General features: G+C 31.7%; 6 protein-coding genes across 10 annotated transcripts; 2 read left to right on the plus strand and 4 right to left on the minus strand.

The window, feature by feature from the left end:
- Positions 1 to 7,825: 7,825 nt before the first annotated feature.
- LOC122517934 lies at positions 7,826 to 12,487 on the minus strand. Of its 3 annotated transcripts, XM_043636560.1 has the most exons (7): positions 11,779 to 12,487; positions 11,302 to 11,506; positions 10,191 to 10,475; positions 9,500 to 10,064; positions 9,086 to 9,410; positions 8,475 to 8,841; positions 7,826 to 8,379 (listed from the first exon to the last, which is right to left on the minus strand). In XM_043636560.1, exons 3-7 carry the CDS (start codon positions 10,284 to 10,286, stop codon positions 7,840 to 7,842), a joined length of 1,893 nt encoding a protein of 630 aa, XP_043492495.1. In that variant the 5' UTR covers positions 10,287 to 10,475; positions 11,302 to 11,506; positions 11,779 to 12,487; the 3' UTR covers positions 7,826 to 7,839. The 3 variants fall into 3 exon arrangements, with proteins under 3 accessions (XP_043492495.1, XP_043492498.1, XP_043492497.1); XM_043636563.1 differs by lacking the exon at positions 11,302 to 11,506; XM_043636562.1 differs by lacking the exons at positions 11,302 to 11,506; positions 11,779 to 12,487 and having other exon boundaries at positions 10,191 to 10,947.
- Positions 12,488 to 12,693: 206 nt separating this feature from the next.
- On the plus strand, positions 12,694 to 15,532 carry LOC122517935 (arylsulfatase J). The gene is made up of 8 exons (XM_043636564.1): positions 12,694 to 13,211; positions 13,294 to 13,467; positions 13,552 to 13,764; positions 13,860 to 14,109; positions 14,193 to 14,372; positions 14,441 to 14,710; positions 14,978 to 15,251; positions 15,342 to 15,532. The coding sequence occupies exons 1-8, from the start codon at positions 13,080 to 13,082 to the stop codon at positions 15,508 to 15,510; spliced, it is 1,662 nt and encodes a 553-aa protein (XP_043492499.1). The 5' UTR covers positions 12,694 to 13,079; the 3' UTR covers positions 15,511 to 15,532.
- Positions 15,533 to 15,597: 65 nt separating this feature from the next.
- Positions 15,598 to 16,040, minus strand: LOC122517937 (balbiani ring protein 3-like). The gene is made up of 2 exons (XM_043636567.1): positions 15,847 to 16,040; positions 15,598 to 15,719 (listed from the first exon to the last, which is right to left on the minus strand). The coding sequence occupies exons 1-2, from the start codon at positions 16,038 to 16,040 to the stop codon at positions 15,665 to 15,667; spliced, it is 249 nt and encodes an 82-aa protein (XP_043492502.1). The 3' UTR covers positions 15,598 to 15,664.
- On the minus strand, positions 16,011 to 25,714 carry LOC122517936 (uncharacterized protein KIAA0930 homolog). 2 transcript variants are annotated; one of them, XM_043636566.1, is made up of 9 exons: positions 24,962 to 25,714; positions 23,320 to 23,639; positions 22,912 to 23,175; positions 22,692 to 22,791; positions 21,993 to 22,298; positions 18,327 to 18,476; positions 16,885 to 17,644; positions 16,226 to 16,490; positions 16,011 to 16,056 (listed from the first exon to the last, which is right to left on the minus strand). In XM_043636566.1, exons 1-7 carry the CDS (start codon positions 25,080 to 25,082, stop codon positions 17,604 to 17,606), a joined length of 1,302 nt encoding a protein of 433 aa, XP_043492501.1. In that variant the 5' UTR covers positions 25,083 to 25,714; the 3' UTR covers positions 16,011 to 16,056; positions 16,226 to 16,490; positions 16,885 to 17,603. The 2 variants fall into 2 exon arrangements, with proteins under 2 accessions (XP_043492501.1, XP_043492500.1); XM_043636565.1 differs by lacking the exons at positions 16,011 to 16,056; positions 16,226 to 16,490; positions 16,885 to 17,644; positions 18,327 to 18,476 and adding an exon at positions 20,484 to 20,861 and having other exon boundaries at positions 24,962 to 25,244; positions 25,422 to 25,714.
- Positions 25,715 to 26,869: 1,155 nt separating this feature from the next.
- LOC122517995 (spondin-1) lies at positions 26,870 to 32,921 on the plus strand. Its single transcript, XM_043636634.1, has 12 exons — positions 26,870 to 27,120; positions 28,990 to 29,191; positions 29,283 to 29,467; positions 29,639 to 29,830; positions 29,954 to 30,240; positions 30,318 to 30,721; positions 30,814 to 30,985; positions 31,105 to 31,345; positions 31,420 to 31,603; positions 31,674 to 31,837; positions 31,923 to 32,096; positions 32,611 to 32,921. The coding sequence occupies exons 2-12, from the start codon at positions 29,011 to 29,013 to the stop codon at positions 32,689 to 32,691; spliced, it is 2,265 nt and encodes a 754-aa protein (XP_043492569.1). The 5' UTR covers positions 26,870 to 27,120; positions 28,990 to 29,010; the 3' UTR covers positions 32,692 to 32,921.
- A 5,781-nt stretch (positions 32,922 to 38,702) lies between these two features.
- On the minus strand, positions 38,703 to 60,635 carry LOC122517960 (transient receptor potential-gamma protein; the record flags this gene model as incomplete). 2 transcript variants are annotated; one of them, XM_043636598.1, is given in 16 exon segments in its annotated part: positions 38,703 to 39,063; positions 39,381 to 39,857; positions 40,105 to 40,434; positions 40,688 to 40,913; positions 41,051 to 41,245; positions 41,845 to 42,040; positions 42,124 to 42,253; positions 42,699 to 42,832; positions 43,383 to 43,667; positions 43,782 to 43,902; positions 44,558 to 44,792; positions 45,649 to 45,819; positions 52,637 to 52,832; positions 53,896 to 54,044; positions 57,173 to 57,407; positions 60,505 to 60,635. In XM_043636598.1, coding segments are annotated over 16 exon segments (3,378 nt in total), but the record flags the coding sequence as incomplete, so codon positions are not given.
- Positions 60,636 to 70,185: the final 9,550 nt, after the last annotated feature.

The raw sequence follows: 70,185 nt of genomic DNA on the forward strand, positions 1-70,185 counted from the left end.
TGTTAAACGAATTTCCAAATTAATTTAATTAATAAATTGTAACACTATTCCAACGATGATCTGAAACAAAAATAAAAACAAGATTATAATGACCATTGATATAAAAACATTATTATAATTATTGAGAAAATGTTTTATATAAAAATTGACTTACATTTATTCTTCAGTGATGAATGCACGATGGGTATCCTACCCTTAAGATGACGATGAGCACATGTTTAAACCGAATAAAAGAAACTTACGGAGTTTCTTTACCCGAAAAAACGAAACTTTTACATACGGCGTACAACACTGACTTTACTTTCCGATTCTTTTATATTTTAATTTATCGATGCAACACACGAGTACTTCATTGCCTACGCGCTCGATTGCAATGATGTTCTGAAACAGAAAAAAAAAAGAACAATTAATATCATCTTCGCAATAAAAAACCATTGAAATTATCATAGAAATGTTTGATAGGAAAATATACTTACTTTTAGTCTTCATTGATGACTGCAGGATGGGTATCCTACCCTTAGGATGACGATGAAAAAAATAAAATTAAATAAAACTCTGAAAAGCTGAAACATACTAAAAATTATATTACATACAATTAAACATTACAATATTTCCTGAAATCATTCCTGAAGGCATTGCACACTTTTAAAGATATTTTATCATAAAGAATCAATATAAATTCAAGCAATATTAATTGCCTTAATCTCACTACTTGTATAATATTACATACAAAGTATGTAATGTTATTTAAAATATTAATTGAAAATTTTTTAAGGTATATATATAACTCAATAAAGAGTAATCTAAAAAATAAAACGTTCTTATACTATTCTGTCTAATAAAAAACTTATTAAAGTATTTAATGTTATAATGTAGAAATATTTAACGTTAGAAAACGTTAGAAATAAAATCGATAAATAATTTAATACGTCACGTTCGTTAGAACATTACTCGTTGAAGGACGGAAGGGGAATGAGATCTCTCTGCGTATATCTCGTAGAGATGTCGAATGCTCGGTGGTCGCTTGTTTACATTTTCTTTTCGGCTGTCTTTCTTTTGTTTTCACCTCGAGTATTGCCTACAAATATACATACACATTCATAGTTGCTTGTAGGTGACTGTTTTGTTTTCTTTCTTTCTATCTCTCTCTCCCTCTCTCTCTCTCTCTCTCTCTCTCTCTCACTGTCGTCCTCACTCTTTCTATACGTTTCTATATAGCTTAAAAAAAGAATAACGCTTACCTCAATGAACATGAAGATAAAAAAAATAGTAAACACGACTGTTAGACTGAGTATATGTATTCCGTTTGGACTGTCCCAATGTTCGACAAGCTAAAAAATAAAAAAAAAGATTACATTAGTTTAATAGAAAGAAAATTAAATATATGAGTGTGTGTGTGTGTGTTCACGATCAACCTATACTTATGTATATATGCCTGTATGTGTGTGTATGTGATAGGAATCGAATTTAATACAAAATACGATCATACATAGGACATAATTATGAACAATTATTAATTAGAGAATTATTAGAGATGGTAGTATGTACAGATATCGTGAAAAAAAGTGGAAAATAAAAAAAACTATTGTTAAATAACATTGGTGAAATCGGCGGGAATTCGAGATATATCGATGTTATATTTTCACAGATTTCATTCGAACTTTTTAATGTTTCGTTTTGAAAACTCTCAAGTATGAAAATCTTGTGTGTAGCTATCGTTTGATATATAATAGGAAGGTGTAAAATACTTTTTAATTACCTGAATTAAACGAGCGGGTAGTTCACCCTCAAAGAAACGTTGCGACATCTGGTGACATCATGACTGCTTGATACTATACTTATACTTTTTTTAGGTTTCCAAACATTGGTAGATTAGAGCATGAATACATATACTCATTCTCAGTCTAATTGTGATTACTTTTCTATCTACATAATAACTGTGTTTACTTTTTTATATTAATATCAGTTATGGTAAGTTAATCTCTTTTCTTTTATAACATAAAGAAGAGTAATATAAAACGTATAAGAAAGGAATAGAGAGAGGGAGAGAGAGATAGAAAGAAAGAAAACAAAACATTCACCTACAAGCAACTTTGAATGTATGTATATTTGTAGGCATACTCGAGGTGAAAACAAAAGAAAGACAGCCAAAAAGAAAATGTAAACAGCCAAGCACCGAGCATTCGTCACCTCTACGAGATATACGCAGAGAGATCTCATTCCCCTTCCGTCCTTCATCGAGTAATGTTCTAACGAACGTGACGTATTAAACTATTTATTGATTTTATTTCTAACGTTTTCTAACGTTAAATACTTCTACATTATAACATTAAATACTTTAATAAGTTTTTTATTAGACAGAATAGTATAAGAACGTTTTATGTTTTAGGTTACTCTTTATTGAGTTATATATATACCTTAAAAAATTTTCAATTAATATTTTGAATAAGATTACATACTTTGTATTTAATATTATACAAGTAGTGAGATTAAGGCAATAATATTGCTTGAATTGATATTGATTCTTTATGATAAAATATCTTTGAAAGTGTGAAATGCCTTCAGGAATGATTTCAGGAAATTTGTAATGTTTAATTGTATGTAATATAATTTTTAGTATGTTTCAGCTTTTCAGAGTTTTATTTAATTTTATTTTTTTCATCGTCATCCTAAGGGTAGGATACCCATCCTGCAGTCATCAATGAAGACTAAGAGTAAGTATATTTTCCTATCAAACATTTCTATGATAATTTCAATGGTTTTTTATTGCGAAGATGATATTAATTGTTCTTTTTTTTTCTGTTTCAGAACATCATTGCAATCGAGCGCGTAGGCAATGAGGTACTCGTGTGTTGCACCGTAAAAATAAAATAAAAAGAATCGGAAAGTAAAGTCAGTGTTGTACGCCGTATGTAAAAGTTTCGTTTTTTCGGGTAAGGAAACTCCGTAAGTTTCTTTTATTCGGTTTAAACATGTGCTCATCGTCATCCTAAGGGTAGGATACCCATCGTGCATTCATCACCGAAGAATAAATGTAAGTCAATTTTTATATAAAACATTTTCTCAATAATTATAATAATGTTTTTATATCAATGGTCATTATAATCTTGTTTTTATTTTTGTTTCAGATCATCGTTGGAATAGTGTTACAATTTATTAATTAAATTCATTTGGAAATTCGTTTAACACTAGATTTTTTCATTATTGTTTCATTTACTATTTTTTAAAAACTTACAAAAATTGTTTGCATGAAGAAATGGATAGAGGGGAGGAATTAATGTTTACATATATTTCATTATGGTATTAAAAATCAACATATATTTTAAAAAAATAATATTAAAATTTTATATATATGTAGCATATGTAGCAAAGAAATTTGATATGAGTCAAATTGGTTTATTGTTAGTCCATTAATCTAGTGTTAATTGATTAACTGCATATAATGCAGTTGTAGAATCAGTGTTAGTGCATCGTCATCGTCATCCTAAGGGTAGGAGACCCATCGTGCATTCATCGATGGAGATACAAAGTGAGTATATTTTTGTATTTAATAATTCAACAAACATTTTAATTGTTTTCAGTAATAGTAATGATATTAATAGTATTGTTTTTTATTTCTGTTTCAGATTGCAATCGTGCGCGAAGCAATATACGGGAGTGTTGTATCGATTGAATATAATTAAAATCACGGATTAGAAGCACGTTCGTTCGTTCATTTCAATTCGTTCGTGTTACGCGATTGTATTAGAAATTTTTCATATTAAATTAACTGCGACCAAAGCAGTAATTGCATTAGATTTTGTTCGAGAAAAGTTGTATTTTTATTTTTAAACAGTCGCACAGACTGTTCGCGTATTAGAGTCAGTGCATCAATGAAGATGTTTTTACTTGCATTGACTGTGTGCAAAGCAGTCTTTGAATTAGTTGTGTAGAATCAGTGATCGGGCGTAAAACAAATTAAAATCAAACGCGAATTAGAATCAGTGTTGTTCGCCGTATAATAAAATTTCGGTTTCGCGATAAGAAACTCATCTATAGTTTCTTATTTTCGTTTATACCGCGTTTTAGATTCACGCGAGGTGCATCGCCATGGTGCAATTGAGCTTCATCCCATTGGAATGCATTGTAAGTATTCATTTTTATTAACATTTTATTCGTTTTTGTTTGATATGATTTTGGATCATATTACATATAACTTATCATTTTGTTCTATTTTATTTTACAGATATGACGACGGACTTTCTACCTTATCAAAAATGTTGGATGAATTCTTCGATGGATCTTCGGTGGATCTTCGATGGATCTTCGTTAAATCTTCGATGGATCTTCTTTAATACCAAATTGAGGAACTCTTCGATCGCCAGACCACAATACTTGCTACGAAGTAGGAGTGTTTTGGAGCCATCGTAGAACTTCTTACGCAGTGAGTCAAAAAATTTAAAGTCCCTCCGGTGCTCAATCATGTCGAGGATGAAAGGTCCTAATCGGCACGAGTTACTGGTTGTAATTATTCCAATAAATTAGTGACGAGCACATGAATAATTCCTTTCTAGGAGTTATTCATGAAAATTGTATATTTTATTGTATATTGTATTGTATATTTTATATTAGTTCAGGATAGGTTTTCTTGTCTCACCGGTTAAATTCATTTAATTAATAATACAAGTAATTAATGCACTTTCTTTTGTTTTACGTGTTTTGTTCGTGGTTAGTAGTGGTGAAATCGAGTATTTATTTACTCGTTTTCGTCCAGAAAAGCATGTAATAAATGTCTTACATGCATTGCTTCGTACTTAGTTTATCTAATCGCGATTAATTTTGATGTATCGATACTTCGATATTATAAATAAATGAGCAAGAAGACAAACTCATTCGCGACGGATAGATTCTAGCAGTTAAGTGGTGGCTCAAAGCCCAGTTCTTTTATTAGAACAGCCAACTTAACGAAAGGAGTCGTCCGAGGTTTTGAAATATATTAAAAGATATTAAAAGATATTAAAAGTCATTATTTATTAAATAAATTGTAGAGTCCTTAGTCGCTTAGATGAATTTTTATAAAAATGTATTTATGTGTTATATATTTATGTGTCTTTAATCATATTTTTTAGATCAGGATTTTCAGCTTCTAATGTACTAATCTCCCGTTTCTCCCCCCTATACTTTCTGCGTTCTCATCTATGCGTGTGCCCAGGTGCTACTCGTATGGGTGAGAAACGGTTAGTATAGGTTTAGTTTTAAGTTTTTCTCCCCTATTGGCGGCTGTCATTGTGCTAGTGATTGCACGATGTACTTTACACCTGTATGTGCGTATTAGGTTGTGTACTGTACATCGTTTCGTGATAGTTTTTAATTAATGAACTATTTAATACTTAAAGTAATACTTAGTATAGCACACCTTGAGTTAGGTGTGATATGAAAAATACACATGGTTGTATTTTTCTATTTATATTAAATTTTTCTCATTTTTTTTTTTCGAATCGTTTTGATTAGTAGAGTTCCCACATTTGTTTGTGGAAATTTAACAATACTTGTATTATATTAGTATGCTGATATATACTAGTATGTACCAGTATTTTTGATTTAGTCATATTTGCAATAATCATTAGCCTTGGCAGTCGATTACAGCATTGGTACGTACTCCCATAAGTTTAGAAAACACGCGTTTGAACTAGGGTGTCGGAGGTGCCCCGGGGCATGCTCTCTAGTTTAGGCTTTTGCACCCTGGTGGTATGTGTGAGAATCGTGGAGTGAGTGGGTGGGTATGTATGTATATTTGCTCTTTTTAAACATGGGTAATTGGCAGGCAGGTAGTATTTCTCTGAGCGAATGTGAAAACTTTAATTTTAAGTAGGTAGGATCCAGGAATGGCACTAGGCTTGCTTCCACTCCGGAGTGGAAATTCCGCCTCCTGGTTTATTCAGAATTGTTACAAAATTATATCATTTCATTTTCTTATACTTGCCTTGTAAATTTATTTTGTGACTCTTCTGTATCTTTATTATGTATCAAGAGATTCAAAGGAATTTGCAACGATTTGAAAGATTTATTTCTATTTCGATTCTATCTTGATTGAGATAGAGTCGAACAAATTCGCAAATACTTTGATGAATTTGATACTTAGTTTTAAGTATTATAACTAACACTTCGCACTATCGCGATTTAGTCTTTTATATTTGATATAATTCAGTATAAAGAATAAATTGAATAGAAATATTGCAAGTAAATGCAATGCATTTATAGTATTATTTTTATGTCAACTCGATTTTATTACGTGATAGTAAAAATGCGACGTGTTATTAGGTCATCGAGTATATTTATCTGCTTGGACATTCAATTAATTGTGCTCGTGTACATGTCAATGAACTCTAAGATCATTGATGGTTCACGAGCTGTAATAATGATCAGAGAATGTAAATCAATTTTTTAATAATTGAGAATTAAAATCTTAGAAAAATACGAGTTAATTTGTAAACGTAGTATGAAAGATCCTATCTTGCTCGCGCGTAGAAAATGTCCAATGCAGTTTTCAGGGAATGAAGAAAGAAGAGGCTAAATGCCGAAGAGGCTAATGCCGAAGAGGCCCCCACTTAATTGTGGCTGAAGAGGGCAACTACATAGACTTTTGAGTTATTTTCAAGGGTTCGAACAGCAAGTTCGAACTTTTCGAGAATAGCTCTCTAGTCATATTTATATTTATTATATTAATTTTTTGCTCGTCATTAATTTGTAATTGTAATTGGAGATGATGGACCATTCCATCTCCTTGGGACACTAAATTTGTGTCCATCAAAATCGTCCAAAATGCATAAGTTTTTAATTAGTTAGAGTCAGAAATATTAAAATTCTTGTATTATTAAATTTTGAAGTTTGATTAACGTTCAGTAAATATTACAGTCATTTCTTTTTTTTAATTTTGTCTTTTAAATTTTTCACTGTGTTCGTATTTATTAAATTTGCAATTTTTCTTTTGTATATAACGTATGTAGCTTAAAAGTATTTTATAATAATTTATAGATATTATTTTTATTATAGTAACTTATTATAATACTTGTACTTTTCTTGATTCTTAATTAATTATATTTTTTAATGTAAAATCACGCGTTTAAATTTTATTTTATTTTACAAACGGTAAATAGAGATTGGATAAAAATAAATAGGGAATTAAAATGAAAAGTGCATCTGTGAATTGGACCACTTATATGTTAGGCTATTGTATGACTCGATTCTATGATTAATATAGTTTGCTTCTTGTTTCAGGTGATCATCGTTGGATTTATCATCAGCCCTCCTGGATTTCTTCTTATTTGAGTGTCTTATATTGCTTCATTTTTAAATATTTATATAAATGCATTTCTGAAGGCATGCGCATTTCAAAACTAAACATGATTTATAATGAATTAAAATTCTTTAACAATTACAGCCCTAAATATTTGTGTAAGTGTACTCTTTTTTTTTAAATTATCAAAATTGGAGGGGGATTTCGCGGAAAATAATTTTATTCGATAGGTAATTTTACAAACAAGTATTACATTTTTAAGTCTTCGGAGATTTGCGTCGAAGCTTAACGATAACATCGCAATTATTTCACGGAAAGGAATCGATAAAATTGTAGCTGATTATTATTATTTCGTTAAGAAATAAAGAAAAAAAATTCAATCGATAATTTCACCAGCATGCATTGCACTTTCACGTTTTCGATACACATTTAACAATAAAATTCTAGCGACATAGGTACTGCTGCCGCTTTTTTTTTTGTATATCACGTCATAAATAAAAAAGGTCCAGAAAAAAACAGAAGAAGAACCAGCTTATATAGAACGAGATAATATTTTAATTAATTTATTTCGAACGATTAACACGATTTAATTTCTTTTTAATTATCCTTTTAATTTTAACGCGATGTCGATGAATTATCAACTCCATTGCGAAAACCAATAGAGCACATGAGTTTCCTATTATAAGTATATAAAAACTGAAGTCGAGGTGTCGAAATTTGAGGACTTTAAATTCAGTCATGCTCAAAATTCTCAATTGTTCTTCTCGATGCAAATGCTCGGTAGCTTGATTTTTCCACAAAGAAACTAGACCAGATTCTACTAACTTCTGCAAATTCCTGCTGAACGTTTCGAAGATCGGCCAATTTTCTCTGGCAATAAAGGTCGATACGAATTCTCTTATCTTATATTTCGAAGCGTGTAAACTCTTCTCGTTTAACGTTCTCTGCAGTATGTCGTAACAATAAGAAACGCATACAACGTTGCTAGAATTTATAACAATGTTTCTACAATCGTCGTAAGACGTTTCGTGGTAACGAGAATCCAATTCTTCGCCGATCATATCTCTAAAACTTATTGTCCCATAAATATCATTTCCAGAATCCTATAAGAATAACGTGCAGACATTTAATAACAGAAAATTATTGAAATTTTCCAAAATTTCATAAATAAATGTTGACAAAATATATTTATAGATACCTTAAGATCATCGTAGGTGTCAATGTTTGCATAAAATTGTGGCATAGTCAATAAAGAATACCAATGGCTTTGAAAAACAGCATTGGCTGTTAAGGATAGTAAAAATATCATGCAAATATAAATTCTATAAGAATTGATATTAGGTAAACGTAGCATAGCAACGCAAACTACCAAACGTTCTATGTTTAAACAGGCTTCAAAGAATCCATCGAATTTCGTAATTATCAGCAAGGTTATCACGCATAATATCATCGAGATTATCATGAAGGGTGTTGTTAAAAGGGTCATTAATTTTCTTAGCTCGGAAATTTCTTCACTTGATTGAGACATTGCGCAAATACCCGATTCATCGTATGGATATGTGTAACTGGCAAATTATTAAAGTATTATATCTTTTTTCTTTACGACAATATACAAGATGGACCAAATGTTTGATCGAATAAATTATTCCTATAAACAATTTCTTGTTTTTTTTTTCAGAATTTAATAAAACTTATGATTATATGTTTCAAAAAATAGTAGCTGATTATTTTTCTCACAATTGAAGAAATTATGGTCCACCCTGTATTTGAAGAAAAAGATAATAATTTTACAATCTCAGGAATATTTACCTGAGATGCCACATCATTGTAAAACTTCTTGAATTCATTGCCATGTCGTAAAGACCACTGGCAACTTCACCCAATAAACCGGTCATTCTTCCATACTTATCGATTCCACCAAACAGCATTGGTTTGATGGTAATATTAATAGTAGCGTTAAGCTTTTGTAAAATTGTTTTGATGATCATACCATTGTCTCCACCAAATCGATCTATACCTGTAATATTATCATTTATGCTTAAATGCGGTGGCGCGTATATTCCACACAGTTTAACTTCGTAACCATGAAGAGCCGAGGTTTTCTTGATTCTTTTAAATTGACAACTCGTAGATTCTGAAAAGAATTTCGAATAAATCAAAATAAAACGAGTTTAATAAAATCAAACGTTGATAGTCCAATAATAATCTCCAAGGGTTTATTACCTTTGTCAAATTTTTTTTTAAGTAAAAGCCAAGGATGTCCATTACGTCCAGAAAATCGTCCAGCTTCGGTCCAATCCCAAGACACTTGTGCCGTGTAAGGATCGTAAGAGTAAATTAAAACACCTTCCTTAGGATCGACACAAATAAATATCGAACGTAGAAGATCGAATTGCCAAGCTGTCCAAAGATACGAATACGCGTTAACGCAGCCACGTTTATCAGTTCTTTTATCTATCATGATAAAACATCCATTGCTATTAGCCCATGTAGTATCCTTTATCCTTTTTAACGTCAACTTAAGAATCGGTTGGGATGAAGTAATAACGACGAAGAATCGTAGCTTGTAAAGAAAACGTACGAACTCGTGAAATGTTTTTTTGTAAATAATGAAAGATTGATGTGTCAAGGCCAATAGATCGAACATCGAATTTTTCGACTCCCCTACCAGAGCAATCGGGGTAACGCCGAAAAAATGCCGACGACTCGTTAAAAAATCCGAATACTCGCCGGCTAATAGAATTTTATTATTGCTGCTTTTTACCATGCAGGGTATTAAGATTTCCAACTGGAAGTAAAAAGGATAGAAATTATGAGAAGATTGACTCGACTGTTTAATTTTATTCTGATTTCTTTTTTTTCTTTTTTTTCTCTCGTTAAAGAGATAAAAATATTATTTCATATTATAAATTACCGTTGTATCGATCGCTTTATCGTAGCTCGAATTTCCACCAGGCATAATGCTACTCGCAACACTCAAAAGTAGAGAATGCATTAATAAATTGGTCATAATCGAAGATTATTATTATTATTATTCACATCGAATGAAAAATATGTATTTATATGCCAAAGAGAGGAAAAATAAGTAGACCAGAGAAGATCCGATTTTTAACTAGTAACTAGAACTTCGTCTGTTTGAAATAACAAAAAAACATATCGTAGGATCTTTTTTCATCGTCCATATTGTCACAAGGTTGCCCTACAAAGTGACACTTTTTGTTAGTCAAGAAACTACTTACCCATTTTCACTTAGTCATCTAATTTATTATTGCACCGTGTATGTCTGACGGTGTCGAGACATTTCAGTTGGTGCTTCACGATTAAAAGCTTAGGGATCGATCGATAAAGTAAAGAAAAATACTACGGCTGCGTGTTATCTTTTTTTCGAAGTCTCTCGATGATGGTCTAGATCCAAGATCCGTGACATAGTCGTGTTCCCGCGTTACTTTTATTTTTATTTTATGAACAACCCAAGCCCCCTTTTTTATCCTTTATCTTTTTTCTTTTTTCTTTTCTCTTTTTTTTGTTTGATATATGTGAGATCTACCATCATCGATTGACATTCTTTATTACTTCAAATTACGTGAAACCGTTTGGTGCTGATATACAAGTCATAAACCTTGACAAGGTTAATTATCTAAAAAAAAAATAAAGGTTCTGTCACGTTTATTAAATTGTTCTAAAAGTCATTTCGTTTCTTTCTTTTCTTTGGTTTTTTTTTTGTTTTAACAGAATGATTTTCCCTTATTTGTTAAAGGAAAGACAAAATTGCTTAACATAATTAAACACAAGAATAAAATTTTAAATGTCTTTTGCTAGAATTGAAAGTTAAGAATTGAAATTAGACATTCGGTAAGAAACGATTGATTAAAATTCTATTCAATAGACGAAATTATTTTTCGAAATATTAAATGTACATCGATAAAAATTCTGTCATATGTTTTACTCTTTTATATATTTGCTTGTTTTTTTTTTTATTTTTTTTTTATTAATTTGTAATAAATATCGAAAAAAAGTGATATTACCAGTGACAATGTTATTAATATATAAACACAGCAAAGTTATTTCATTGCAGTTTGCAAACGTTGTCCCATTACTTTCTCCTGTGACGTTCGTAATAACTTATTTATTGGTTAGTTGGACTTTGGTTCTTCCGTTGCTTCGTTTTAAATAAAGGTAAAGAACCGATAATAGAGATTAATTCGATGTACAAGAGCAAAATTGTAATCACTGCAAAGAATATACTTTTGAAATAGTATAACGTTACGTATACGGAATGAACGATTAAATAACGCGATTGATTACAAAATTAACAATATGAAATCGGTGTAAAAATGAACAATATATGTAACATATTTTCATTTATTATTTGTAAGAATATTTTCGTCCAAATTTTGTACGCAACGAATTAGAAATTCTGCTTTCGGTTTTGAGTCACGACGCAAACTATTTTAAATGGAAATAATACAAAAAAATGTTTAGTAATTTTATCATCGACTTACTTGTTGATAAATATCACGAACCATTTCGAAAAATTAAAGGGACGATGCTGGTGAACGACGTTTGGTATAAAAGTGATGTGACGTACAATTTACTACACGAACTACGACGACCAAATGATCTTTTTGCGTTGACTACAAAATTGTGCTATTTCTTTTTTTTTTTTCTTAGCCCTTGTTTTCTTTTTTTCTTTTCTTTTTTTTTTTCTTTTTTTTTTTTTTTCATATACAATTTCGATCGCGTAAAAGATAACGATCAGGTTCTAAACGCATTTACGTTAGCTTTTACGCTACTATCCATTATGATGAAGAGATAATGTAATACTCTATTACGGAATAAAAAAAAAAATTGTCTAACTGTTAATCGTAATTACACTTGTTCCTGAAATTTTGATTTTTACATTACGTATACATTTATAATAATTTGATTATTACTATTATTAAAGTTTATGAGTATGTTTGACTCGGATGTTAAAGTAGCCAGTCCTTTAAATCATTTGTAAGATTTAATTGAACACAAAGAGGCCTTGTGAAAGATTACGCTCAACCTTTTACAATGGGAAATGGACTATTCTTATTAAAGTGGAAATTAAAATAAATGACTAGACTATTATCCTGCTATGAAATTGATTACCCTATCTATTTATGCTATCAATTTAAATTATATTTTAATTAGTTTGCTAATAAACGTTGCGGATAATAAAAAGATAATTTCAATCGATAATTCGATTTTTATTTCTTCGAAATAATAAAAAAGGAATAAGTCAAATAGACTTTTTTTTAAATCAAAAGTATACTATATTCATATATATATATATATACGAATGTAAATTAACAAAAATTCAGGAAAATATTCTAAGTACTCTTCATTACAAAAAATAAAGATGTAACGGAATAGTAATATTAGTCGTAATATTTCTGGTTAGCAAATCTAGTAATATTAGTAGTAATAGTAAACATATTGTAATAGTAATAGTAACAGTAACAGTACTAGTCTTTGTTAGCAGTAGCAGTCAGAGTAGTGATAATAGTACTGATAGTAGTAATAATAATAACCTAATAATAGTATTAGTAACAGTAAGAGTAAGTTGAAGAGGTGGGAGAGTTTGATATGTTCACACGCCGAAAGAAGCTTGCCTGAAGAAGACAGTTTAGAATTGGCGCTCGATCCGAAGGCCGGTGTTTTGTTCGTGTTCCTCTCAAACTAAACCAGGAGCCCCTGAAAATCACATACTCTTTCAGTTAAGAACCGGTTCTTAGCATTTTTTATACGACAAGCAAGTCTTCGGAGTGAGTTGACGTCAATGAAGATGACTCGTCTAATGGAAATTGCACAGTGTTACTCATTCGTTTTCCTCGTTGCCAGTACGAGTCTTTTGAAAGAAGTGACTTCTACCAATCGGCCAAATATCATTTTTATTTTAGCCGATGATTTGGTGAGCCTAACCATCGATTTATTTTCTAATCGTATTTTTGTCATTTCTTCAAATGATTTTCTATAATTTCGTTCTCGTTAAGGGATGGAACGATGTTGGATTTCATGGCTCCGGACAAATACCGACACCTAACATCGACGCACTCGCTTATTCGGGATTGTTATTAAATAAATATTACGTTACTCCGATTTGTACGCCGTCTAGAAGTGCTTTGATGACTGGAAAATATCCGATTCACATTGGAATGCAACATGGTGTAAATATTTACTTGATTTATTCTTCGTTCGATATATATATATTTTTGTTTGTAAACATATATTTGATATATATATATGTTTAGGTTCTTAAAGGAGCCGAACCAAGAGGGCTTCCTTTAAATGAAAAAATCTTGCCGCAATATCTTCAAGATCTTGGTTACAGTACACACATTGTCGGAAAATGGCATTTAGGATTTTACAAGAAAGAATTTACACCAATTTATCGTGGTTTTAAAAGTCACGTTGGATTCTGGTCTGGTCATCACGATTACTTCGATCATACTGCCGTCGAGGAGGTGTGATAAATGTTATCTTCATAAAGTATAATACAACGTGTATACGGTCGGATTAAATTAACGGGAGAATAATATATTCATTGTGCTGTTCGTAGCCATATTGGGGTCTAGACATGAGACGTGATATGAATGTAGCGTGGGATTTACATGGTCAATACTCAACTGACATATTCACGCAAGAGGCCGTCAAACTGATCGAGAATCACAATTCCAGTCAACCATTGTTTTTATATTTAGCTCATGCTGCTGTTCATTCCGGGAATCCTTACAATCCTTTAGCAGCACCTGACTTCGAAGTAGCCAAGTATTCCTCGATTACCAACTACAATCGTAGACGATTCGCTGGTATTCAAAGTTATCAAATAAATGTTTTATTATATTACTGGAATAGATCGAATTTAATTATTATCAATTATTTTGTCTACCAGGTATGTTAAGTAAGCTCGATCAGTCTGTAGGACATGTTGTTAAAGCTTTACAAAAAACAGATTTATTGAAAAACAGCGTGATTATTTTTTCTACCGACAATGGGGGTCCAGCATCTGGATTTAATATGAATGCAGCTTCGAACTGGCCACTGAGAGGCGTTAAAAATACACTTTGGGAAGGTTGTTGTATGTTCATTTTGTTATTAGTTTTATTAAAACAGTGTTTAAAATGTTTATTGTATTGTTAGGAGGTGTCAGAGGTACCGGTTTGTTATGGACACCTAAATTAACTCGTCCTGGTCGTGTAAGCTCACAAATGTTTCATATAACCGATTGGTTACCAACACTTTTATCGATTGCTGGTAGCGATCCCTCGAATCTAACGAATTTAGATGGCATTGATTTATGGGAAGCATTGCGGGATGACAAGGAATCACCGCGTAGAACTATTTTACATAATATCGATGACATTTTTGGAGTATCGGCGATCACAGTTGATGATTGGAAATTAATGCAAGGTAAAATTGTGAAAAGTGGACTTTATAGACAAACAGATGTTTCGTATACAATATAAATAAAACTATTCCTATTTAAATATAAAATAAACAAAATTCAAAATCAGTTAGAAAATAAAATGATGAATTAAGATAAAATGCAAATATATCAAATGTAGCTGTTAAACATTTGTTTGGTCTATACATTGTTATAATCGTTTATTCAATTACGAGAAAAATAAGATGGTAACACTTAAAATGAAATCGTAAGGAAGGTCGTTCATTTGCAAGGTTCAACTTACAATGGTGCGTGGGATGGATGGTATGGACCATCTGGAAGAGAGTGGGTGTACAACGTTGGTGCAGTAATCGGTAGTATGTCGGGTCGTGCATTAACTAGTTCAGGTTTCTCACTTACACCAGAACAAATTCATGAAATTCGTGAAATTTCTCTTATCAAGTGTCCACCTAAAAATGATTCTTTACCCTTATGCCAACCTTTAAAAGCGCCATGTCTTTTCAACATTCAACAGGATCCTTGCGAGGATAATAATCTTGCAAACGAGTGAGTAGAAATTTAATATAAATCAATTGTTTATTATTTTTTTTGTAATATTTTATTATTCTTTCATTTACCACGCGGATACGTTTACAGGTTACCCACGATATTAAAGAAATTACAGGAAGAAATAAAGAAATTTAATGCCACGGCTATTTCACCTGGCAATGCGCAATGGGACCATAACGCTAATCCTGAATTATGGGATCACACTTGGACCAATTTTGGAGATTATGTCGATATATTGACCACTGCCGCTGCATGACAAATAAGACTTTCTTTTTCTATCTCTTTTTCATTTATTTTCCTGTTTTTTATTTGTTTTACTAATTTGATTATTTAAAGTACGAGATATAAGTAATTAGCATTTTTATTATATATTTTATTATATAGCATTTATATTATATATTTGATTATATTTAAGTTTCTATTTCGTTATTGTCGATATCTTCATTCATTATGACTTTGGCGCAACTAAAAACAGAACATAACAAAATGAAATAAATAAGAAAACAGGGATTATTATTTCGATGTTCGGGTTTCGTATTTTTATAATAAGAAAAGAAAAGAAGAAGAAAAAAAAAGATGATAAAATACTTACGCGCATTGTTCACGAACCCACATAAGACCGCTCGAACACGTCTCTTCACTTTTATTGCACATACATTTGCAATTGTTCGGATCCCAAATCATATTAGATTTTTTCCTACATTCAGATTCTTCGTCGTAATTTTTGCATTCGCAGCTACAAGCTCTCTTATTGTATTTTTGTTTCTTGTTGCAATGTTCCTCCATAACGTCGCAGCCACATCTTACAGGAAGTTTTGTGGTTAATTAGTGCAATGTTTTATCGTGGATTTTATTCCAAAATACTCGGAGTGATATGAATTAAAGGCGATACGAAAATGTTATCACGTTTTTATACGAATAAAAATGAAAAATGTACGAAAAATATAATTACCAAAAAAAAGAAAACTTACTTGCAATGCGTGTGTTCCTCGACCTCGATAGTAACGCAGGATACAATAGAAGAATTGATATGAGAACGTTGGAGGGTAATAGATTTTTTTTGGGCCTTTACAGGTAAACAAGAAAGACTACAAGAACCTTGACATCTTTTTAATGATATCATTTTAGGATAATAAGTATATTCGTTATTCAGGTACAATTTCATTAGTGTCGTTCTCGGCATACATTTCACCTGTTTCCTTGACTCAGATAAATTTCCTTTCATGATGTTGCATCCTATCGTGATAAGTGTGTTTTTTTTTTATTTATTTCTTTTTTTGTTCTCTTTTTTTTTTTAAATAAGTCTTCCATTTACGCGAATTCACTTTAACGCGTTTGAGCTACCAGAGATCATACGTTGCCACGATGTGTTATACAAAAAACATAAATTCTGTAGGAATTATTCATTGTAGTTTATTATACTAATCATATAAATATATATTTAAATACGTGGAAAAGATTTTTTGTTTCTTTTTAAATGGCTTGTCACGGTTTCATTTACACGATTTCCATTTAATGTATTAGAGGAATCAAAATTATTCGCGTATATGGAAGGATTATTGTAATTTATAATTATAATATTAATTGTTTGTTATTATCGGATAAATATTTTCAATTATATCTTGCTTACCTACATCTGTTTCTTCAAATTCATTCTTGTATACCTCCATTTCACATTTCCCATCGATGATATAAATAAGATTGATTATAAGCAATAAGCATAGATTTATTTTGCACATGATCATTTTGTTTCGTGCACGGAATACGAAGGACTGAAATACTTCGGAGAACTACTTGCTTTATAAAATTTGAAATACGTTTCCTTGTCTATTTATAAGATTTTTTGAAACCAGTTTGCGGTTTAGTCGAATCATTATCGTAAGTTAAAATTCTGGATGATAACTGAGGAAAAAATGATATCATCATACTTTATCTTGCGAACATTTCCTTTTTTCCTTCCATTCCGCTATGCCTAATATTTTTCTTATTAAAAACAACGATTTCGCGATACAAGGAAAGTTCATATTGGGATTCGATGCTTATATTATCAAACCTTATCCTTTCCATCGTCGTTTTCTTATAAACATTTACGAATTCGAGATACGAGACGTAATAATAATGAGAAAGAAATAAAGAAAGATTGTAAATTGTAATTAGTTTATTACTTAATAATTTATACATCTTATCGAGTTATTTTTTTTTATCGAGGAATGTCGATTTCGTCGAGACACGTAAAAAGTAAAAAAAAAATCTCAATACTCGTCGGGAACGGAGAAAAAAAACGTTGCATTTTTTCCCGTATATTTGCATTTTTTTTTGTTTTTTTTTTTAATTTATATATGTATATATTTAAAATGTTAAAATGGGCCCTTCTCGATGATCCAGTATATCTAAAAAAAAAAGAAGAATAAACTAGAGTAAGCCAAGAACGAATGAAATTATCAACAAATTATTGCTTTTCCGATTTATATTGTATGAAAATAATTGTGCCGAAATCAGATACAATCCAATGAGAATCTTATAAAAAAAACAAAAAAAACTGGTGTGTGTACTTATGTACGCACGTAAGAAGTTATACTTCTTTGCCGTACCAAAACGAACATAACCTCAATAACTTCAAAAAAAACTTCAAAGAAAAAAATAATTTAAAGAAATAAATAATTATTATTATATATAAGAAAGAATAAAAAAGAAAATATGAAAATATAGATATCAGTCCACATTAAATATAAGAGAGATATATCGAATTACTTCACGCGTCAACTGTCATGGCGCTGTGATAGCACTAATTCCCGTTCAATTATTTAAGTAAAGCAGCGCTGAGTACGATTAGTATTTGGATGGGTGACCCGCTTGAGAAAAAATGGGGGGAAGAAGAAGAGAAGACAACTTCATGCCGTATACTTGAAATTGTTTTACCGCGCATCGGAAATATCGACAAACTTCATGGTGTCGATTTTTCGTGTCGCTCGGAACAAAATCACTCCCCATTACGTTTTCCCCAACGCGCCAAAAGAAGTATAACTTCAAAAAGGTGACGAACGATAATAAATAATAATAATTAACAAATACCTTTAGCTATGCTCCACCAGGGTAAGGTGATGTAAGTGAGAAACGCATTGAGAGGCACGGATTGGGCTCGTCTAGTTTCCTTCCAAAAATGAAAGGTCTGAGTGAATCCTCGCATCGTCCAAAGAGGATTATACGCCCCATCGTCCAATTCTATTGTCAAAGAAAAAAATACTTGTCATTCTTAGATATTCCTATAAATAATAATAATAATATATTTCATCTTGTTTATATATTAATATTTCTTTTTACGAGTAAGAGTTGGTTGTGTCGATGAGTCAATCGATTTGATGTTTGTCGCGTATGAATATGCGTGTTAGGTATATTACTTTTTGACATCTTTCGTTATTTATAATTTTTGTTCGCAATTATTTGAATCGTAGGAAAGGATTATAAGGACGTGAGTAGTGGTAGTGGTGGTGGTGTGGTTAGTTCGTTGGTTGGTTGGTTGGTTGATACGATAAGAAAGTATACGAGTGTACGAGAATAAAAATGAGGCTTCATCATATATGGCATGAGACAGATAGATATAAAAAAAAAAATAAAAGAAATAAAGAGAGAGAGAGAGAGAGAATAAGAGAAAAAGATAAATGGGGATAAGAAATAACGATTATATAAACGCTCAATTATAAAATGATAATAATTATTCGTTTGGATAAATAGACTATATCTCAACGACATCGCGTTGGAGTTAATCGAAGGATTCCATCACCAACATCATTTCACGTCAATCACGAGATAGGAGACGCATTTGAAGTTCACGGTCTGATCATCGATCGACCCCAATTTTCCCTTTGTTTATTTTTTATGCAACAAGCCACGTACGATGATGATAAGGAAGCGGAAGAGAAGAGTAGAGTAAAGATCAAATAAAATATACAAATGAAAAGAATACACAAATACCAATGGAACCTCGATTATGCGAAAAAAAAAGTGTGTTCATAATTAAAATCACTCGTATATCGAAGAGACTTTTCATATAGCGCAATTATTTATTCGTATATAAATAATATCAAATGTTAACATAAATAAAAATGAGACAAGTTAATCCGTACTATATTTACTAGTACGAATACGCTTGTCATCTGTTCGTATTGCAGAAAACGAAATCGTACAAAACGAAATTACTCGCAATCAAAGGTATGTAAAACGAGAAAGAATAATAATAATAATAAGGAAGAAGAAGAATAGTATGACCGATCGAAATAGATATAGATAGAGAATCATGTAGGTGTTCCTTAGATGATATGATCGGAATAAGATGGTATTGGATTTAAGGGGTTGAAAAAAAAAAAGTAAAAAACAATTAGGGCTAGGTTAGGGGTGGAAGAAGAATTTACCCTGTGAGCCGGGGCGGCGTGGGAGCTCGCACCAGTAGTAGATGGCCGTGCCGTCGGGTGTGACGCGGTGTGGGGGTAGAGGATTGCCAGCAAAACTTCCGGAAAGGGCTCGTCTTCTTCGTCTTCTGGGTAGAGTAGCACTCTGCTTGTTGTGCGGGTTGGCTCCGCGTGCGTTAGCATTTTTGTCTTTTCCAGTATCGTCGTCGTCGTCCTCGTCCTCCTCCTGTTAATCCTCGTGTTGTTGACACCGTTGTCTCGGTCCTCGTCGGTTGTCCTCGTTATTGCTCGAATTGGAAGAATCGAATTCGTTGTTCCTGTTTCTTGCCGAATAATCCTCGTGATCTGATCCGGCTGATCTTAACCTTCGACGACCTTGAACTCGTCTAACTCGTAAGAGTTCATCATCGCTGAGCCTGCGACGTTCCTCCTCGGTGTCCAAACCATTGAATTTGTCGTGTCCACGTTGACCGGTACTATACGGTCGTCTTTTCTTATTGTTATCATCTTTGTTGTAAGTTAAGGGTAATTCTTCTTTCCCGTGTACCAATATCGCCCCGGATAAGCGCGGGTTATTCAAACGGATAGAGAGGTAGAGATAGAGATAGAGATAGAGATAGAAAAATAGGAGACAAAGAGATAGAAAGATAATTAAATAAAAGAATACCAAAAAAGAAAAAAAGAAATAAAAAAAGATAGAGAGAGAAAGAGAGAAATAATCGTACGACTGTGATCGGACACGTCTCGTCCGTTTTTTTTTTCTAATGGTCGCACATCTTCGAATAAAAACCGAACTAAAGAAATTCAAATAATAAACGAAGAAGAGAGATAGAAGATAGAATGGCTGAAAAATAGAGAAAAAGACAAAAAAAGAAAAGAAAATATTTACTAAAGAACGGACGAGACACGACAATCGAATTTTCAAAACGCGCTTATTGAACCGAACGAGAACAAGCCCCCCGCTCACCGTGTTGTTCGCGATAGTTGTCGGTTTCTTTGCGATTAGGCGAATTCTTCTCCTTATCGGAAGGCTTACGTTCGCGCGAATTTCGTTGCTTTTGTGCAGCACGCTGCTGCTGCTGCCTTTGCTGACGTGCCGGAATCCGCAACGGTGATCTACGCCGGTGACTACGGGATCGAGAACTTCGGCGAACTCCTGGCGAGCCCCCGCACCCACCCCAGACGCATTCCTCGCCATCGGCTACAAAGGAAACAGTCACACGGCATACATGGGCCTATTTATGCCAAATATTACATAACACCCACTCGCACACTAAACCCCCAACCACCCACTCTCAAACCGCACACTGCACAGCACGCATATTTTTTTCTCTTATCTTTTTGTTTTTTTTATTTTTATTTCTTTTGTTGTCGTCGTCGTTGTTGTTGTTGTTGTTGCTTTTTTTAAATATTTTTTTTTTATATTTTATTTTCATTTACACACACGTCCCACACGTTCATGAGCGAGATGGTGTTGGTGGTGGCATAGCCTTTCTCTTTCATAATCCTTGATCATCTTTCCTCTCCTGGTTTTCTTTTTTTTTTCTTTTCTTTTACTAAGTTCCTTTTTTTTCTGTTATTATATTTTTTAATGAATATTTTTACTACTTATCGTATTTATCGTCATGGTGGATTCCAAACATTGATGGAGCTCGATTGATAACGACTCGATACGAGCGTTAAAAAAATGCTTGGGAATCAGGCCGGTTGGGACAAACAGAGGTGGACAGAAAGCAATTTCTAAAGGTGCTACGAAGAATCTCTGAACCATTTACGAGATCAATCGATTTATATTATTCTCGATAAATATAAATCTATTATACTATTATATACATGATAGATACAGAGATTCTATCAGGAATCTGGCAAGGTAATAATACAAAAGAATTCATGCTTCATTCGGTCAAAATTCTATTAGGTTCAATCTATTTTCTAATAGTGATCTAATCCCGGTTTCAATAAAATAACAAACAAAACTCATGCATGCGAATTAACCTCTTCAAGATCTTTTAGAATTGTTCGTTTAAGTGAAACAAAAATTGATTTGACTTGTCAATTTGATTACTTTCCATTCAACAATTCAATGAAACAGAAAAGAAAATTACAAATACGATGTTTTAGAATAATTTTAATTATTAAATCGATATGTGCACGTATGAATCAGTGTTCTTGAAGAGATTAATAATATCATCGTGATTTTTATTGGAATAAAATTCAAACGCGAAAGTAATATCATAGATACGCAAAGATAGACAGTTAAATAGGAGGAAAGAAAAAGAAAAATATTCGAAAAAAAAAAAAAATAAAAAGGACAATTAGCATAATTAATTACCGTCTCGAACGTCGCCAGCCTCGATCTCGCTTAGGCCATTTGCCATAGAATCCAATCCTTCGTTCTCCGATCTAGCTTTGGTAGCAGCGGTGTCAGGTTTAGTTCTCCAACCACCACGAACAAAATTGTTTAGATTTGCACTCGGATCGGATAGCCTACGTTGATGACGATACATGAAGATTTCTTCAGCGTCATCCCAATCCGCATCCCATAAAGCATCGGTTGCGCAATATCCTGGCTCGGAAGTTGGTGTCTCGGCTCCTGATCCTTTAGGTTTTGTCACTGCCATCTCGGCGTGTCCTTTTCCTACGAATCGTTCTATCTTTGTCACACGTTTTATCTTTTCTAATTTCTCCTTCATTTCATTATTTCATTATGATCTCAATTATAACAATATAACGAACGAAAATGAAGTTTTATTTATAAAACTTGCCTTAGTTTCTTTTTTTTAATTGACAAATTTTCTATCTTAAACGGAAGAATTGATTTTAACGCAATAACATCGTAGATTTATATTATTCCTGTTGCAATCGAAAACAACATGCTCATTAATAATGAATATTTTGAAAACATATTAATTGTTGATCGTAAAATCAAGTCTCGGTTATCGATCATTTTCACGCCACTTGACACGTTAATAACAGTATGCAAATGACGTGTATTATAAACGAACAATATTCTACTCGTTAATTTACGTACCACGTGGTCCCTTCATGCGAACAAATTCTATTCGTTGGGAAGTTGCGCCTGAGAATAAACCGAACGTCATACGCTGGGCCATTTTTGTGCTGAGACTCGACTGAAATTGATCGTTCGTAGATAATAATATTATACAAAATTGCATTAACAAATTTCATCTAATAAATATATATTTCGTTAATAATTATAATATATATATTATATATCAATCATTGATTACCCTAGCGTCGTAAACTTTTTTCAAGGCATCGTATCTGATCGAACCCAAAAATATGACACCCTGAACGGCACCTTGCCTATCGGAAGCAACCAATTCAACGCATACCATTTCACCATCTCTGACTAGAATATCACAGAAGACTTCGTCGAAATTGTCAACCATGAAACAAATGTGCGGATAGGTCATTTCCTCGAGTTCACCTTTAGCGTCCATTCGCCGACGACTCGGACTTGCGTAAACTTTTTGCGAGTGTCTTCGTAATACCTTAAATAAATGAAAAATCAAAATAATGATTTTTTCTTTCTTATATAATTTTCATGTAGTAAGACTCAAAACAATAATCGATATATGCGTTTGTATAGCAGTGAAAAGGGTTAAATAAATATTGGTATATCTTCGAACTCTTACTTGCAATTCCTTTGGACTCGTTCTTGTGCATATTGCTAAAGTTAGAGTATAATCGAATTGATGCACGACTAGATTCAGGTACACGGTTTCTTCCCAATCGATATCGGGATCACCGATAGGCAGTTTTTTGCTGTCCTTGCGATAAACGTCTACCGCGGTTTCGAACTTTGGTAAATATCTGGACGATGTTTTAACGTGTTTCTTACGTACGAAGAATAGCAAATCGTCACCGTCTATCGTGTGCTCTGCTTGGAATAGAAAATGACGAACGAAGAGATCGGTCCAATAGGTCATACCTTGTAATACGACGAAACCAGAATCTATATAAAAAGAAAGAAATAAAATCCGACAAAGGGAGAATTATTAATGTTCATATGAAATAGTATTACACGTATATCGTTCAAATTTACAAATGGATTTTCAAATATTTCCTAAGATCCTCTTTTTCCTTTTTTTTCTTTTTTTTAAAGGGATTTAGCAAAGGTATAGAACAAGGGAATAGGAGGATAACATTGAAGGAACGATCGATAAGAGGGATTAGCGTGTTTCTCTCTATGCATCGTTAAAGTACACGTGCCATGTGAGCCTTTAAAGGGCTCTTCTTGTTCTCCCCTTTTCTCGTAAAGAATAGTAGTTAGAGACGTCTTGTATGAATTTTATGAGGGAGAAACAAAAGTAGAATGCAATCGATTTTCTCATATTTTATATAAAAAAAAAGAAAAAAAAGGGGTTAAATATATCGTGTAATATTAATTCTCAAAATTCTACATATAGATAGAGGGTTGACAAGTTGGGACCTTTAACGAAATAAATACTTTTATTATTTCATTTTTATTAAATAAATAAAGTTACCTTGTAGAATAACGCACGCGAATTAGTCACGATTATTATGATTGTAAATTCTGATTAGATTAAAAGCAACGATCTATCAAGCCGGCTCACGATTGTGCCGAATTAAATGATTGTTTCGTTACTTTCCTGGAAATTCGCGACTAATCGTGAACACCTTTTGGAAATTTGTCTTCCGTGATAAATCGTATTTTATTTTATTTTTATTAAGTCAGGAACGTAAAAAAAATGGCGACACGTAATGACGAATGAATAAGAGCATTTATCAGGGACAAGTTAATTAAAGAAAATTAGAGGAAGCTCGTACTTGGATTTATAAATGTGTTAGTTACGCGCACTACGATGAGTCGAAGAATTCTAAATGTTAACAAACAATTGTTACTTTATTTTTAAACTAAATTTTCATTCGGTTACGCAATTCGACGATAAATTTTCTGTTTAGGTTTAAAACTTGTCAACCCATTTATAATATTTGGAGCTTTGTTTCTATATTGGGAAGACGACTTTTTAAATCACCTACGTATATGAAACTATATATTTATATATCTATACACATATACATATTATATTATATAGAAATATATATTTCCGTACTCGTAGACATATTCACACACACAACTATACATATATCTATACTTTTACAAATATTCATTTACATAAATATTTATATACTTGTACACATACAAATATATATTTATATACATATGTATATATGTATGAATATACGTACATGTAACCAGGTATATAAATAAATATATAAATATTAAAATATCAATGTAGACAATAAACCAACCGTCTTTGAGCATTTGCCGAAGTTCTTTGGTCCTTTGGAAATTGATTTCCTCGAGGAGTTGTTCCAGCATAGTCGGCGGTCTTGCAAGGCCGGATGACGAGCTGCCCGCCAAACTCGCCATGGCCTTCTACGTTCTCTTCTTCCTGGTATTCCGTCGTCTTCGTCGTTTTTTCTTATTCTCGATCCTTATATTCTTACTAGAAGTAGTCTTCCTTGCTATCTTTCTAGTCCTTCTCGTCGTGTCACGAACTTCTTCACTGCATCGATGTTCCCCTCCTATTACCTGTCAACAACGATGACTCTTTGCGATCTCTCTCTCTCTCTCTCTTTCTCTTTATATTTGCACGTATATTCGTCTAGGGGAAAACGAACGACAGGATTCGTCGAGCATCAGTCGTTCGACCAATCGTCGTCTTTCCTTTCCTTTCTTTGTAACAAAAACACTATTCAACTTGCATACCTATCTTTCAGTTTGTCATAGCAAACGTTTTCATATTTTTTTTATTTTTTTTTTATTTTCCGCGTCGTTTCTTTTCTTTCTTTTATTTTTTTCTTTAATTTGAATTTGATTACTTCACGCGATTAATCGTTAACATTTTGTCAGTGATATTTCTCATTGGCAGAGCATTAAAATCGGATCGTAGAAACAACAAAATACAAACAGCGAGACAACTTCTACGTTGAGCGAGAATTTAATGAGCGAAGTATTACGGCCAACACTCGAACGACGCCGGTCGTCGATAATCTCGCGTCTGCGTTTTCGATGTTCTCCTTTCGCGAATTTTCGGCGCGAAATTTTGAACGATTCTAATCGTACTCTATAAGATTTATCATTCCTCGAGGCTAATTTTTCAATAAAAAAATACAATACACAATATTAAATACACAATTAAAATACAATACACAAAAATACAATATTCCAAATAAAATACACTTTTACGTACAATTTTATGTTTGTTTTTTTCGTTTATTTTATTTTATTTTATTTTCTTCTTTTTGGTAACTGTGAAAATTCGTATAGAAATTTGTTTTTTTTTTTGTTGGATTTTCATTTATATATTTCTATTCGTATAATCGTTTTATTGGATCGATATAATTATTGGAATAATGAATATAACAATTACGAATTATTTATTACAATTTATCACACACACACACATACACAATGTTGAGGATTGCACAATGTGCAACGAAGCATAATTTTAAAAGAATAGTTTATTAAAGCGTTACTCGTGAATATTGATATATCGTTTACAACTTGGTATTATCTTCTTGAATGTGATTTTGCTTCAGGCAAGATATCGCGACCTAAAACTGACCCTAACCAGTCGATAATGTTTTTAGATCACGTCAAAAGTGTCTCTCATGTTTACGCGTTCGTTATAATCCAATATAATCGAATAAATACGGTATCACTAATTTTCCCATTATTAATTGCAAAGCCGAGTTCAATAAAAAAAAAAATATATATTAAAATTTAATTACGATACAAAAAATTCAAAATTATATTTTTTATTTTTTTCTGAAAATAATCGTGAAATAATTTACATACGGTATCACTAATTTTCCCATTATTAATTGCAAAGCCAAGTTCGATAAAAAAAAATATATATTAAAATTTAATTACGATACAAAGAAAATTATGATATTTTTTATTTTTTCTTTTTTTCTAAAAATACTCGTGAAATAATTTACATATGGTATCACTACTTTTCCTATTATTAATTGCAAAGCCAAGTACAATAAAAAAAAATATATTAAAATTTAATTACGATACAAAGAATGCAAAATTATAATTATTTGTTTTTTTTTTTTTTTTTTTTTTTTCTAAAAATACTCGTGAAATAATTTTCATTTCAATTCGAGAAATCGTACGATATTCTTTTGGGTATTTAAATTATTAGTACGTTGAGTTTAAACGGGATGTTTAAAATGATTGACAAAGTTGAAAATGACGAACAGTTTGTTTTATTGATATTTGTGTATGGGAAATGATCGAGAGACGGAGATTTTTTGAACCGCGAGCGCTGACTTTCCAGATCTCCGATAGCTCTGCATCCAGTTAGTCATTCCGTTTAGTCGTGAACCATCCTTCTCTCGTTTCGCTTAAACGAACTCGTCTTGTGTAGTAAACTCGTCGCGAGAGTACATTCTGAAAGGTACGTACGCGTATGTTATTTTGCAAGAAAAAAAAGAAAAAAAAAATTCCCAACTACGATCGATCGGTGCAGTGGCGTAAAATCAATTAAGATTAGAACGTTTCCAATCATTTTTCTTTTTTTGTTTTTTAATTAAAACGATCAATATAATCCGACAAATTTGACAATTTTCGATTACACTCGGTAAAATTATTTTGTAGAACGAAAATAAAAAAAAAAAAAAAATCAGATAAAAATCGTAACTTTATGAATGTTCGTTTTTCGAGAGAAAAATTATTTGAGAAAATGTTCTATTCCCGCGTCAATTTGTTATAGACTGGTAATCACTTGCGTAATCGTTTAGGTCGGACCGTTACCCGTTTCAATTTTGGCCGGGGGGTCAGAACACCCCGAAGCGATAGAAGTATTTGAGCGTGAAAGGACGAGTACCATAAAAGAACTCAAGTTTCTAACGATTCCGTTAATTCGTGTTTGATTATTTCGCGGTTTATATCCAACGACGATAGTTCATATCAAATAAAACTTGTTTCATTTGATCGTAAGTTTGTGCATACAATTTTTCTTAAACAATAAAATGATATCAAATCTGTGTCGACAAAAGTTTGAAAAAAATAAAATCAGAGAGTTACACTTTTGAAAGGAAAAAATTGATCATTGAAATTCGAAGAGAATCTTTTATTTCTTAGTTGAGATCTATCGACATGAAAAAAGTGATCTAATTAAGAAAGAAAGTCAAATTAAAAGAGAGACTCGATTACGGATAAAACGTAGAAAAAGTCGAGCAAACGAGGGTGAGATAACGCTTATACGTTCTTCTTTTTATGGATATAATTAACTACTTTAGATATTTTCCTTCGAACTGAAACATGTCGCGAAAGGGAGACGAAAATGTCTATAAAATAGTTTTGTTTTTTTACAACACGTAAAGTATTTTCCTCGTTTTAAGATAGGAACGATTACGTACACCAGTTTATACAAATAAAACGCAACAAATACGCAGATTCGTTTGAACAAACGTAATTTATTTTGAGTTTTCATTTATCTTCTTCGTTCATTCATTAGAATATAATTCATTCGTTTATTAAATTATTGAAAGTAATTAAAACGTAAAACGCATTATTCACGAGGATCGCGAGTAAAGTTTTGCAATTTCCGGATCACGATATCTCGTCTTATCTCTTCTGTCTTCCCTCTCTTTTCCTCTATTCTATTTTCTCTTATTCTATCTGTCCCTTTCTATCGGTCTATCCATCTGAAACTATCTCTCTCTATCCCCATATCTCGGCTTCTAGCGTTCTAGAAACCTAAACCTACGTATGTTCGAAGTAACCGATCTCGAAAGTCGTTCTGACAAGATCGTTCTGACTCTTGGAATCCCAACCTAGTTCCCAGATGCTCGCATAATCGAATAATTCCAGTTGAAGTACATTACATTTTATGACAATGACACTCGCCAACGCGTATCGTATAATTTTCTCGTCAGTTCGAGTCTTCAAGTATGATTAAGGAACAAAACACTCATATGCATACATTTTCCCAAAAATAAACTCATAAATATACGAAAATATATTATTTCTATAATATATTAATATTATATATATTAATTTTTTTTGTCAACAACAACAACAACTTCGATTCGATGTTATTTTGAATATTTTTTTGCGTGTTCTTCCCGTCAATTATTTTATTAGGAAACAAATACACTCGTAAGCAATATATTATATTATATTTGCAAACACATACATATTTATGATATGTTAATATTGATGAATCATGATGAATGCATACACATTTGTAATAAATTAATATTTAATCTTTTGATAAAACATTATTTGAAGAAATGTATTTAATAAATATCGTGTCAAACAGCAAAAAGAATAAGATTCGAAGATGTTATTCTTTATATTGGTGGCGTGTTTCGCTACCATGACTCAAGCAGGATGTCCCATGAGGCCAACAACGGGCCAAACTTCCGCTGGGAGGACACCAGGAGATGGTGGATATAAAATATTTATCACTGGTACTTCAGATAAATACATCCCTGATGCAGTTTACACAATTAGTCTCCGAGGTATATGATAATATTTGATAGTTCTGTTCTTAAAACAACAATTTCTCTCATAATCATTCTCGGACGTGTAGATATTTATTTTGAATTTTAGGTTCGAGAACTCACGAACGTCTTCAACAATTCACACGTTTCACACTTTCCGTGCATTCGCAGTACGCCCCGAACAATCCAACAGTTCGCGTGGGTTACTTTCAATTATTTTCCGATGCTCTGACAACTTTCAATGAAGATTGCATCAACACCATTTCGGAAGCTACGGATTATCCGAAATCCGAAGTAATTCAAATTTAATCTTCCCCGGTTTTACTTATAAGACTTGATTTTTTTCTTTTTGTTTATTTTGAGTTAAAGAAAATTAGAAAGATGAGTCTTTTAAAACTTGGCTTCCTGTCAAGATAGTCGTCCCTTCTTTTAGTAAGACAGTTAAACTTTTTGCCCTTGGAACAGATCCAAGTTATGTGGAAAGCACCACCGACTGGATCAGGTTGTGTCATCTTTACTGCTATGATCTTGGAAAATAATGTCAGGTGGTACGCCGAGGATGAAGGTCTGACGAAGACCTTCTGCGAGATGACTCCCAAGGAAGTTGAACAATTAAGCGAGGATAAATGCTGTGCTTGCGACGAAGCTAAATATTCAGTAAGCAGAATTTCGTGAAATTGCGAATATTAATCATCCTTATAAAATATATTTCATTAATATTTAATATAATAATATACTGAAAGCATATAAATAATTGATTAATAATTTATATTTATAAAGCTTACCTTCGAAGGCATTTGGTCGAATTTAACACATCCCAAAGATTTCCCATTCTCGGCATGGTTAACTCACTTCAGTGATCTGATCGGTGCATCCCATGAGACAGAATTTTCATTTTGGGGTAGGGATCATATAGCTACGGATGGTTTTAGGCAACTAGCCGAGTGGGGTTCGGCATCAGGTGTAGAAAATGAGCTCAGAAGTCAAGCTATTAAATTGAGAACTCTTATCAAGGCTGCTGGTCTTTGGTATCCCAACGTGAACACGAATACCAGTACGAGTTTTAGGCAAGTTGATTATTTTCATCAATCCTGTATATTAACACACATTTATTATAATTGATTAATTGATTATAATCAATCAGGGTAGACAGAAAACATCCTCTTCTGTCGATAGCTTCGATGTTCGGACCGTCACCCGATTGGGTAGTTGGTGTAAGTAAATTAAATCTTTGCCAGAAGGATTGCACTTGGACGAAAAGTATGATCGTCGATCTTTATCCTTGGGATGCTGGCACGGATAATGGTATTTCTTACATGTCCCCAAATTCGGAGACTAAGCCGAGAGAAAAAATGAAGCCAATCACGACCTCCTATCCGGAAGATCCTAGATCACCGTTCTACGATCCAACGGGTAGACCCATGCTTCCATTAGCAAGATTGTATCTCAACAGAGATAAAATCATTCAACGCGGTTGCGACGAGGAGATACTTCAGCGTCAAGTGCAAGAGTTAGAGGTTGCTGAAAATAACGAGGACACATCCAAACGTATTTATATTTCATTATATATCTCTCATGGAAATCATATTGAAACGAATAAAATAGAAAATATTGATTTGTATTATATATTTATTACAAAGCCGAGTGTCAAACGACGGATTATTCGGCATGGTCGCCGTGTTCCGTCAGCTGTGGGAAAGGATTGAGAATGCGTACGAGGGAATACAGGATGCCGGAAAAAGCTAAGATGTTCAATTGCAACAGACAACTCGTTTCTAAGGAGATGTGCGTCGCTAATTTAGCCGAGTGTCCGTAAGTAGTTTATATTTTCATTTGTTTATTTTCTTTTTTATTTGGAAGAATCTCGTTTGGTAAGATTGATCCGAGTGATCAACGAGAATCACTTTCGTCAAAGTTTGACATTTTTTTAGAGGCGAAGAAGAAGAAGATAATGATACTTTATTAATACCAAATAATACTGCATGCGAGACCACTGATTGGAGCGAATGGTCGGAATGTTCATCGACGTGTGGCATTGGTATTAAAATGAAAACCAGACGGTTCAAGGATCCTATGGGTCGTAAACGTTGTCCACTCGTTTCTTTGGTAGAAAAAGATAAATGTATGGAACCACCTTGTCTCGCTACGGAAACAATCGATCCCGATTGTAAAGTACGTACTTTTTCTCTTACATTGGAATTGTTCGTAATGTTTTAGTGTAAATTATAAATAGGAAAAATGTGTAGGTTACCGAATGGTCGGATTGGTCACCGTGTAGTGCATCCTGCGGAAAAGGTGTTAAATTAAGAACGAGATTGTTATTAGTTGATCCAACGATGCAAAAACATTGTTCATCGCGTGTCGAATTGTTACAACAACGACATTGTCTCATTCAAGCTGATTGCACCTTTGATATGGCAACAGCTAAAGGTGAGAAATTAATAAGGTAAAACAAAAGAACGTTAATAACATTTCATCTTAATTGTATGGTAATTCCAAGTTGTCTGCATGGAGAATGCTGACCCTGGTCCTTGTAGAGGATATTTCAAAAGATGGGCTTTCGATACACGCAAATTAACGTGCGTTTCATTCGGTTATGGGGGTTGCCGAGGTAACAGGAATAATTTCTTAACATTTGAAGAGTGTAATCAAACTTGTGATATAGTAAGTAAACGATAATCAAACAATTCAGATTTTCATTCAAATGTTTGCTGTACACAATTGTCAAACGAGCTTGATTTTAATTTAGGTACGAGCTATTTTATCTGGAGAAAATCCAAGACAAATAGCCGAAATTATTCAACCACGTGGCAATTTATCGAATTTGACACCTGTCGATTGTGAACTTTCTGATTGGTCTCCTTGGTCACAGTGCAATGTCACTTGTGGTACAGGACGAGTAGTTAGTTATCGTACTATCAAGGTATAATATTTAAATAATATGATTTTTGTGTCGGTATTATGACAGTTGAATAATTCAAATAATTTTGCAAATTTATCCTATTATTTAATTGATAATATATTTAAGGATGATTTGTCGGTACAATTGGAAACAAAAGTTAATGACATTTTCATCAAATCCATATCTCTTAATATCTGTTGAAATAGATGATTTAAACCAACTATTTTTTATTTATAATTGAAATTTTGATATAAAGTTTCTAAAAAAATGAAATTTAGTGACCATTTTAATAATATTAACATGAAAATCTCAATTTAAGTGAAAATTGTAAAATAACTTTTGTTTGTGACTGTACTGTATCATCCTTAATTCACGGTACAGTCACAAACAAAAGTTATTTTACAATTTTCACTTAAATTGAAATATTGAATTATTCGAATTTTTGTAACTTATTTCACTGTCATAATTATCAATACAATTAATCGATAAAAATAATCATTGTTTTATATTTTCTTATATATTTTTTTTTTAATAGCGCAAGGCTGAGAACGGTGGCCGAGCATGTCCGAAAAAATTGCAAAAAAGATCTAGATGTCAATTGGCACCGTGCAATTAAAATGAAAAGAGATGAATTTATTTAAAAAAAAAAAGATAAGTAAAGATTATTAAGCAAAATAATGATTTACGATTTCTAAGTCTGAGATCAAATATTTTTACAAATGTGTAAGTAAAGTCACGATGAAATGAAAAGATCGTTGTGCGTATGTTTTCTTTTTTTTTTTTTTGACAAGATGACAGGTATATAACACTCTGATGTATCAGAATAAACGATATTTTATTAGTGGTCATATTCGTACTGGTTGATCGATCCTTCTATTTTCCATCGAGATACGTTCGGAAATGATATATCAATATTATATAATCCAACAATACATTCTGTAATTCATATTGTCCATCAGATATTAATTATTATCTTTTGTAATTTTTTTTTTCTTGGTTAATAATAATCAAATATTAAACAGGATGAATCGAAAACACTTTGGAAGATGATTGAATTACGTCAACAAAAAAACTTTCTAACTACTTCTAAATAAATTTTAAAAATTGAAATTTTTTCTATCATTTAACATGACTTGAAAACACACAAAAAAAAAATCATACATAGAATTAATCATATTCTTTTGATGAATATTTAAGAATGATTTGTCGGTACAATCGGAAACAAAAGTTAATGACATTTTCATCAAATCCATATCTCTTAATATCTGTTGAAATAGATGATTTAAACCAACTATTTTTTTTTATATAATTGAAATTTTGATATAAAGTTTCTAAAAGAATGAAATTTAGTGATCATTTTAATAATATTAACATCAAAATCTCAATTTAAGTGAAAATTGTAAAATAACTTTTGTTTCCGATTGTACCGACAAATCATCCTTAAAAATTACGTTTCCGAGAGATGACTTCTAAAATTCTTTTATTTGCTTTCGTAGTTCGATGAGACGCCTTTTAACATAAATTTTTTTCTTTCATATGTGTTTCAAATTAATATTAAATAATTACGAGTCGTGTTAAATAAAAAATGTACAAAGCGGATAAGTGTTACGCTTATTCGATCATTGTTCCTATAAATTACATTTCTCACGAATATGGTGGGAGGTGGGGTTGGGAGTATTGAGGGGATCAGGGGGGATACTTCCAAGATTAATATGTACATCCTATAAAATGTAAAATTTTCAATAAACTCCCTTCCCATATATAAAAGACGCCCCATCAACTTATCATCCTATCGATAATAATAATCGTTAGAAAATCGGACTAGTTACTGAAAATGATTTCTTTGAATTATTATTATCATTTATCATTATCATTATCATTAATATAATATTATTATTATTATTATGTTCTTGTATATATCTCTCCCTTATTCCTTCTAAGTAAATCTAATAATAAAACGTTGGTTCCATTTCGTAATCCTTCGGTTTCATTGCATATTTTTCGATTATTAGCACATCACACTCGTGTAACTGTGCTTTATAATTGTAAAGCTTCTTCTTCTTCTCGAACTAACAACGCTTCATTATAATTCTGTTTTTATTTTTCTTTTTTTTTTTTTCCTTTTGCGTTTTGTTCTTTTTTGTCGTGTAGATTATCTACGTTTCACATTTATGATATAGTACATTTAGATGATTTAATTCTATTTTTTCAGATCCGTGCAGACCAGAAAGGAGATGAAAAAATTGAAATAAATTGATAGGGGAAAAATATGGGATTATGGTTTTAACGTTAATTTTTTTGTAGTTTCTGTTATTTTCTTTTTGTTAGAATCGATGATCTCCTTTTGTGGTCCTGACAGAGTTCTGATTAATTCAATAATTAATACTTATATCATATTTTTGGATGTAGATACACGTAATATCTATGGTATGGTTAGAGAATTTTCATTTTAGGCCACTACTAGTCTTTCTATACTACGATGAGAGCTAATCTTTTGGTCGTAACTTTTACATTTTGTGTTTTTCCCGTATTTCGATAAACAATACATTTCTTAAGAATTTTAATTACAATAATAATAATGATGCAAATTAAATCTTAATCCTAATCATAATCTCTTAATTTTTGTTCAACGTTTCGGTCACTGATTAATCCATTTACGATATTTTACCGACGATCTACAAACTTCTTCTCTACGGATGATAAATTAAAATACATTTCTATTTGTTTTTAATTAATTATTATAAAACATAAGATAAAATTTATCACGCAACGAGTCGATTAAAAAATATTATTTATTCGTACGAATTTTACGTAACAATATAATAAAAAATCAAATTAGGAGAATATGGTATTAAGATTGATAAGAAAATAAAATTCACATTATTTTCCTACAAATGAAAATATAATATTCGATTAAAAATCAAATTTTGAGTATTCGTCAATTTTATATAAATTACACGCCTGTGTATATTCGCATGTATGATGTTTCGCACAAAAATATCACGTAATATAAGTTATAATAACAATGAACTTTTTTCACGATTCACACGATCATTATTATTTGATTTATTGATATAATTAACACGCGTTAATATTTTGTAATGATGTCAAATATCAAAAAATGTACATTCGATCGAACGATTTTTAGAATCTAGGACATGTAATTTATATATACACACGTACACATTAAAAAAGAAAAACAAATCTCGATGAGATTGAAAAATTCTCTTAAATACGATAATTCGCATGATTGAAAATCGTTTCCTTGCCTGTAATGGTTCGAAATAAAAAATAAATTATTACAAGCTACAATTGTTACTAAATTGCACACACGTTACAGACACTTTTGCACCTATTACACGATCTTATTGGTTGGGAATAAGGGTTGGAGGGAAGGTACAGGTGGTAAGGTTGGATTGGATTATAATTTTCAACGCGATTGAAATCTTTGAATGTGCGAATGATACGTATATATATAATAGAAAAGAAATTCTTGATGGAATTTCTTTATTTTCTTGAAATATCAAAAAGTCTGTTATCGTTTGAACGTGTCGTTCGTTATTGGATGATAATAACAACATCCGAATACAATTATAGACTAGATCGTAAATATAATAATAGTTATAGAGTTTTAACTCAATAATTACAATTTCTTTTCTTCATCTTTTTCTTTTTTTCTTTCTTCTTTTCTTCGAATTCAGCTTAAGAAGTTATTCTCTCGCGTTTAACGTTTCAAATATAATATTATATTAAAACGAAAAATGGTACGTTATATTTTTCTTCGATATATATATATATGAGCCGTTTATTTTGAAAGTGGCCTAACTCCATTTTTTTCCGGTAACATGTACAGCTTCAAATTATCTATCAATAAATCATTTAAGATTTTTTATATTCCGAGTAAATACGGTAATTCTGGACACATAAGTTTTCAGAGTTAGTTGAATCACTGAACCGTTTATTTTGAAAGTGGCCTAACTCCATTAGGAGTAGAGATTTTTGTGCGGTAGAAATGGCATTAAAAAAAATAATTTACTGTTTGTCCCCCGAGAGTATTACAATATTATCAAAAAGTGTCGGAAAGGTAATAACTTTATTGTACATGAAATGAGACAAGAAGATTTTGTATGAACAAAATTATTAGAAGACGCAATTTTTAAAAGGGTCAAGAATTCTAACGGAGAACCAATAAACTGGTTTAAAATATGTTGGATGCGTTTTGTCAAAAATGAATAAGATTTTCTATAAGACATCAATGAATGAGAACGAAAATTGTAAAGTCCTGAATTTAATACAACGTCGGGGTAGACCAAGAAAGTTCGAAAATATTGTATTGACACCACTGTATAAAAATATAAGACAAATTACAACCGCAAAATTCATGGACATAATTGACTTATTACGATATATACCACCGGAACATCAGGATTTCTTTAAATCCCTTTCACATACACAAAATGTAGATGAGTAGAAAATTGTTTTGTAATTTATGTTTGTACAAAATATTTTGAATCGCATAATTTATGTTTTTAAAGTGTTATAAAGATACGTAAAATAAAATAAGTATTGTTTTTTCGCAATTTGAAGCATCTTAAATTATGTTGAATGGACTTCGGTTCCTTCAAATTTTATAACGAATCTGGTTGTTAATTTTGAAAGTGGCCTAACTCGATTCTTGGTAAGAAAACGCATATTATTCACTTAATAATTGCCATTATTTTAATAGGAACTGTAAATTGAATACCTTTAGATACACTTAAGCAACATAACTCATTGTTATTCTTTACGTATATTTTTAATTGCATTGAAACGCAAGCCTTTAAATATCTCAATTTAAGGTTATATGGAGTTAGGCCACTTACAAAATAAACGGCTCATATATATATGTCTTCCCATATTTTATTTCTTTTTTGTTTAATTCTCGTTCTAGTTCTTTTCACACATCTTATATTTCTTTATATATATATATATATATTTATATATTATTTATTGAATTCCTTGCACTCGCTATCGAATGAAATCTTAAAACGATTAGGCGCGCATCGAAGAGATGGAAGATCGAGAGATATAAAATTTTCGATTATTCTTTTTTCTGTTTTTTTTTTTCTTTTTCTTTTTCTTTCTTTTTTTTAAGCGATCGTTATAAATTCGAGGTACACACGTATGCCATCGTAGAGGCTGAAAGATGATATAACATTTCTAAATGAATAATTATTCTTCTCCTCCTTCTTCTTCTTCTTCTTCTTTTTATTTTTATTTTTCTTCTTCTTTTTATTTTTCTTCGTTACGTTTGTGACTATGCTTAATGCAATACTATATTAGCAAGTTAATTAAAACATATTTACGGTTCTCGTTTTCTGACTAGTGTTGACTAGACTAATTCGCGCCGACCCACGTGCCACTTCCATTCTGGCAGTAGTAGTAGTAATAATAATAATAGTAGTAGTAGTAGTAGTAATAGTAATAGTAAGAGTAATAGTAGTAGTAATAGTTGTTGTAATAGTATTAGTTGTAATAGTAAAGTTTGACTATTTTTTTTTTTTTTTTAGTTTCGCACATCTGAACGATGAACAGCAACTTTGACTAAATCGATTTATCGAATTCGTATCCCCAATGATTTTTGTTATTTATTTATTTGTACCTCTGACAACTCGTGAAAAACAATTTTGTTCGATAATTCGGACGGTTTTCTAAGGATACCGATGATCATCTTATTTTTATCAGCTAAGTGATTTGAGAATATTGTATAAAATATCTTATAACAGTAATGGTAAACTCGATTGTTCACATTTTTTTTATACAAATTTTTAATTTCATTCTTACCCATCACCAAAAAAAAAAAAGAAAAAGGTATTCGCCATAACCGGTCTCAAATTTAAAAAAATCATTTTCTAAAATACGAAATACTCTAGAAAAAAAATATAATGATTAAAAAGAAATAAAAATTACGATAAATTACTGGCTTTAGTATGATAAAATTTAAATTTAAATTAAAAAATGAAAAAAAAAAAAAAACAAATAATATGATTGGTCGATGCAGTTAGGCACGGGTAACAGTAATTAGTTTATAACAACGCTATCAACAATTCACTATCACACTATTTTCCACGCGAACACTGTGACAAATTCTCACAGATTAATGAAATTCGCGAGTGGTCATTGGTACAAGAAATCGATTACGAGTAATCGTAAGTTCGTCATGTTTTAAACGAAAGTTTGACTTTCGTTCGAAGGGAAGAGGGATTTTTTATCGAAGGGTTGACAACATACCACCACCATCTTCTTCTTCTTCTTCTTCTTCTTATCGTTTCGTTTCTATTTGTCCCTTTTTTTGTTCTTTTTCTTTTACCTTTTTTTTTCTATTTTGTTTTTTTTTTGTTTATACGTTTATCCGTTCGTTAGTTTCGTCGAAAGTTTTTAACGCGTTCTTCTCCGACGTGCACAATAAATAATTGGCAAGGCTCGTCGTCGTTAATAAAAAAGGCATCATTGTGTGCGTCTGCCGATTGCGATTTGTTTGGTTTGTAGTTGTAGTTGTTGTTGTTAATTTTTTTTTTATTTTATTATTTCCCTTTTTATCTTAGTTTCTTCTTCTTTCTAGGGGTTATTTTTTTTCGTTCTTTTTTTTTTTTTTCGATATATTAGATATATTTAGATATCGAACCTCAAAGAAATAAAATCGACGAAAAATGAATAATCGATTCTCATTCGTCGTTCGAGTTTTCGTCGTACTCGAACATATTCAATTCCGGATTGGGTTCTCGCGTTGATCGTCTAATCGCCGAGGCTCGTCATCGATCGGTTCGATGACGGGGCCGTACTCAGAGCCAACCAGCTGATACGTCATGCCCGGAAATCGGTTCGATGCCAGGAAGTCGTTGAAGTTGCGTAGCCGAACCATTTGTCTTGACCGTCATTGAAATCGCTCCGCTTGCAATCATACTTTCTTCCGTGGTCGATGGTGTTAATGGAACGGCACTAACCACCCCTGACAAAACAAATTTATCTTTTTGCTGAACAATCAATTTGAGCGTTTTTTATATCCGAACAATCACTCGTCATGATTGGTGGTCATTTCAAATTCAAGAAAAAATAAATAATTCAAGTTGCTTATGAAGGACCAATTTATATAAAAAGGGTTGAATCATGGTACATGGTGTACCAGTATTGTATTGAAATATTTGTCGACAAAATCGGTATGAATTTTTCAGAAAAGTTAAATATTATTTGATGACGCGTAATTAGTTTTGTTGTAAGATAATACGAGGGATTATTCGAATATTCGAAGAATAGAAAAGAACTAACTTTGGTGTTCGGTAACACTGGTAATTTCAGCGGTATCCAAGCTGGGTTGTTGACTCTGGGTGACTTCGTGTCGTCTCGGGGGTATCGTTTGGGAACCGAGTTCCGGAGCTCTGGTAGGCACGCTGCTGGCTCGTTGCAATTGTTTCTTCGATACTTTGGATAAAAGAATCGAAGTGATGGGTTGCGTGGTACTTTCCATCGTATTCGAATTGGTGCTGGTCATAGTCGGAGTCGATACTCTCGACGCCGAGAACTTTTTACGTTTTTTAGTTAAAGCGGAAACTATAGCCATGCGACTAAAACCATGATGAGTTTCCGATGGGTGATGGGAGTGATGACTGTGATGAGCATGGTGTCTGTGAACCTCGTGACTTCGTTGAATTTCCAAGGATGACTTCGAATCGGTAGAACCTTCCGATCTCGAGCCACCATCTTCCGATCCGGGTGAATACACGGAATCCTCTGAACGAGATCTACCTAATGAAACAAACATAATCTCGACGTTTGACTTTTATTCGAACGATATATGTGTAGGATTCGTGAAAAAATTGGGCCGTTGACTGGGACTCGAACCCGGATCTTCCGCTTTCCGGGCGACTGCTCTTTAACCAATTGAGCTATCCAGGGCCCACCGTCCAATCTCTTCACGAACGCCTACTTAAGTGTTTGGCTTGGAGGTGCTCGCATCCCACATATGAAATATAATAGGAAAAATATATCTTACCGATAAATTTCTTGGAAACTTTGTGAGCTTTCGCAGCTTCGATCAACGTATCCCAACGTTTCTTCTTCGAGCTACTTCTTACGCCACGACTTTGCCTGCACGCGTTACTATGATGCAAACTTTTTTTCGGCATCGTGCCCAAACCAAATATCTCGCTTCTCGTAGAACCGTAAATCTCGTGATGAGAATTTTCCTGTTGTTCTTCCTTCCAAGATGCGATCAATTCCGCGACGGGTTCTAACAAAGTAGAACTGCTACCGGGTTGGGGGGCTATATTAAATCCTTTCATCAAGCGTCGTTCCTTCTGCCGATTCTTCTTACCTCCCGCACCTATGGACAGCTCTTTAAGGCTACCGTCTGTATCGGGGCAAACAGAAAAGAGAAAGTGGAACGTGCTCAAAAAAGGAACTAACTAATCGTGAGACAACGAGAAGCACTCTCAAACGTAACAAACACTTACAAACGTAATACCGAATGGGATATAAATTAAGTGTAAGAAATAAAACAAACAAACACACAGAAATATAATACGAGCAATAAATGAATTAATTAATCTTCCCTAAGAGGGGAATAAATTCCTCACCAGTTCCGGTACCACTCGCCGTAGACGTGTTCATGCCGGAATTTTTCAAAATTTCGATAATCTCGCAACGAAACGCACTTATGTCCTGTTTGATCTCGTTAACGTCGTCCTCTGTCACACCTTCGTTTTCTGCTTTTCTTTGTTCAACGGTCACGTAACGTCTCACCAAATTTCTCATTATACTTTGATAACGAAAATCACGTTGGGATGCTTGCTTAGCTTTTTTCTGAAATAAAAGTGTTTCACGTCGATGAGGAATCGGTTCCAGATCAATTATTTTGTTACCTCGATAACATCATCATCGCTCGACGATTCCCTTTGAAGAGATCCTACGACGATATCGTATATAGTACAAATTTTTACCCTGATCGTTCGCATGTGTTCCTTTTTGGCGGCTCTACTATGACCGCAGAGTTTCCGATAAATCCACAGGCCAACGTACCAAGCGCTCTTTGGTGTCGGAATGATATTGAATGGGGGTGGTACTGTCCCACCTTCTTCGAAATAACTGATCCAAAGTTTGCTCCTGGCGAACTTCCATTCGACATCGGCGCGTTCCTGATACCATTTGCGTTTCACGTTTCATCAAATTATTTAACATTAGTTTCATTAAACATTATATTTTTTCATTTACTCGATATTCTATTTAATAATTCATTTCATTTTTAATTAACAGTACGTTTTACAAGACCTCCCCCCTTCTCTCCCCTCCCCAAGTGATAGTCGAGGTGTTTAATTTCAATTCGTGTTTGTCGTCTGTCAATTATATTGCTAAATATTTTCAACTTTACGTTAATCTTTTGGGACGAATAATTTCTCAACGTGTTATCATTTAAATCGAAAGAAAACCCTCCCTCCCCCTAAGTGATAGTCGAAGTGTTTAATTTCAATTCGTGTTTGTCGTCTGTCAATTATATTGCTAAATATTTTCAACTTTACGTTAATCTTTTGGGACGAATAATTTCTCAACGTGTTATCATTTAAATCGGAAGAAAACTCTCCCTCCCACCCCAAGTGATAGTCGAAGTGTTTAATTTCAATTCGTGTTTCATTTGTCAATATTTTCTACTTTAGCGTTAATCTTTTGGGACGAATAATTTTAAGGTGTTTATCATTTAAATCGTAAGAAAAATGAAATATATTTGTGTTATACTTACGGATATTAATTGATAGGAATGATTCATCATGGCGATTAGAAGATTTAGAAGTACGACGATATTGATTACCGAATAGGTGCCGAACATTAACATACCCCAGAATCTCGTAAACACTTTAATGCCATCCAATTCGAAACTTTCGAGATCTACCAATCCGAAAACAGCCCAGAATAGCGTTTGAGTGGTCTCGAATAAACTGCCAGCATTTTCCAAGTTCTTAATTAATGAAATAGTACTCTTCAAATCTTTCATTCTAATGAATTTTATTTTAATACGTACTTGGCGAATCGTCGCCAAACGATGCAAGCGTTTGAATCCGTTGTAACGTTTGCGTTCAAAGAATGCGGCATTGCTGAAGGACATCTTTTCTTTTCCATATCGGCATAATACCATAAAAGTTGATTCAAACCTAGTCAAATATAACGACGAGTAGAAAGAGAAAGTTTTGGAAAAATGTATGAACGTAATTGGGAACTGAACTGAGGATTTTTCAAACGCGTTGTCAGACTTTTTTAGTCTATCGATTAGGTTTTTTTTTTTTTTCAATTTTCCAAATATATTTTTCGATATAAACGAAAACTGTCAGCCACCACCAGGCTTAGGAATTCCGTGAAAATTAATATCTAAATTTTTGTGTGATTTATTGTGACAACTATTTGCAGCACAATAAATTCAACTTTTATTTTTTATTTTTTTATTTTTTGAATTAAAGTAGTCAGTTCCCAATACAGCGAATATTTATGCGTGTGTGTGTGTGTGTAAGGAGGTACAAGTAAAATAATATCTAAATATATCAGAACTGATATTTTTTTCGACGTTTCCTTGAAAAGATTTGCCATATGTTTCATACTCACCGCAAGAAAAAGCAAACAATACTAGGACGTAGAGAAAGAAGAATTTCATGATATCCATAACCATTCTTGATAATGAAACTTGAAGTGGGCCGAGATGGGGATTTACGGAAAATATGTAAACGAGTTTTAAAGAACTGCAAGGAAGAATAAATACGAATGCATTAGCATATCTTTTTTTTATCAATCTACACCTATACCAAAAATATATACGGTTATTCGATAAATATTCAATTATTAGTTGTGAAATAATATTAGAAAATTACTATGAAATATATATTATAAATAAATAAATAATTGATTTTTTTATCTTATCCAGAAATGTTAATATTTTAATTAAAATTAATTTTAATTAAATAAATAAATAATTGATTTTTTTATCTTATCCAGAAATGTTAATATTAAAATAGTTATAATAGGGAATTCATAACCGTCCAAATTCCCTATTATACCTATTTTAAATAAATAATATTTTTTATAACGATACACGTGAAATTGTTGACTTCGAATGTAAAAACTTTAGAAAAAATCAACTTTTCGACAAGTTCAAATATCAAATATTTCTATTGTATTTCTTAATTAACTTTTTCTACGAACGAATTAACAAATACGATAGAATTCTAATGTAAATAAAATAAAAAAAGAAAAAAGAGAATTTTGTGTTGAATCAAGGAAATAAAAGGTTACCTAAAAATGTTGGCGGCCGAGAATAAGCCTTCGGATATTAGCATTGGATCCCAAGTGTCCCACTGTTCCCGTTGCAATTCTACTGGAAAACCTGGTTCCTGGGCTTCATTTTCTTTTTGTACCCTGTAATACGCGACGACTCTAAGGGCCACCGTGGCAACGTACAAAGAGTTCGTCACAAAATCGATCACGTTCCACATATCGTTGGCGTATTCCTTCAAACCGACGTCCCAAAGTTGTTTAACCTCTGACCAAATCAATCCGGAGACCCATGCTAGTATGAACCTAGGATTATTACAAAAAATTCGAATAAAATGATCTTTTGTTCAACTTCAATTCAATTTCAATCGATAAAAGAATGAAAGAATGAAAGAATAAAAAAAAATGCAAATTTTTTACCACTCAACGATGCTCGGTGCAGCACCCCTTTTAGTCGGTGCCGTATCATTTTCAACAACACTGTGTCCCATCCAATTACCGATCACGCTTTCTATCCTCTGACTGGCTAGAATTAACATAACTGCGAACAAATAAATCAACAATTTCCTATTTACAATATGCATTCAAAAAAAAGAAAATTTAACAACTACTCGGATTCCACGTTCATTTCATTTTCTTTGCAAAACTCGTATTTTACATTAGAAGCACGTCGTTGGATCAAACATTTTCAATCTTTTTTTTCATCAAAACGAGTTACAAAACTCTAATACGTAAACGTGAGTAATATTGTTGTAATAAACATTGAAAACTCGATGAAAGGTCAAAAGAAAAAAAGTAGAGAAAAAAAGTTTATATTAAAAAGAAGAAGAGTGGGAAGAAAAAAAAAATAATAAAAAATATCGATCTCTACGATGATCTCTACGCAGATCGATATTGTTTGGAAGATACGATAAATCGTGAAGAATATTAACCAAAAAAGAATGTAAAAACGTTATTAAATCCCACCACGTGTATGAAAGAGTGGACGGGGTTGGGTGGGTGGGCTGGGATTGGTTTACCGTTTGGTTTACTGTATAAACAAATTCTTTTCTTCTCCCCGACGTTTTTTCGTAGATATAATATTTTATGATAATAAAAAAAAGGTGTGAGTTTCAAAGAAGCACACTTCTGTCGAGTAGTATACAAAAAAGGGGAGAGGGTGATGGAAAAAAACCATTTAGCATTATAATACGTACATAGAAAAGTGAAGTATGATGCCGAGTGACAGATGAACTTGATGAATGGTTTCCTCATAGTTTGACCAATGGTGCTGTGAGGTGCTATGATGTATGCCACGCTGAATAGCGGAAAGAGTAAGCCGATCCTGACGATTTCCATAGCTTGAAGGAGCATGTTTTTCCTACGGAAACCGGGAAGACCCTCGTACCAAATCGATGCGAGTAGTTGCTGAACGTTCGGATGAGCCACGAACTGGAAAGTTCCGAAGCAAACGGGGAAATTTTCCGAAGGGTATCGTGTTTTCTCTTTCTCTTTCTATTTCTTTTTTTTCTTTTTGAAGTTATACTTCTTTTGGCGCGTTGGGGAAAATTTAATGGGAGTGATTTTGTTCCGAGCGACACGAAAAAACGACACCATGAAGTTTGTCGATATTTAACGACGCGCGGCAATGCGATTTCAAGTATACGGCATGAAGTTGTCTTCTTTTCTTCTTCCCCCCCTTTTTTTCTCAAGCGGGTCACCCATCCAAGTACTAATCGTACTCAGCGCTGCTTTACTTAAATATTTGAGCGGGAATTAGTGCTATCACAGCGCCATGACGGTTGACGCGTGAAGTAATTCAATATATCTCTCTTATATTAATGTGGACTGATACCTATATTATGATATTTTATTATTCTTTCTAATATATATAATATATCGATAATAAATTTAAATTAATAATAATAATAATAAATTTTTTTTGTTAAGTTATTTTTGAGGTTATTGAGGTTATGTTCGTTTTGGTACGGCAAAGAAGTATAACTTCTTACGTGCGTACATAAGTACACACACCAGTTTTTTTTTTTTTTTGGCAAACACATACATCGAACCACCAATTAGCATAATTAATAATAATTTGTGTTTGTTTATTCTACTCTATGGGGTAAATTGTTTTTTTTTCTCTCTTTCTTTCTCTTTCTTTCTCTTTCTCCCTTTTTTCATCGATCAAAGGTACTTTTTAACGAATCGACGCAAAAGAAAAAGAAAGAGGAAGGAGGGAGGAGAGGTAGGAGAAATAATGAGTCACAATTAATAAATAAAGCAGATAGTACGACGGAAAATTTACCTTCTTTTGTCGAAGTTTTATCGCCAATTTCAAACGATTCAGGTGCATTCTCTCGCCGTGTTCGAATGCTGGTCCCTTTGGATCGTGATTTAATAGAACTTCCAATTCGTAGGAACTTCTCGTGTGATCTAGCAAAGCCGTTGCAAAATCTTGACATTGTCTTCTGAGTTCCTGCCGAATATTCACGTATACTTTGAAACTTTTTAACTTTGTTCAATTTTATTATTAATTAGATATGCACATTTAATGCAACGATAAAAATTCATCAATTTAATATTTAATTAATTTAATATTAATTTAATATTATTTAATTCATCAATTTAATATTTAATTTATTTCTTTATTTATTTATTTAATAATAATCATTCTAAAAATCAATAGCTTTAAAAATTAATTACAAATGATAAAACATGTATAACAAAAATTATTCTTATCGTATTTTTACAGACAAAAAGTAAATAATTGTAACTATCACATAATTATCAGCATACACACTTACGTACGATATATATTATAATAAAAATACAATAAGACGAATTATATGACGAGTTATATGAGCCTAACATGGGAACAATTATTATTTTGTTTTGATCAAACTTTTCTATTTTTTCTTACAAATAAAAATACTTTTTTATTTTTATTTTTTTTTTTAATTGAAAATCAAAACTTAATACCCACGTATACGCGTACATATATTTATAATTATTTATAATTATTGTTATTTTCTTTCGATCAAACTTTTCTATTTTTTCTTACAAATAAAAATACTTGTTTATTTTATTCTTTTTTTATTTTTTTATTGAAAATCAAAACTTAATACCCACGTATATTACATTCTACACTCATATAGGTGCATGTACGTACATATAACGTTTATACATATTCCCTTTTGTAGTTTCCATTCGAATGCAGTAGGAAATTCAAACCAACCGCAATATCCAACGAGAAGTTCAGGTACGCTTCCTTAATCGTTTTACCGATTCCCTTACGAATTGGCAGACGATCGAATTTCGATCACGTGCTTAAGAATATAACAAAACCGTCTCACCCTCCCTCCCTCCCTCCCTTCCTCCCTTCCACCCTGTTTCCCTCCCTGATCGTCGACGTGTCATCCTGGGAAAAGACTCGGAACGAAACATTGCTAGTTCGAGCAGAAATTTTACAAATTGTTCTTCCACCAAGATCTTTCTTATTGTGCAACCCTTTGTGTAAACTTATATATGAATGTATGTATGTGTACGTGTGCATTTATAGTCAACGATTCGTGTAATCTATTCACACTAATCATTGGGAAATCGAGTGAGAAATTCGGTCAAACGTGTTCGTCTTCATTTACAATTTTCTTTCTTTCTTTCTTTCTTTTTTATTTTTTTTTATTATTATTATTATATACTTCACATATAATTATGCTTTAATTAATGCAGGATATTGTTGATATACGTAAATAATTAAATATACTTATTTATAAGTATATTATATATATTTATATTATTTTATTTATATTTATTATATTTATTTATTTTATTATTATTATTTATATATATATATTTATAAGTATATGTACAATATATTATTTATGCATGTGTATATGTGTACTTTGGAAAGAGAAACTTTGCAGAGGATACTTCGTTGATCTACATACGTGCATACATAATTTATATACATACATATATACATACATATATACACATACATCATACATATACGTAAACTTTGGCTTGTAAATTTCACGAGTCGAGTTATTAGAAAAGAAGAAAAAAAAATTATGAAAACGCGAGAGTTTCACGTTGGGGAAGAAGTAGCGCATCTAATTTCCCCGATCTAAGCAATAAAACTCGTGCACTACACCTAGCATATAGGGTGTGTTCTAATACACCAGTTTCATGCTCCTCCTCCTATACACCTTCGACATATTTTCGGGCAGCCTGCCAATGCCAACGTTTACAACATCAAAGCGATATTTCGAACGTGGCCAAATATTTGCCGACGCGTGTGAGAAAAAAGAGAAAAAGAGGGAGAGGGAGGGGGAGAGAGAGAGAGAAGAGAGGGGTGAAAGGGTGGGGGAAACTCACGAATATGATCTCGGTGATTAGAACTTTTAACCAGATATTAACATCCAAACGAGATGGTATGTAAGTAGTACACCCCATTACACCCCCTCCCCCCTCCCCATGTGAGTAGTACACCCACCTTACTTCAGGTACACGCGAATCATTATTTGAGCCGTTTATTTTGAAAGTGGCCTAACTCCATATAACCTTAAATTGAGATATTTAAAGGTTTGCGTTTCAATGCAATTAAAAATATACGTAAAGAATAACAATGAGTTATGTTGCTTAAGTGTATCTAAAGGTGTTCAATTTACAGTTCCTATTAAAATAATGGCAATTATTAAGTGAATAATATGCGTTTTCTTACCAAGAATGGAGTTAGGCCACTTTCAAAATTAACAACCAGATTCGTTATAAAATTTGAAGGAACCGAAGTCCATTCAACATAATTTAAGATGCTTCAAATTGCGAAAAAACAATACTTGTTTTATTTTACATATCTTTGTAACACTTTGAAAACATAAATTATGCGATTCAAAATATTTTGTACAAACATAAATTTCAAAACAATTTTCTACTCATCTACATTTTGTGTATGTGAAAGGGATTTAAAGAAATCATGATGTTCCGGTGGTATATATCGTAATAAGTCAATTATGTCCTTGAATTTCGCGGTTGTAATTTGTCTTATATTTTATACAGTGGTGTCAATACAATATTTTCGAACTTTCTTGGTCTACCCCGACGTGGTATTAAATTCAGGACTTTCAAATTTTCGTTCTCATTCGTTGATGTCTTATAGAAAATCTTATTCATTTTTGACAAAACGCATCCAACATATTTTTAACCAGTTTATTGGTTCTCCGTTAGAATTCTTGACCCTTTTAAAAATTGCTTCTTCTAATAATTTTGTTGATACAAAATCTTCTTGTCTCATTTCATGTACAATAAAGTTATTACTTTTCCGACACTTTTTGATAATATTGTAATACTCTCGGGGGACAAACAGTAAATTATTTTTTTTAATGCCATTTCTACCACACCAAAATCTCTACTCCTAATGGAGTTAGGCCACTTTCAAAATAAACGGCTCATTTTATTAATTTCACGATAAAACATACTTCGGCAAACTTTAGAATTTGCCACGAATTTTCTTTCCGACTTTCCTCGAATATTTCAATCGAACTTACTTTAAATGTTTATCGATTCGTCGAGATCGAGATTCGTATGCGATGAAAAAAAATAAAAGGAAACAATTTTTCTTTTTACGACGAAATTGAATAGAAGTGTTTAAGTGTGCTTGTATAAAAATTGAAAAACAATTATTAAAACAAAATATAATAAATCAATTTTAAATATAAATAAATGTTAACTGAATATATGTAAGTGAGATTGAGAAATTTTAAAATTATTAAAAAAATAATTTCTACGTAAAATCATAGAAAAAAAATGAATTCTATTTCAGGATTAAAACTTTTCAACTCATTATCAAATATGCACGCACACACATACGAGATGCATAAGTAACGAAATATAAAAATAAGAGAATAAAATCTTGGAAGAAAAAAAGAAAAAACAAAAAGAAATGTAATTACTTTTACTATTGTTTTTTCTTTTTCTACTTGATTTTTTTTCTACTTATCGAAGTTAACGAAGGTGGAAGGAAGAAGGTTACCAAGAGAGGAAGACGGATGAAATGCAAATAGAATGGCGAGAGGACGATAAAATTAAAAGCTCACGGATGAATGTGCCTTTGGGTCTTCTTAGCTAGTTCTCGAGTAAAGGAATACGTATTACTAAGGTGATACAGATAGGTATATATATATACACATATACAGGTATACAGAAAGGTGGTTTCTCGCCATCGACTTCTCTATTTCTTATCCTCACCCAATCCTTCCCCCTAAAACTCCTCCTGAAACCTCCCGTAACCCTCCTACGTTAACCTATCTTATCCAATTTCAAGCTAAGAATTTATTCTCGTCGTTAAGAATTACTCGGCAATAGAAAAAAATAAGGAAAAAGAATTCGACCATCAGCCAACCAACCACCGCCAATTTCATTCCTCGTAGATCACCAACAACACAATCATCCCATCCAATGAGCGATATTTAAAATAATTTAAGATAATTAAAAATCAACTTTTCTCTTACATTGGATTGAAATATTTATTTATTTATCGATCAATCGAAATTTAATCAATCGTGTTATCTCTGATTAAAACTTTGGAAGTAGGTATAACGAATTAGTTTGTTTTTATTTAACCCCTTGGGTACATTTGACGTCTGAGACACGTCATTCACTTTTTTTCCCTAGGAGCAGATGACGTGTCTAAGACGTCAAACCAAAAATTAAACTTTTAGGTACAATTTATTTCATTTAGTTTTATTTCGTTGTTATTAATTTATTTTTGTTTTGCAATTCTAATTACTTGAAGACATCTTAATACTACATATGTCACCAATATTTTAGAAATAAATACATTCTTACCTAAAATGTATTGCCTTTACATACTACTCCAAGCAACCAAAAATTAATTCCGTACCACATGCAAATGTTTTCTCGAATAAATCCGTACCCAAGGGGTTAAGAAAATGAACATTCTAATTAGGGTAGAAAAATAAAAAGAGAGAATTTTCATTAACGTTGCGACAAAAGTTCAAGATAAGATAAATAATATTGACCGGGTGGGTGGGAAATAAAGTGAGCAAAGAAGAGTACGATTACAAAGATAATTTACGTTTAACAAAGAAAGGATAAAAAAGGGTGGGCGTGGGTGGGGGGAGGCGGAGGTGGGAGGGGGGGTAAAGAAACGATAGAACGATACGAAAAATAGGATTCGTAAATGTTTAATAAACTCGGTTATAAAGATCCTTTGATGAAAAATTGAGTACACCAACAGATACACACACACACATATATATATACATTTATATACAAGAGGAATACTAAGCTTATCGAAGCGTTGATAAACGAGTGTAGAAGAATGAAAGAAAGAATGAAAGAAAGAAATAAAAAGGAAAGAAACTTACTAGAGTAACACAAAGAGAGAAAGAAGGGAAGAAAATGGCAGGAGTATCGGAAAAATGTGTGTGTGGGTGCGTTCTGTAGGATGGTGGCGTTGCTCGAGTCTCGATTTGCTGCTCCAGTAAACACGTCTTTTCTCTTCATCATTGTGTCGCAAGCACATTTACACGTTTGTTATTTCCCCCTTCGCGAGTTTATAGGTCAGTTTGTACTTTCTTAATCAGTATACCTATTCCTTCTTCTTTTTCTTTTTCTTCTACTTTTTTTTTTTTATTTTTATTTTTGTTATTCGTTCATTCGTTTTCACGTGTACGTCGCACACGTGCATGAATGTATTTTTTCTTTCTTTTTTTTTTTTTTCTATTATTTCTCGTACAGAAAAGGATTACAGGAATGACACGACTTTTAAAGGTACGCATAAAATGTTGGATAGATCGATGAATTTGTACACGTGTATGCACTCGTATGCATGTATGTTCTCTGTGTTTGTTGGAGTGTCTGTGTGTGTGTGTGTGTGTGTATGTGTGGACGAAAAGAAACAGCAAAGTATGGAAACTATAAAGCACTTCACTTTTCGTCGGCAGCCTCCTGCTGGTATTCTACTCGTGGTACTTGATTTATGCTTCTATAAATCAAAAGTTGCCGGGACTCGTGGCGAGCTCTTAAACTTCCGCCACTTAAGAATAAGAAAGAGAGAAAGAAAGAATGAAAGAGAAGGAGAGAGAGAGAGAGAGAGAGAGGGGTAGGTGCAATTTCATAGCACGTGCGGTGACGCTTGACCTCGACAAGAAAACTTGGATTTAAGATGAAAAAGAAAAGAAAAAAGGAAGAAGTATCGAGTCGTCCTTGAGTGTAGTATTACTCTTTTGTTATTCGTCGTATAAATTGACGAAGAAAAATATAAATTGCATCGATATTTATTTTTCTATATCGATTTTGTTCATTCTTTTTCTAATTCGATCAACTTAACGAATTCAAATGAAAGATAAACGAAAAAAAAATGAAATGCTTACGGAAATACTTTTTATTTATTTATATATATTTATACAAAAGGAAAATAAGAAAATTATAAATGTAAATGAAATTATATTTTCGTTAACATTTGTCACGTTATACGAGTGACATTGTTAATTGGCTATTTTAATTTAATGCGTCGTAAACACACACAGGGTGATAAATAAAAAAAAGGATCCGCTCAGTGGCACGCTCGAGGGAATTAAAAAAAATGTCCTTTCAACGTTTTATCCTAAAATTAACCCTTTAACTAGAAAATAAATTCATCGTATATTATGCGTTATATTTATACGCATAATATTCTTATTTTTTTTAATTATACTTTATATTTATATAAATTATTATAATTATATAAAATTATTATATATTAATAGTTAATTATTATTTATATATATTATATTATTTATTATTAATATATATTATAATTTAATATTTATATAAATTATTATAAGTATGTGTAAAATAATTTGATGTAAAACAACATGAACGAAAGTACGCGGCATTTGTTCACACAATTTCTTTAATATATAAATAATAATATATAATAATTTAATATATAAATTAATAGAAGTACGTGTAAAATAATTTGATGTAAAACAACATGAACGAAAACACGCGGCATTTTTTCACATAATTTCTTTCTTCTTTTCTTTTTTTCTGTTTCAATCAAATCATAAAAAGCGAACGTGAAATATTAGTCCCTCTCTCTATTTTTCTATTTCTCTATAGGAATAGAAAAAATAAAAGGAGGAATAAAAGCAAGCTCTGGAGTGGTCGAAAGAAAAGAAATGGAACTTGTCAAAGGTGATGTGTTATTTTCTGTTTGTTTTGTTTGATTCTTTACTTCGTATCTCTAAGAATTCTCTCGTCTCGTTTATTCCTATATTTTATCTCACCTGATATTCGCACTTGAACTCGTGCTCGAGGAAAGAGAGTCGACGTAATTCCCAGGAGAGTTCAAAGGCCGTCAGAATGGGATCCTTGGAGGACAATGCTATCAAAGAGGGTGATGCCAGGGCACGGTAGGCATTTATTCGACTCCTCGAATGCCTCAGGGAATCCTCCAGTCTGGACGTCACGCATTCGTCACATCTGAATCAATAAAATTATGTGTTTTTTTTTTTTATATTGTAGGATTCGTGAAAAAATTGGGCCGTTGAACAGACTGAACCGGGACTCGAACCCGGATCTTCCGCTTTCCGGGCGACTGCTCTTTAACCATTGAGCTATCCAGGGCCTACCGTCCAATCTCCTCACGAACGCCTACTTAAGTGTTTGGCTTGGAGGTGCTCGCATCTCACATTCTACCCCCCTCGCAACTTACATTCGACCCCGAATGTTCGTCATTTCGACATCTTATAAATCTTTTTCAACGAACCGACAAACCAAAAACTGTGTCCAACCTCGATCTTTAATACAGACTTAACCAACGCTGTATAACTTAAACGAGGGTGCTACACACTATTTCGCGCGACACGAAAATTGTCAAAATATTCCCAATCTCGATCTTTAATACAGGCTTAACCAATGCTGTATAACTTACACGAGGATGGAAAACCTCTTCCCTGAACGCATTGCTGTCTAAAGGCCGTCTTTGCCTAGTTCCCCAGCCAACCGTTCACGTCGCCACTATACGTAAGATGTCGGCCTAACCTCTCTTTGATAGATGTTCAATTAATTATTTTTCCCTAATTATTGCCCGGTCGTAGAAGTGTGACACGAAGCAAACCTCCATCCCGGCTGAGCCCCCAAAATGTAGGATTCGTGAAAAAATTGGGCCGTTGGACAGACTGGACTGGGACTCGAACCCGGATCTTCCGCTTTCCGGGCGACTGCTCTTTAACCATTGAGCTATCCAGGGCCCACCGTCCAATCTCCTCACGAACGCCTATCTAATTGTTTGGCCTGGAAGTGCTCGCATCCCACAATATATTTTTTTTTTTTTATATTTATTATTTTTAATTTTATATTTATTTTTTTTCTCTGTTCTTCTTTCCTTTCTTTTTCAAATACAATTTCCAAATAGATTTGATTTCTTTTCATTCGGTTAGTTAGGTTGGTTGGTTTGTTTTTCGTACGTTTGTTTGTCCGTCCTCTGTTCCTCATATCAAATTGTAATAAAAAAAAAAAATTTTAAATAAAGTAAAAAACTCACCCACAACGAACGTCGTGTGGCATTGGCAGAGTTGATCCACGATCTAAAAGGATCTTGATGATCTCGTAGTTGTCTCTGTGAGCGGAGAGGATCAACGGTGTGATATCCGGCGTGAACGTTGCGGTATCCGGCGGTAGAGCTTCCCAACTCTGCTTTTCAGGTACATTATAATGTTATTTTCGTTAGAATAAATCTAACTTCGTGATATGAATTACTATCAACTCGTATAAACTAACCATTCGTGAAAGTGACGAAATGTAGATTCGAATTATTCGGGATTTTTCTTTCATCCTTTGAAAAATATTACCATCGTGCAATGTCATCTTGATTAAAAGTATTTTTAGTGTTGCTTGAATTTTAATTCAATTTTTGTTTGTTTTAATACACTCTTAATAAAATAATAAAATAATAAAATTAATAAAATAATTATTAAAATATAAATAATACTTAATAAAATAATTTTTGTATTCGTTTTAAATATACTCTTTTGCAATGAGTATTATTATTTTGATTAACGTTATTTTTTTTTCTTTTTTCATTAATTTTCATTTGATCCAATACTTTGAAAACAATCTATCTATGTATTTTATTTTTAAATATACACGTTAAAGAATTATTTATGCGATATTGCTATTTTTTTTATAATTAAGTATTGAATTAAATTAACTTGAAACACGTACTACTCTCCTGCAATGATTGTAGTAGTATTCTCATAAATGTGAAAGTTAATCTTTTTCGTTTAGTAAATTTGATATTTTCATTTCTGTTTTATTTCGTTTGCTTTATTGTTCTATCAAATGAAATTACGTTCTTGTTAGAGTATAAAATTTATTCCGATCGATACTGTGTCATTTTGACGAATGCTTGAAATAACTAAAACTACAAACAAACAAAAACAAACAAAAAAAGAAACAAAAATACTTCGATCATAAATACGTAGCTTTATTATATTAAACGTGAACATTTATTAAACGTGTAAATTAATTCGATGCATTTTATTTTTCAAACGATCCGTTTGAATGCAACATTTTCTTCAACAGTTTTCTAATTTTGAATTTGAAACAATCAAAACACAATCCCAAACCTCGTCCCGTTGAAAGATTTTCAAATCAAATAAAAAAAACAGCAGAAAAAAAAATAAAAAGAAATAACAATGCACCGAATTAATTTCGTTTGAATGCAACATTTTCTTCAACAGTTTTCTAATTTTGAATAACAATCAAAACACAATCCCAAACCTCGTCCCGTTGAAAGATTTTCAAATCAAATTAAAAAAAAAAAGAAATAATAATGCACCGAATTAATTTGCACGACAGATCAAAGATTTCTACATTAAATATTTGAAGAGAGAATATAAATCAGGAAAAAAAAAGAAATCATCCCTGAGAGGAGGAAAAAAGAATAAAAAAGAAAAATAGAAACTAAAATATCAAAAACCTTTCGGTTTCGATATCTGACGATCGGATAGAAAGATAAGAAAATGAATAAGGTGAATAAAATCGAGTAATAGGATAAATCGTTATATTAATTAGACGATACCAAACGAGGAATAGCTTTCATCGTAACCATCCAATTTTCGAAGACATAATGAATTCGTTTCTAACTGCGAATCTCATCCCGTTTTACCAAGAAAGAGGAGGAGGGGAGAAGGGGGAGTGGGTGGGTGGGTATCATTCACGAACTTCTAACGTAAGCCGATTCCTCGTTAAAGCCGATTAAACTTTCAACCAGAATTTACCCGAGTTTCTTTTATACCATTTTTAATATTTTTTTTCCTTATATATTTTTCTTCCTTCTTCCTATCTCTCTTTCTCTCTCACTCACTCTCTTTTATCTATTCGTCTATCTCTTATGGTATCTACGAATTGCACGTCTGCTCTGAGAAGGACAGATTTAATTCGACAGAATTTCACAATCTAAATCATTAATCGTTTCTTTCAATCATTCATTCCTTCTATGTTCTTACAATAATAGATGAAAGAGAAAAAGATAGAGAGAGAGAGGGAGGGGGTGGGAAACAGGGTGAGAGAATGATAGAAATAAACGAAATTCTAGTTTCGATTGAAAGATAAGTTAATCGGTATACCAAGCACGCGGATCGAATAAAGCTATGAAGCACGGATCCCAAAAAAAGCAAAAGAGAAAGAGAGAGAGAGAGAGAGAAAGAGAGAGAGAGAGAGTATCGCACGTGCTCTCCTCATTACCCCCTCGTACGTGACTGTAACAGTTTTTATATATATTTCTCTCTTTTTCTTTCTCTTTATTTTCGTTTCTCTCTCTTCTTCTTTCTTTCTTTCTTTCTTTTATGGATTTTTTTTCGATTTATTCGATACCCAAAAAACGACGTCGTTCAGAGAAACGTATTTTACTTTCCTTCAATTAGAAGCTACGGGATACGATATTGTAAAAGAATATTTTCTATTTTAAACGGAAATAGATTTATAGGAAATTATTTAGAAAAGTTTATAATTATTATTAATTTTGGATAATATTGGTAATATTTGATCACTTTTGTAAATATATATATTTATATATTTATATGTACGTTATTTAATGCTGAAATTTGTATCACAATGTGATCAATTAATAATGGAAGATTTGATAATTTTCAAAATTATTACAAATTTTATATCAATAATAAATTTAATAATATTTTATATATATATATATATTTATTAATACGTTATTTAATGCTAAAATGTGTGTCACAATGTGATCAATTAATAATGGAAAATTTGATAATTTATTATTAATTATTTATATTATTTATTATTATAATTTATTATTATATATTTATATATAATAATAAATTTAATAATATTTTATATATATATATATTTATTAATACGTTATTTAATGCTATAACTTGTGTCACAATGTGATCAATTAATAATGGAAGATTCGATAATTTTTTAAAATTATTACAAATTTTATATCAATAATAAAAAAATAAAATATATATATATATAATAAAAACTTTTGGACAACACTATAAAAACTTTAATAATTACACGTGTTGTTTTCCCATGCGCAAACGCGATTGGTCAAAAATGTATGTACGTTGAAAGTTTTGTTTCGGTCTAAACTCTTTTATTACTTTACTTTTAACATTCTACTCCCAAGCCCAATGTGATTTGTAGTTTCGAGAGTGTTTTAAAAGCTTAACTTTTTCCTTTCTTTTTTTCTTTTCTTTTTTTCCTTTTTCTTCGAAATAAAATTGAGAAAGAGAGAAAGAGAGAGAGACGAAATTCTATGGAATAAATGAATCGATACGTACATGAGGATCACCGTCCTTATGATAAACTTCCTCGTGATCAAGAAGAACTTCAACAGCTTCTACAAATTCCTCCGAAATTGCATGAAGCAATGCATCCTTCGTGTCAACTTTGTGCTCGATCAACCATTCCACCATTTCGAGATTTTCATTGTCAATTGCCATCAATAGAGCTGATCTTCCTAAAGGATCCACGCAGTTGATGTTCAATTCTGTCTCGTGTGCACTTTGAAGCATTCTTTAACAACAAATATAAGAATATTATTATTATTCAAAACAATTAATAAAGTAAAATTATTAAAAAACGAAACACACCGATAAAAAGAATGAAAAAAAAATCAGTAAAATATTATGGGAATGAATAAAAAATTCGTGGGTTTAATCAAACGTGCATTTAGTGCATTTACTTTGAAACTGCATAAAGAATTGTATTTACGTAAAATTTATTTTCAATTAATATTCATATGAACACGCATGAACTTTTAATTGCAGCTTAATGTAATAAAAGTAAAACAAATGTTTCGTTAAATCGTTTCATATCTATATTTGATAATATTATATTGATAATAATTATATTTATAACAATAATTTAAATATATTTATAATAATAATAAATAATAATAATTTAAAATAATTATATATATATATAAATATTATTATATATATTTTATTATTATTATATTATTATATTTATTATTATATATTATTATTATAATATTATATTATTATTATTATTATATAATATATTATATATATATAATATAAATAGATATATATAATAATAATTTTAATTCAGCCTAATAATTATATTTTTATATTATATTATTATATTATTATTTTATAGTTTTTTATTAAAAAGGAAAACAAATGATTCGTTAAATCGTTTCATATCTATATTTGATAATATTATATTTATAATAATAATAAAATAATAATAATTTTAAATAAATATATTTGATGATAATAATAATAATAATAATATATTTGTATTATATACATATATTATATAATAATATAATAGTAATATATTTGATAATAATAATAATTTTAATTGCAGCCTAATATAATAATAGGAAAAACAAATGTTTCGTTAAATTTTAATTATATCAAATTTTCTTTTTTCTGTACTTTTGTTACAATTAACGAAAAACGAATGTTATTAAAATTCCTTCTCGTTAAATTGTTAAGAAATTTTCCTATTCCCTTTGCAATTGTTTTAAACAATTATCTCTCTCTCTCTCTCTATCTTTCCATTTCTCTTTGGAAAATGAAATTGCGTGGATTAGGAAAGCTCATTATGCAGTTTAATCGTCGCTAATTGCTTTAAGACGAACGAGTAGGCCGTAAATGATTATTGAAAGCTTCCGAACGAAGTTCTTCTTCCTAAGTTCGACCTTGTCCCAAGAATAATTAATGTTCCCTGTCGTAGCCAACGACGAAATGGTGGCGAGCCACGTGACACTTGATTTTATTCTTCAACGTGGGCGAAAGAAAGCTCACGAAGAAGACGAGAAAATGTGGAAAACGCTTCTTCGGTGGCTAATTACTTTTAGAGCCTTTTCCTTTTATGCTCGTAACAGGAGAAATGAAGATTAAAAAAAACGAAAAGAAAAGAAAAGAAAAGAAAAGAAAGGAAAATAAAGAGACGATGAAGAAGAAGAAGAAGAAGAAGAAGAAGAAAAGAAGAAACGAGAGGAAGATAAATCGATCCTGACATTAATCTTCCCCCTCCCCCTCCCACTCCTACTTCTCCTCTTCCCCTCCTACTTCTCCTCCTCCCCTTCTTATTAATTTTAATTATTAAAAAGAATAATAGAATGCCCCAAGGAACGATGATAAAACCGCCAATGATTTTCTTTTTCTTTCTTTTTTATGGTGGATCGTTTCAACGGATTATACGGTTGACAGAATACAAAGAGACAGTGTGTGTATGTGTAAGAGAAAGATTGTGGTCCTCTACTCGTGAACGTGTCAACGCTCTTGTGTATATAAGTGTGCACGAGAGAGAAACACGCGAGCATGTTCACAAATAGAGATAACGAGGGAACAATCGAATCCTTAATTTCACGGGGTGGGATACGCAAGAGTGTATTGAAGAAGGGGGTTAGGGGTGGGTGGTAGTATCCATGTGATTCGTATCACACGTATACTAACTTAAATCGAAAGTGTGCATGTGTGAGAAAGAGAAAGAGGGAAACTGCAAAGGGGAATGTACGATCATTTGCTGAACTGTCCTCTTGTACGAGATGAACAAGAGAAAAGGAAGAAAATAAAACAAAGCAAAACCCGATACGCTCATACGAGGATAAATCTGCGAGGAATAAGATTGAAAAAAAAAAGAAAAAAATTAGGTTTCATATAAATTCATTCGTAACGAGATATCATAAAATAATTGAAATTCCATTTGACATTTTTTTTTAAATAATCCTCGATGATAAGCTCGATAACTGGCTGCTTTTTATCTTATTTCAATCGACCACACCACGCTTGGATAATAAAACCGAAGAAAGTGAATTGAAACGCGCGTGTAAGAATGCATTTAAAAAAGATTATGCAATGAAAATGATATAATAATTTCATTCGCTGATATTCGATGATAAAAATTCCATTGGTCGTTGTATCGGGGTGTAGCGAATAAAACGTTCGATTACCAGTCGTTTTGGTTTTCCTTTTTTTTTTTTTATTTTTTTTTTGTTAAAACGTTCCATTAAAAAAAAAAAAAAAGAAAAACAGATAAAAAAAAAGGGGGATTCAGTTCGCAATTCGGAAACGTATTTCATTGGTCCGAACAGTGGAAAAGGTAGAGGAAAATCGGACTATGTAAATCGGTCGTCCGTGGTGGTTGTAATGGTGGTAGTGGTGATGGTGGTGGGTGGTGGTGTTCCCTGGGGACGATGTTACGTGACAGAATAATTTACCGGAAGCGGTAAATTATAATCAGTAGTCCTAGAACGTATATGATGTATAGTATATACTGTGTTCTGTGTTGATAATAATAATAATAATAATATAAGTGCATTATATTTAAGAGATTTCGTAGGAAGAGCCGTGTTTTGTTTTGTTGCTCGCTTTAACCATAATTACGCTTGAGAAAAGATTACGCGAGTGGACTCGAAAACTAGACTTGAAAACTGGACTTGACAAATTTTTTCTTCCACCCCCGCCCTCTCCCCCTCTCCCGAGAAAAAATATAAAAAATATATTACATTATGATACATTATAAAACGAAGGAAACAAAAAAATAGAATAAAATAAATTTAGTTGAAAATAAGAAGAACTGGGTTGTCGGAGGAAGAAGAAACGATTCACTCTGTTGATGAAATTTCTTAACTTGCCTTCTCACGGATGCCACGTCACCGCGTTCTACCGCAAGCAAATATTTTTTCTCTTGCATGGAAAGACTCGTCATTTCCTGGTGAGGTCTGACCACGTTTTCCTCCTCCATCATTCCGTGGATGCTGTGCCTCTGAAATGAACACGAACAAAATGACTGATTCATATAGTATAATATGGAATTTTTATTTTTATATTCGTACCAAGAAAAAAAAAGAAAGTCTCTTTACCACTTTCTTTTTTATTATTTTTTTATATATTTATTATTTATTATTTTATTTTATTATTTATATATATATATATAATTAACAGTGTTATATCATATTATATTTATATAATATAATATATAATTTAAAAATAATGTAATAATTAAAATATTAAATTAAGCAACGATATTCTTTTTATTATTTTTTATATATTTATTATTTATTATTTTATTTTATTATTTTTATATATTTATTTTTATATATATAATTAACAGTTACATCATATTATATTTATATAATATAATATATAATTTAAATAATGTAATAATTAAAATATTAAAATAATAAGCAACGCGAGATATTTTCTAACAAATTCTGACATTTATATTTATTTTGTTGCTTTTCACACTTATACTAACTCTTGAGAATATAACTGTTTTCTAAAATACAATGGCATACATACACTTTGTTTTCTTCTCGTGTCACTGCACTGAATATTTGCAATTACTCGTGGGAATATTCAAAGGGTCGTATCTTACGTGCATATTGTTGCCTCTCTCTCTCTCTCTCTCTAGGAAAACACTTCACGTGTCGTTGCTGTTATATGTTTCTCTCTTTCTCTATCTATCTATAGATAGACTGGATAAGGTATGCTCAGATAGTTCTCGTCTTTACGAATAATTTCATTCAGGTCTCTATCTCTCCCAAAGTTGAAATTCCTCTAAACCGAGATCTTGAATTTCTAATTGATGGAATATAACGTAATCATATTTCCTCTCTCTCTCCTCTCTCTCTCTCTCTCTCTCTCTCTCTATTGAAATCAATATTCATTAATATTATTATACAAAAGTAATATTTTTATAATGGCCTTAAATCCTATAATTAATATTGAATATTTAAAGGTTTGCGTTTCAATGCAATTCAAAATATACGTAAAGAATAACAATGAGTTATGTTGCTTAAGTGTATCTAAAGGTGTTCAATTTACAGTTCCTATTAAAATAATGGCAATTATTAAGTGAATAATATGCGTTTTCTTACCAAGAATGGAGTTAGGCCACTTTCAAAATTAACAACCAGATTCGTTATAAAATTTGAAGGAACCGAAGTCCATTCAACGTAATTTAAGATGCTTCAAATTGCGAAAAAACAATACTTATTTTATTTTACATATCTTTGTAACACTTTAAAAACATAAATTATGCGATTCAAAATATTTTGTACAAACATAAATTACAAAACAATTTTCTACTCATCTACATTTTTGTATGTGAAAGGGATTTAAAGAAATCATGATGTTCCGGTGGTATATATCGTAATAAGTCAATTATGTCCTTGAATTTTGCGGTTGTAATTTGTCTTATATTTTTATACAGTGGTGTCAATACAATATTTTCGAACTTTCTTGGTCTACCCCGACGTGGTATTAAATTCAGGACTTTCAAATTTCGTTCTCATTCATTGATGTCTTATAGAAAATCTTATTCATTTTTGACAAAACGCATCCAACATATTTTTAACCAGTTTATTGGTTCTCCGTTAGAATTCTTGACCCTTTTAAAAATTGCTCTTCTAATAATTTTGTTGATACAAAATCTTCTTGTCTCATTTCATGTACAATAAACTTATTACCTTTCCGACACTTTTTGATAATATTGTAATACTCTCGGGGGACAAACAGTAAATTATTTTTTTTTAATGCCATTTCTATCACACCAAAATTTCTACTCCTAATAGAGTTAGGCCACTTTCAAAATAAACGGTTCAGTGATTCAACTAACTCTGAAAACTTATGTGTCCAGAATGACCGTATTTACTCGGAATATAAAAAATCTTAAATGCTTTATTGATAGATAATTTGAAGCTGTACATGTTACCGTGGGTAACCGGAAAAAAATGAAAAATGGAGTTAGGCCACTTTCAAAATAAACGGCTCATATATATAGTGAAAACATTTATGAAACAATCGAAAAATACAATGTTATTTATATAATTATTAAAATTATAAAATCAAAAGTAATATAATAAATCAAATTATTAATAATATATATATAGTGAAAACATTTGTGAAACAATCGAAAAATACTTAACATTTATATTTCATCTCATTTAATTTTATATCATTGCCAAAAAAAAAAAAAAGAATAAGTAAAGCGAGGAGCTTTCTCAATGACTCGAAAAAAGTAATTAAAAGCTAGAAGTCGTTCGAGAGTTTGTTAGAAACTTGAAATGAAATAAAAAATAAAGGTATCCTTAATTCTCTCTCTCTCTCTCTCTCTTTCTCATATTTTTATTTTATTTCAGTAGAAGTGAGGCAATTAAATGCTACTTCCGTAGACTTTAATTCGACCATATATATTCCAGAGAGACAAAGACAAAAATAGAGAGTGAGAGAGATAGACTATACGTTTCCGGTTGCAAATGAAAAATGATTACAAATGTTACATAACATAAAACGAGCCTACACCCAAATGTGTCACGCCAAACTTTTGATATAAAATGCACGAAACTTGCGAACGTAAGGGCATTTACATTACGAGCTTCGATTTAAATCGTATTTATTAAAGCTCTCTCTCTCTCTCTCTAGAGCTTTAAACCTGGGTCAAGAGAATAAGAATAAGAAGAAGACGGTTGGGAATCTAAATATTTGTCTTTCCTTGCCCGTTCCAACGAGAAGTAAAATATATTTAAGTACGTGTTCAACGTCTTCTTCTACTCTTCTTTTCTTTCCTTTTTTTACTTCTTTTCTTTTTTTTTATTATTTGGTAACGGGAAGAGAAAGTAAAAGTAATGATGATTTTTTATTCGACTTTTCGAAAGCTTTTAGAAAGTTAGAAACGTGTGGCGAAGGTTATTGATCGTCTACCGGGTTCTTCGATAATAGGAACGAAAGAGATAGAAAGAGAGAGAGAGAGAGGGGGGGAGAGGGAAAGAGAGGGTTTTCGGAGATGATGAATGCACTTTGAGATTTCGTACAAGCATGAGACGGCAGGGTGCACAACTTCCGGCTCGAACTAAAGTATTCTTCCCCACGTATCATGTTAAGGTTCTCAAGAGTCAGACCCCATTGTGTATAATACGAACCAACACTTTTCCCCAAGTATATTTCAACGTTAAGATCTTATCATGACGACGTGATTAACTTGAAAATGCGATAAAACGTGTTCCAAGGTATACATTTATCTAATTTTTTTTTCTCTCTTTTTCTTTCCAATTCGATCTTTTTCATCAAACAATTTCGAACAATCTGTATTGACTGGTTCATTAATCTAATTTCATAACTCTAACGTATATAAGTAACTTAAACTCGTTTAAAAAAAGAAAAAGAAAAACAATTATTAGAAAAATTTCATTCACGTTGAAGTGTAATAGAAGAATTTCTAAAAACAATTTTACTTTATAATAAAAGATTTGATATTTAATAAACATATATACATATATATATGTAATAAAATTAATTGAAATAATATATATTAACTGTTAATATAGAAATTGACTAATTTATTAATCTAATTTCATAACTCTAACGTATATAAGTAACTTATTTTATATAAGTAATATTATTTTATATAAATAATATATATAAATAGTAATATTATTTTATAATAAAAGATTTGATATTTAATATACATATATACATATATAAATATATATATAATAAAATAAATTGAAATAATATATATTAACAGTTAATATAGAATAAAAGAACGAATGGTACTAAAACATTTGTGAAATTAAACAGACCGTTCGATATTAACCTCGTAGCCAGCTGCATCTTGAGAATCGAACTCGATCAGAATTACGGAATTCGAGAAATCCACTTGGGTTCTCTGTCTCTCGTTATATTCTTGGTTGTGTTGGTGATTCCCCCTCCCCCTCCCCTGGACCTGCCACCACCCCATGCTCCCCCACGTCACGATGAGGGATGAAAATGAGGGATGAAAATCCACGTGCATGAGGGATAGTCAGATGGATAATCAGAGTGTATGTGTGTGTGTGTGTGTGTGAGAGAGAGAGAAATAAAACAAGGCCAACAGTAGTGGGACGTAGGAATTAATAGGTGGAATAGCTCTCCATTGTTTGACCGGTCGACCTCTTCTCGTTACCTTCTTCTCCCCCCCCCCTTAAACCTTTCCTCCTATCTAAACTCCTCTACCACCCCCTTTTACCCTTCTCCATTTTGTGAATCGTGAAATGAAATAATCCGGAATTCAGCATCGTGCTCTCCTTATTCTCCATTCTAATTGTTAGAATCAGAAATCATAGCGATCTTTTATTTCAAACCGGCCATTTTTCTTTTGAAATAAGAAGAAGAAGAAGAAGATGAATTATTGTTATTATTATTATTCTATCGTTCGAACATTTAAGAAATGATGGATAGAGTTTTCTTCAATTGTAACGAATAAAACCAATAGGAATGGTTTTATCTATGAGAGAACACAAGAATTTTATCCCTTTGTTTTTCTACTCCACCCCCACCCCCCGAATCTCATTCTATCCCATTTACGAAAAAATAATAATCGTTCGTAGTACGATGATGGTTCGAATCGACGTTTTCGTAAATTAAAACGAAAAGAGAATTTTGTCCGTTGGAAGGAACATTTTAATCATTTTAATCATTTTAATAAATAAAAACAAATAAACACACGTTTATATATTGAATCGTTAGATTTTAACAATTAAAATTAATAGAATCTTCACGAAAAACAGCTGAGAAATCGAATTTATCAAATTTATTAATTCGCGATCGTTTAAAAAATTCATTGATTTGAAATATTAAACTAATGTTCTTTATTTATTTAGCATTGAAAAAAAAACGAAATTACTTTTCGAACAATCGAATATACATATACATATACACTTGTCGTTTTAAATGACGTACACACACACACACACTCTCTCTCTTTCTCTCTTTATGAATTATCAAATTTATTAATTCGCGATCGTTTAAAAAATTCGTTGATTTGAAATATCAAATTAATGTTCTTTATTTATTTAGCATTGGAAAAAAAACGAAATTACTTTTCGAACAATCCAATATACATATACATATACACTTGTCGTTTTAAATGACGTACACACACACTCTCTCACTCTCTCTCTCTCTCTCTCTCTTTATGAAACGAAGGGGAAGGAGAAACCAACGAAGAATGATGAACAGTGTTTGTCGAGGGTGTGACCATTCGACAATTAGGGTGTGCCCAAGTAAACACTCGTTGTCAGTGTCAGCCTTCGACATAGTACATCGTCTTCTTAAAACCAAGAGGGCTAATCGTGTCCTCACACATACATACATACATACACATATACATATACATATATATACAATTGAACAACCCCAACAACTTTGAGGTACTCGTAATCTTCCTTCCTTCCTTCTTTTCTTCCTCTTACCAATGCTCTTACTTGTTACACGTTTCACCCTTTTCTTTTCTCCCCACCCTTCGATCCTTTTTTTTTAATAATCTCAAGCCCATAACTTTTCTTTGAATTTTTTCATTTTTTTTTTAATATTATTCTTCCTTTTCGTTCTTTAAAATTAAAAAAACCAAAAGAATTGAGAAAAAAAACATCTCTTCGAACTGATCTTGCGTTCTTCTCTCGCAAATCATTTTCTCGATTAGATTCTCTCCTTAAATTTAGAAAATAAAATTGAATATTCGTACGAGTCCGAGATAATTGCTTTTTTTCTAATATAAAAAGAAAGGAAAAAAAAAAAACTCGAGAGAAAAGTGGCTTACTTTTTTTTTTCTTCTTCTTTTTTTTCTTTTTTAGAATTTTCGTGAAAAGAATATAGAAATCCTCTCCCCCTCCTACCACCAATTCACCCCACCCACCTAGATAATTATTCGGCTCTATAAATATCGAACTTATTTTCATAAAGTTGAAATCCTTTGAAAATCACGAGAAGCTTTTCGTAACAATGCTCTTTTATAAATCGAAAACGTTACAACAAGAGAACCTCTTTGAAATATTTCCATGTTATCGCGAAAAGTGTAGGTGGTGGGGGAGAGGGGGGAGGGGGGAGGGGGTTGCAGTAGCCTTTTCCTTCTACTCTCCTCTCCCATTATCTCTGAAAGATAGAAAGAGAGAAAGAGAAACCAGTGAGAGGGGGGGGAGTTACTTACAACACTCAATCGATAACAATTAATAAATAAAAAATAATCACGCGAGTTAAAAACTATTATAAGAAATATAATAATAATAATAATAATAATAATAAGGAGTTTCCATTTCTTTAACATTTTCGCGGAAAAATTGTAAGAATTTAAATAGTCTAATATTAATATTTTTTTTTTCCTTTAAACACTCCGTCCAACCACCCCCCCCACCCCCAACTACCCCTAGCCCTTCTGTTCTCATTGTACATAACCGCAATTTGTTCTGGTCGCGTATTTCACGTGTAATATAAATATTTTTTCTTCCATTTTCTTTCTCTCTCTTTCTTTCTTTCACACACACACAGACACACAGACACAGACATTATTTTTCTCTTATTGCACTGGTATGTACGCTATCTTTCTTATTTTTCATTACACACATCCAAAATTATTCATAGCCCGTATTTAACGAGACTTATTCTTCTTCTTCTTCTTTTTCTTCTTTTTCTTCTTTTTCTTCTACTTCTTCTTCGTTATTATTCTTTTGACAATTTTCTTTACTTTTGTCATTCCTTTTTTTATTTTTTTTTTATGGAAATTATTCGTCCAATTTTTATCTTACACCTTCGTTTCGATTATAATAAATTGGTTTAAAACCTTGTCCCCATGGTGTTACATGTATGAAATGAAAAAATATAAAAAATAAAAAATAGGGACACGATTATATTCCGTGACATAATTCCGATGATGATATTAACAATAAAATAAATAATAAAAAGAATTCTCACTCTCTTTCTCTCTTATCTATCGTAAAAAAATTGTATAAACCAATGGAATTGCGAGTTCCATGTTCGATTGACATTTACGATGCACTAAAAGATGAAAGCATAACCCAGGGAAATTCGAAAATTTCGAGACCTTAAATAGATTTTACGGTGTTACTTCTTCGAATATATATATATATAAATATGTTTCTTAACGTAAAGTTTTCGAATATTAAAAAATCTACCGATGATTCGTATCCACCTTTTTTTATTCTTTTTTCAAAAGATAAACAAGAAAAAAAGTGGAAAGAAAACTGAGATAGTAAAAAAAAAGAAGAAAAAGTGTCGGTAACGACGAGAGAACTTTTCGGATTTTAGGAAAAATATCTGAAAAAAAAAAAAAAAGAAAAAAAAAGGAGAGTAAAATCTTTCTCGAGATGACGAAAAGTTTAGAAAATACTTCGTTCCTCTCTTCATTCTTAGGATTATCTTCATCTAACACAGCCCTTCTAGATCGTTCCCTTTCTTAGTGAGGAAGAGTCACCTCATCTGACACTTTACGACGTAATAAAAGTAAAAGCTTTGTCAGCTATCATGTATACAGACACCTGTATATATATACTGATACATATACACACACACACATATATATATAGATATATTATCAAACATATATCAGAAAAAGCTTTCGAAATCTTTTGCTACGCTTGTAAACAAGTTTTTTTTTCTTTTTTTTTCTCTTTTGTCGTTCAATTTTCCATCGGACGTATATTGTGAAAAAATAAATTCGTAAAAATGTTGACGCGCATACGTACACTTCTTTGTCAAAAAAAACGGTTGACAATAATTTTTTTGGATACGATTTTCAAATCGGAGACACGGCACAACACGGTGTATCGAATCGAGTGAAAAATTTGCTACGTTATTTTAATGTCAAAGTGAAAAAAAAAAACAAGTTTTCATTCGTGAGATATGTTAAATGAAATTTTTATTCAAACAAATATATTATATGTTTGATTCGATCATATTTTCTCAACCATAATCTTGTCACGTTTTATTTTAATCGATTTTTTTTAAATGATCGTTCAATCGCATATTTCGTCAAATTTTCTATATTAAAAACACTTTAACTAAGAAGTATACGATTCGATTAATATTATAAAAATTATTCGATTTTAAAATCATTTATTATATCATCAGACACTAATATACAATGTGAGTAATAAATTCGTATTAATATTAAACGCATAATTCTTAACGAATAATCGATCAGTTATTACACACGACGAATTAATGAAATTTACGTGACGAATGTAGACGTAGACTAATTAAATTGTAATGAAAAAAAAAAAACAAAATATATATAACAGTACTTTCCTATTACCAACGATAAATTATAAATACTCACGGATTTTCCTATCGTAATATCATTTCATTTAAACGTTCTTGTATACGTATATATATACATACATATAATATATATGTATGTGTGTGTATATATTGTATATACGAATAGTAGCCGCATGAAACAAGTGACGTATAAATACAGAATAATTAATTAATTTCGTACGAACGTATCGTGGTAATTAATATCATGCTGACAACATTTTCAATGTCGTGTATCCACCTTCTGCACATATACACACGATTCATATACATATACATATACATACATACATACACCTTCTGCACATATACACACGATTCATATACATACTACCATACCTACATACATACATACATACATACATACATACATACATACACCTTTTGCACATATACACACGATTCATATACATACATACATACACACTGACAGATAACTATGATTATACGTTGCGTTGATAGGAAGAAACATTTTCTTTCCACTGTTATCGATTAATCGAACGAACGATAGGTATTCTTTACGATACGATTTTCCACGTGTTTTGTCGTTCGACGAATTCAACGAAAACTCTCGCAAAAGAAATAGAAAAAAAAATACAAAAAAAAACAGAGAGAGAAAAAACAGTGATTTGAAAAGAGATGATAAAATGGATGAATCATTTTCGATTTATTCACGAGTTTCTCGCAAAATTGAATCGACTTCGTAACATCGTTATCCTAAACTAGCGATTACCTATTTCGTTACATCGAAAAGCTGTTTGTTCGCTGCTTGCATTTAAACGAATCAAAAGCTTCCTCCTCCTCTTCCTCTTCCTCTTCCTCATTTTCATCCCCCATCCCTCATTCCCCCATCCTGTCTTTCTTTGACCCTTTTTTTTATTCCCAGTTTTCCCTCCGCAAGTATTTCCAGTGGTTGAAATATTAGGAGCAACCTAAAGTTTCTATTTTTTTCTTTTTTTTTTATATTGGAAAATTGTTGGAGATCGTTAAAAATCTAAGAGAATGAAATCTGATTGTGAAAAAGATCTCGTTAATAGTTCATTGATTCTATTTCTTTTTCTTTTTCTTTTCTTTTTTTTTTTTCATTCCTTGATTTCTATTCGAAGTTTTTTTCACTAAATAATTTGAGAATTTTTATCAGCAATAATGCAGTTAGTTGCAGTACGAACAGAGATATTAAATAAATCATCCAATCATCCATTCGAGTTGTAGAAAGAAAATAAAAA

Source organism: Polistes fuscatus, unplaced genomic scaffold (assembly GCF_010416935.1).
Source record: "Polistes fuscatus isolate 324 unplaced genomic scaffold, CU_Pfus_HIC Scaffold22, whole genome shotgun sequence".
Lineage (NCBI taxonomy): Eukaryota > Metazoa > Arthropoda > Insecta > Hymenoptera > Vespidae > Polistes > Polistes fuscatus.

Bases quoted from the DNA above. Each gene is read 5' to 3' on its own strand.
- LOC122517934 (XM_043636563.1), bottom strand. From the start codon at position 10,286: ATGACCAATTTATTAATGCATTCTCTACTTTTGAGTGTTGCGAGTAGC. The intron at 9,411-9,499 runs GTAATAAACCCT...AATTCTTTTCAG, and splicing joins TAAAAAAAAATTTGACAAAG to AATCTACGAGTTGTCAATTT. The intron at 8,842-9,085 runs GTAAATATTCCT...ATAATTTGCCAG, and splicing joins ACAATGATGTGGCATCTCAG to TTACACATATCCATACGATG.
- LOC122517935 (XM_043636564.1), top strand. From the start codon at position 13,080: ATGAAGATGACTCGTCTAATGGAAATTGCACAGTGTTACTCATTCGTT. The intron at 13,468-13,551 runs GTAAATATTTAC...ATATATGTTTAG, and splicing joins ACATTGGAATGCAACATGGT to GTTCTTAAAGGAGCCGAACC. The intron at 13,765-13,859 runs GTGTGATAAATG...TGCTGTTCGTAG, and splicing joins ATCATACTGCCGTCGAGGAG to CCATATTGGGGTCTAGACAT.
- LOC122517937 (XM_043636567.1), bottom strand. From the start codon at position 16,040: ATGGAGGAACATTGCAACAAGAAACAAAAATACAATAAGAGAGCTTGT. The intron at 15,720-15,846 runs GTAAGTATTTTA...TTCTGTTTTTAG, and splicing joins TGGGTTCGTGAACAATGCGC to TTGCGCCAAAGTCATAATGA.
- LOC122517936 (XM_043636565.1), bottom strand. From the start codon at position 25,082: ATGGCGAGTTTGGCGGGCAGCTCGTCATCCGGCCTTGCAAGACCGCCG. The intron at 23,640-24,961 runs GTTGGTTTATTG...CTTTTTATATAG, and splicing joins TCGGCAAATGCTCAAAGACG to ATTCTGGTTTCGTCGTATTA. The intron at 20,862-21,992 runs GTAATTAATTAT...TTTCCTTTGTAG, and splicing joins GGCTGGCGACGTTCGAGACG to CCGATGGCGAGGAATGCGTC.
- LOC122517995 (XM_043636634.1), top strand. From the start codon at position 29,011: ATGTTATTCTTTATATTGGTGGCGTGTTTCGCTACCATGACTCAAGCA. The intron at 29,831-29,953 runs GTAAGCAGAATT...ATATTTATAAAG, and splicing joins GCGACGAAGCTAAATATTCA to CTTACCTTCGAAGGCATTTG. The intron at 32,097-32,610 runs GTATAATATTTA...TTTTTTTAATAG, and splicing joins TTAGTTATCGTACTATCAAG to CGCAAGGCTGAGAACGGTGG.